General features: G+C 30.9%; 4 protein-coding genes across 4 annotated transcripts; all 4 read right to left on the minus strand.

Moving 5' to 3' along the window:
* Nucleotides 1-3,599: 3,599 nt before the first annotated feature.
* Nucleotides 3,600-6,971, minus strand: LOC145626306 (protein PIN-LIKES 1-like). Its single transcript, XM_081678736.1, has 10 exons — nucleotides 6,819-6,971; nucleotides 6,081-6,160; nucleotides 5,857-5,981; nucleotides 5,598-5,719; nucleotides 5,342-5,506; nucleotides 5,127-5,240; nucleotides 4,837-4,937; nucleotides 4,685-4,737; nucleotides 4,403-4,588; nucleotides 3,600-4,242 (listed from the first exon to the last, which is right to left on the minus strand). Exons 1-10 carry the CDS (start codon nucleotides 6,951-6,953, stop codon nucleotides 4,118-4,120), a joined length of 1,206 nt encoding a protein of 401 aa, XP_081534862.1. The 5' UTR covers nucleotides 6,954-6,971; the 3' UTR covers nucleotides 3,600-4,117.
* Nucleotides 6,972-9,768: 2,797 nt separating this feature from the next.
* On the minus strand, nucleotides 9,769-11,948 carry LOC145626317 (homeobox-leucine zipper protein ATHB-40-like). Its single transcript, XM_081678747.1, has 3 exons — nucleotides 11,717-11,948; nucleotides 11,233-11,540; nucleotides 9,769-10,210 (listed from the first exon to the last, which is right to left on the minus strand). Exons 1-3 carry the CDS (start codon nucleotides 11,793-11,795, stop codon nucleotides 9,953-9,955), a joined length of 645 nt encoding a protein of 214 aa, XP_081534873.1. The 5' UTR covers nucleotides 11,796-11,948; the 3' UTR covers nucleotides 9,769-9,952.
* A 27,277-nt stretch (nucleotides 11,949-39,225) lies between these two features.
* Nucleotides 39,226-42,664, minus strand: LOC145626327 (protein HOTHEAD-like). Its single transcript, XM_081678757.1, has 5 exons — nucleotides 42,409-42,664; nucleotides 41,383-42,033; nucleotides 40,810-41,198; nucleotides 40,068-40,603; nucleotides 39,226-39,738 (listed from the first exon to the last, which is right to left on the minus strand). The coding sequence occupies exons 1-5, from the start codon at nucleotides 42,488-42,490 to the stop codon at nucleotides 39,672-39,674; spliced, it is 1,725 nt and encodes a 574-aa protein (XP_081534883.1). The 5' UTR covers nucleotides 42,491-42,664; the 3' UTR covers nucleotides 39,226-39,671.
* A 6,078-nt stretch (nucleotides 42,665-48,742) lies between these two features.
* On the minus strand, nucleotides 48,743-57,337 carry LOC145626337 (serine/threonine-protein phosphatase 7-like). The gene is made up of 5 exons (XM_081678765.1): nucleotides 56,838-57,337; nucleotides 54,821-55,327; nucleotides 53,764-53,910; nucleotides 49,304-49,411; nucleotides 48,743-49,014 (listed from the first exon to the last, which is right to left on the minus strand). The coding sequence occupies exons 1-5, from the start codon at nucleotides 57,273-57,275 to the stop codon at nucleotides 48,934-48,936; spliced, it is 1,281 nt and encodes a 426-aa protein (XP_081534891.1). The 5' UTR covers nucleotides 57,276-57,337; the 3' UTR covers nucleotides 48,743-48,933.
* Between the last annotated feature and the right edge of the window lie 3,670 nt (nucleotides 57,338-61,007).

Genomic DNA, 61,007 nt, shown 5'->3' on the forward strand with positions numbered 1-61,007 from the left:
TGTAAACCGGTAAATTGGTCATTTAAAGGCAAATTGGATGGTTTCACTCACCCAATTGGACTCCCGGAGGGTATTAGGGACCATGGTAAGCATTTCGGCTATTTATTTTTTCGGGCGAAAAAAATTCCAAAATTGAATGCTAATATCCACACTTTTTGAGAAAATTTGTAGGTTTAAGGGCCCGATGTCGAAAAGACTTGAGATTTTAAGGGATACATCTCGGGGTCATATAATTCCGTTTGGAACCATATATGATCATTATACGTTGTCATAAATGTTCGTGGTAGGCTTTATTTAATGAAATCGGTGCAAGTATTAACCGGTAAATAGTCCGTTTAATGGCAAATTGGATGGTTACACCCACCCAATTTGACTCCCGGAGGGTATTAGGGACAATGGTAAACATTTAGGCAATTTTTATTTCCGGGCGAAAAAAGTCAAAAAATTCCAAAATTAAAGGCTAAGATACACGCTTTTACAGAAATTTTGGAGGTTTCGAGACCCGATGTCGAAAAGCCTTGACTAATAAGAGAGTGGGACCTTAATCAGACCAAAAAAAGGGCAAAATTGATAGTGGGGTATGTAAGGGTTTGTTACATACATGTACAATCTAAATCATGGTTACTATATACTTAAGAAAGATTGCAGGGAGGGCTTCCTCAATTATTTTGTTTAAAAATGAGACAAAATGTAGTTAGGAGACACTGCAACAATATTAACAACATTACAACAAAGTAAAGGACTAAGGTTTAAGCTGTTTATTTAAATACTTAAATGTTAAATCACATCACGTATTCATATCACTATACTTTCAAAATGCCGATTTTGAATAATAAAATTGATCAAAGTACTTGGACCAATTATTAATTTATTTTCTGAAAAAAGAGAATATTTGAAATATTATGAGTCTTCAACTGAAAATTCTATGTGTAAGTGGCTCATATTATAATCTTCTGGTTTTTTGATTTTATTTACTTCATTTATGACTTTGAAGTTTTTGACCCCATTATTTAATCCACTTTATTATAATTATTTTTAGCTATTTCTACTCATACAACTATACAAGAAGAAAAACGTTTTGTTAAAAAAAAAATACTAGTTATATTCACCTTGATATTTTCTTAAATTAATTCTATTATTCCCTTCATTCCTTAATTAGATTCCTACTTCTCTCTATTATGTGAGGGATAAATGTTAAAAGTAAGAATCTAGGGTTTCAAAAAAAAAAAAAAACCTTAAGAATTTAGGGCATGTTCACATTTACTGAACTGAACTAAACTGAACTGATTGAAGCTGAACTGATTGGAGCTGAGCTGAACTGAACTGAAATTAATTTTTCATGAGAGAGGGAAATTAAGAGCCGAACGGAACTGATTGGAGCTGAACTGAACTGAAATTAAGTAAATGTAAACATGCCCCGGCCCTAGTTAAGGGATGGAGGGTATAGTAAAAACAAAAGAGCAAACCTCTAATTAAAGAGTGACCCGCCTTGAACAGCCCCATAATAATCAAATGACCTACCTAATTAAGTATGGCAGATATTAAGAAGTGTGGATGAATTTACCATTTAGTCATTTACCATCCAAACATGAGATGCCCATAATAATGATTGATCCAGTGACAAAGGATGCCTATTATCTTGGCTAGATGTGCCCTTAAATTACCAACCTATAGAGTAATGTTCCACCCAACTCTCTCTAGTCCAAGACCAACCCAACATTAGAGGGTCACAAACTCACAATCAATCTATGTAAGTATATCTTATAAATCATGGTTTTGCCCCGAAATATATTTTTTACAAAAAAAAAAAAAAAAAAAAGTTAAAATTTTTAAAGTGATTTTATTTTTAAAAAAAAAAAAAATTTTATAGGCAAATGTTGTTAGCAATATAAGGTTTTGTTTATACAAAAATGAACAAATCTTGTTACAAATTAAATGACCTATGTAGGAATTGGTTAGAATAAGTTTTTTTTTTTTAATTTTCAATCATAATATGAGAAATTTCCTGCAATCGAAAAAAAAAAAGAAAACCTCGGATAGCTTCAAAATTAAATACAAATACTAATATTAATAAAAATATTAGATACATTCAATTTGACCATAAACATAATACATGTCACTATCGCATGAGTATCTTTTTATTTCTCTAATTAGTAAATCTTTCCTACCGACTCTATTTTGAACGGATATTATGTGATATACATATACATATAGGAATATAATTACAAATACGACTAATTTTGAAATAACAACAAATTAAAATTTGGCAATGACATAAAGAGAGGACCTTATTAGTTATTATTGAATTGTGATTGATACTATTAAGCAGTTTGAGTAATATACCCTGTTCCTTCTAGGTTTTCTCCTTAGAAGGGTTTTTTAGTTCTTTCTAGGGTTTCCCAGGCCTTTGGGAGGGTTGTTCTAGCTTCCATTACTATATTTTTTCTACCTTTTTTTAAAGGTTTTCCTCAACTCTTATCTTTTCTTTCTCTTTCATCTCTTTTCTTCTGATTTCAATTGTAAATTTTTGTAGGGGCTTCCACCGGTGTTTTTACCGGTAGTAAGCCCCAAAAAAAAATTTATTTGCTTTAATTTCAATAAATGGATCCTATCTTTATGATTGAGCTTAATTTATTAGGCTTAATTTCTTTATTTGTTCGTCTGCTAAAGATTTAAAATTTCGCAGCCTTCAAAAGTATCTAGAAGGCCTTATGAGTTTTTTCACCCAAACAACTGCGCATCCATGGATCTCAAGCCGAATTAATGCTAACTCATAGATTGTATTGGTTCAGATGAAGTTTTTTTATTATTGCGGTCGTTGATCAAATCTGCAATGTAACTAGTTCTAAGATGATTTGTACTTGTGTTGGAATTTTAGATTGCCTAGAAATTATTTGTAAGTGCTGTTTGGCTATCTTTCATTAATGAAATCCTTTTTTTTCTTGTAATAAAAAATAATAATAATAAAAAATAAAAATAAAAAAATAAAATAAAAAAAAAAAAGCCTTGATATAAGCTTAGTGGGCCGAAGATAATAATGAAGGCCACACAAATAGTACGGACCACAAGGAAATCCAAAAGATCCGGGCCCATATAAAATGTTAGAAAGGGCTTGCATTGACATGCCAGTAGGTGGAAGTTTGGAGTTATTCCATCAATTTTCTGAATAAAGGTGTGCTACAAATTTAGAAATTCTATTTGGATGTCTTACATTAATAGTTGAACTAATAAAATTACAAAAAATATTTGTAGAGGAACAAAATATCTTCCCTAAATAAAAATCTCCTTAGTAGGAGTTATAATAAAAAAAATGTATTTTTTTTTCTTTATTTTCTTTGCTTAGTTATACAAATTTGTTAATCTTTCAAAAATAGTTACATGTATTAATTTGTCAAAGTAAGAAAGTCAGCTATAATTTACTTAAATATAATTTTTATTTTATTTTGTTGCAAGGATAGCCATTGTTTTTTTGTTTTTTTTTTTTTTTTTTTTTTTGATGCATATAGTCCATAATTATTTAAATGATAAAGTCAATAGTCTAGTACGGACTTAAGTTGTAACTTGAAAAGACCGAACAATGATAATGTTGTTATCACATAGTTCCCTTTATCTAAAAAAAAATCTTGTTCAAATCTATCACCATTCAAACATGAATAACTTTTACACATTGATTGAAGGTTATTTTTTGTTACTGTATTTCATTATTTTGTTGTGTTGAGGATTTAAATCAAGAATCCCTTTACAAATTACAAGTATTTAGGCAATAGAAGGTACTACTTGAAACCAAGTTTTTTATGCTGCCCAAAAAAAAAAAAAAAAAAAAAAAAGTTTATAGATGTAGAAAAGGATGTTCTAAAGCAATTTACCATAACAAACTTGAACTCATCCAATTTCTAGTTTAGCAATTTCAGCTTACATCATGTTTAGGCCCCATTACAACATAGTAGGGTACTGTAATTTGATGGCACACTTAACCAATTTCTTCAGCCATCTTGACAGAAATTTACAGCCTTCATAATTTGCTCATTGATTACAATTTCTCAATATATATCACAATGTTGTGTGATATGAGTGAATAATTCACTTATACATCAATGCAAAGAGATACATATATAACCTATAACACCAGCCACATAAACAGTGTGGACCAAAGAGTAAGGGCTAACGCCGACATAGCATACGTCCATAGCATAACAACTGAGCATTCGCCTTCACCCGACTCAAAGAGTTGGCTTATTGTACCTGTTTGGCACGCTCATGTTAGTTCTTCTACCATCGTTACACAAAAAACACATTAAATTATTTGTTAAGCTCCTCTTCACATCATTTGATTTTTGTAAGTTTTAAGTATGTTGAAGAGAATAAGGCCTTAGAATGTATTAAGTTGTTACGAAAAACATACCTATAGACATTGCTGGTGGCAGAGCGAATTGAAGCATGAGAACAAATTGATACAACGGGTTGGATCCTACCCAACCAAAGTGGTGAGCACCTCTAACAACGACGATGCCAATCAAAGGCAATGCAATGTAACGCACCACTATTATCCCTATGATTACTGATGCACTTATCCCTGATCTTCTTAATCCTGAAACAAGCACACAATTATGACTTCATACCTAGGCAATTTTCAATAGCTAAACAAGCAATTATGTAACTTCGTTACTATAAATTGTATAATTACCTTTTACAAGGTTCGCTCCAACTATTAGTGTAACACAGGGTACAGTTGCTCCTCTAAAGACCCCCCCCCCCCCAAACAAAAAAACAGAAAATCAGGGAATACATTTCATACATATATATATGTGAAGAAAGTTAATTAGCAAGAATTCATACCCCAGTATTTCAGAAGCACTGAATATAATTCGAAGAGGAGCGCTGTTACCAACCAGCAACATCTTTAGTAGAGGGACTACTCCAACGACAAATCCGATTAACTACGTGCAAATATTATTGTTAGTTGGAAGAATACTACTTGTGTTAAGATCAAATTGTTTGAGATATATGCATCAGTCATCGACTGAGAGATTGTTACATAGCCTAGGATTACTAGATCATCTGTAGTCCTGTTCAATGATACTGGAATATAGGATAAAAAAAATACTAATCAGAGTTTAGAAAGTTACAGATCCAATAGTAGTAGGCGCGAATAGATGCTGTAAGTTGATACCCCTGATTCTTCTGACTAAACCAAATGCACCCGTCTTGATCTTTTCCAACATAGACACAGTTCCTTCTACCTGTAAAATCAAACACCAGGCTAATTATTAATTTCTTGATTTACATAACACGGATTATGATCAGTAACTAGTCTTAGCCTTAAATACAATGATCAAATTACCTTAGAGTTAGAAATTAGTAATGGTTCTTTGCTATCAGAAGTTGCAACAGAAGGCCTTACGATCACTACAGAGTGATGAGTATCTATTCTATCACCGCGAGTGCTCTTCTCAGCTGATACTTTCATGATAACATACACATAAGACCATATATAGATGGCTCCTACCTACAAAATCAAGCACATTTTTGTTAGAAGTTGTACATTATATTCAACATCCTTAATAAGTGTCACTAAGATATGTATGGTGAAGTAATACCGCCATAGAAACCGAAACATAAGCTGCTCCATCAGTCATGCAAACTGAGTATTCACCAAAGGGGTTATTTGGCTCATTGCATATTGCTGGGATGACTATAAGAAGCAAGTTCCCCAAGTTCCCTGTTTATTCAATTTTGTATGTATAAACAAACTGAATGCAAGATTATAATTAAATTGACTGATTATTAACATAATAATTTAGATGTTGATAACATTTTATTTCAATATGAAGTTATGAGATAGCGCGTAAAATATACCAGCAGCACAACATCCGATAACTAGGCCTTTCAAATCATGGGGTGCTTTAGTGATCTTAACAAGAATCCATCCAAGAACTGATCCGATTATAAACGTGATCAAAATGTTAATTGGCATGAACCACCTACAATTACAAATACATAAAATTAAATTAGACTATGTAATTTTAATTAAACGCGACATCATATGGAATGTATAGATTTTACCAATTTGGGTTACTCACATGTTCATCATAACATCCAATGTAACTGTTTTTGCAAGATAGGCGCCCATAAGACAAGGGCTGAATACATAAAACACCATCTGTTGTCATACAAAAATTCCTTTCATTAGTTATAAAGGAAGGTAAATGATACATATTTTCTTCAGTAATAAACATAATCTGAATATGATTTAATTAGTACTCCGTCTTATGTTGAACAATTTTGATCAATAATAATAGGTTGATACAATACTAATTAATTAATTTTTTTTTATATGTTGAACTAGACTTGCTTTCTTTAGCCAAGTCCTAGGACATGCGTACAAGTTTGTTTTGTGATTGAAATCATTGGACAGTCACAGGACATTTTAAACATGAGATTGAATCTCATTAACAACATAAATCGTAACACTTTGTAATATATATTTTTTTCCCTTAAACGTAAAAAAAATATAATTAAGAAAACATTAGGAACCGTAACACTTAGTAATCTGTTTATGAACCCAACTCATACAGAATAAAGACGCGTGTATTACATCCACAACTATATTTTTATCTTTATATCAACAACATATTATTCAGATAAATAAATAAATAAAAAGTTCAAGTATGTGTATATCATGAATATGCATACTTTTTTTGGTAAATCAATTAAAGCAAGACTTACAAAATATGAACCAAATGAAAATTTGATAGCATGATCATAATTGTATTATAAATATGTATATATGACTTATATATATATGTATGTGTACTTACATTGTTCAAATTATGTCTTGCTGTTGAACCCAGCAGATTTATTCGATCCATGGCAAGAACTACCCCTACTGCTGTTAACAGCAGCGTCTTCAACACCGGCATTAGAGCCACCATCAACAACTCTAAGAATCCCATTGTTGATGATCACCAAATTTTTTTAAATTTTTTATTTTTTTTTAATTTTTTTGATTTTTTTTTTAAAAAAAAAAATTTGGAGTTACAAAAGGAAATGAACTACAAAAGTCAACCTGAAAATGATTTCGTTAATCTTATACTTAACTAATTTTATAGAGCTTTATTGATAATTTTTTAATGCATATATAATCGGATATTTTCTACATCTATCTTTGCCTGTTCAAAGCTTATGTGTTGCCTATTTCATTATCACTAAATTACAAGTAGTAGCTTGGTCTGTGTTTATCTTAATTAGCTAGTCATAACACTGATATAACATAGAAAATTAGAGTAGGAAATTGTGGATTAACAACTTATATTATAAAAACTAAAATGAGAGAAAAGCTAGAGGACAAAATAATAATAACAATAATAATTAATAATTCAAGAAAAAGGACGCTTTATATATTCTATGCGAAAGCTAGTAAAGAGTGTAAATCAAAGTTGAGAAAAATATTATGGAATAACGGAACTTGTTAAGACTTAAGAATATGCATGCGTATCTATCCATTAATCTATCTATTAATCTAATTTTTATTACAAATGTTTATGTGTGACTAAATTTGTATGAGAATGGGGGATCTTCCACTGGGGCCGAGACTTTAAGTTATTATGATTAATTTTGAGCAAACATATTAGAGACGACATAAATATCTAACCCCTATGATATTTTTAGTGAAGATCGTCATGAACCCAAATGTCATCACAGTGATTTTATTCAATAATGAATCATGTCGTATAGTATTACATTTTCTCTTTTCAAAATTATTGATAATTTAGGTTTTGCTAAAAGAATTTAATTAGTTATTATATCATGCATAAGATCATAATTTTCTTGGTAGATAAGGAGAAGGCTGAATGCCCTATCGAATTGTAATCTCTCACAGTTCACTCCGACCTAATTCGAGAACTAGGCCCTTTGAAAGTGGGGGTTTTGGTATTGGTATTCATGTAAAGTTGTAAACCCGGGGAATTGTTATTGCTATTTTGGTAAAATATGGCACATAAATATGAAATTAGTCAAATTAGTCACGTGGACGGATAATGATAAGGGCCAAAGAGACTCAATCAATTATACTAATGCAAGGACATAATAACCATAAGCCAGATTATATTAGAGGATCACTTTATTAATTTACCTTCTTAAGAAATAGAAAGAGACGGGTAGAGAGCAACACCCTTCACTTAACATAAAGGGGCAGGTCATGTAAAATTCGTAAAGGATTGTGACCCTAAATTCCAAAAAACTTATTAGAAGAGTATGTAGGATATAGTCAAATTGAAGAACTGGTTTTTTTTTTTCATTGATTTTCTTACAAAAAAACACTTATTTAAATAACGAAAAATAATAAATAAAAAAATACTAAGCACTTACCAAAACGTGTGAAAGTCTAAACTAATACAACTTTACAATTAATGTAATAAATATCTATTATATGTAGTACCTGAACTCTATTATATAAGCATTCACAAAGTTGATCTTAGGACATAAGTAGTAAAATGGCTATTAGGCGGATGTACTAATAGGTAGTTGGGCGATGATGTTTTTATTTGTGTACCAGTATTGTGTAGAGATGGCAATCTCTGACACGACAATACGATTAAAACTGACACAACATAAACACGAAATTGTTGAGAGAAAACATGAAGTCAACATAAAACTAACCTAAACATGACCAATTTTGATAAATTGGTTGAATTATGCAATTATCCTACATTCTAATAGTTTCTTATAGGTTTTATATATGAACAACACGGAATAAACACAAGATCAAATCCGAACATTACCCGACTTTTGCCAACTCTACCAGTGTGGAAAAATTTGTACCCATTGTGGGTGAAAAGATGGAAATGACGAATTGATGATAGAGGAACCAACGTATGTATCTACCCCATCTAATTGATACTTCTAATCGAGTTGGATTGACCTTCCAATTATATGAATGGGGAAAATAAGTTGGAGTGATTGAAAGGTCTTCTTGGGCTACTGAGCTTCGAATGCTTCAGAAGCCCAATTAACTGGGTGAAACTAATTAATAATAATTGGGCTTTTAAAATGGGCTAAAGATCCAAATGATATATACTTAGCTTCTTTAAAGAGCTATGCCTTCTTGTACTCAAACAAAACAGGCCAAGAAGCTTAAGGAAGCCCGAATATTGGGTTATGACCTTATGCATATATTACTCATAATAATTTCGTTTAGGGTATAAATAGACTTTAACCAAATATTATTACTTCATTAAGTGGTTAACCATTTCGAAATTATAAAAATAAAAAAAATTACGAAATATTAAAAATTACTTGTAAAAATTACTCAATACATGCTTCGTTCTTTGAGAGAATTTCTGTTCTCAAAATGGGTAATTTGAAGATTTAGATACACCTTATTTTCTTAGGGTAGGATCCAAAAGTTATACTACGGCGTAATAATATTTGTATTGTCTACTGTAACAATATATTTATTATAAGCGAATCTAATGAGCTTGCACTACTAATTACATACTTAGAAATTGTCTAGAAAGTTGACCTAACAAGTCGTCATGCATGACATTGTTTGTTTCATCACTAAGTTTGACATTTTGCACCTATAATCATTTACTCCGTATTTTACAAATTTATTTACAATTTTTTACTCTACCAAAGACCAACAGATACTAATGTATTGACCTCACTTAATTTAAGTGGTAAAAGTTTGGAGATTGTAATATTTTATCAATTTGTAATCTAATATTTCTACTAGCAAATGAGAAAAGTAAAACGAAACATAGATTGAGGGAAACACTACTTAATATATTAAGATAAACTCTCATTACATAGTTTGAACATAACATGCCCTAAAAAGCAAAATATTACAATTAGATTAGTGAATATAATAATAAATATAATTTACAATTTATAGATAATTAATTTATATATATCCAACTCCTCCCTAATTATTCTACTTAATTAAAAACTCAATTCACATATAAAGACCAGCAGCCCAATCCATGCTAGCGCCATAGTTAGTATCTGGGACGTAAAACATGCTGTCGAAACATCCTCCTATTCCAAATTGTTCCTCAAGAAGTTGAGGGTCGACCACATTAGGATGTTGATCCATTGTTAAAGAGGAGCTAGGACTATTGCTTGATATAGCCGATGATGAAGTTGATGACCTATCTACTAGTTTTTTCATTTCCTTTTGCGCGTTACTTAATTGCTCTTTAAGGCTTAACACCTACACATAAAAAGTAATTTTGCACATGAGTCACACAACTGATAAACACGTCCAAACAAAATCCGTAAAAAAACATAATAACATTTCCATATTATCACAATATGTTAAAACTTTTAAGGATGTGGATCAAGTAACACATCGATTTTCATGTATGTACCACATGACTTATCTAAACAATTTTTATGAGGGCTAAATTTAGAAAAGGGATAAATGATATAGCACAAAAAAGTTAAAACATAGAGGGAGTTTGTTAACATAGAGTAGTACAAATATTTCTTTATTAGCTTAGTGATTGGTAGTACTATATACATAGTACTCCGTATATAGTATTTCATCTGCCTAGATGTTTCGTCACTATATATTATATGGTATTTTATGGTCATATAATATGGTATTTCATGGTTTGAAGTGGGAACACGTGGAGGATGTCACATGTATAGCCAAAAGCAAGCTCATATGCTCCAACAGTTGATGAATGTGTCTAGTAGTACCCAACCTTAAAAACAATTTCAAGTTTTTTGTACGGATTTTGTGAGCTCAATGTTTTTTGTTGTACATTTGGGTGGCAATGGCAGTCTAATCCCCTTACTTATTACGGAGTACCAAATATTTGATTATAATTTTTTTTTTTACAATAGAATCTTTTTCATTATATTTTTTGCCATACAAATCTTACATCTTGTTTTCAATTTTGGTCACTTTCTTGTAATGATAGGTCTTCCTATATGTCAAATTGTCAATTGTTCTTATCTATTTTCTTTCAAAAAAAAAAAGTGATGGAGACATGAGTAAACAAAAAAATTACACATAAATGGATAAATATGTTTGAAAATGGTAATGAAATTTCTTTGTAAATAACTTGCAAATAAATCCAAAATAAGAATAATAAGATACTTAAAACTTGTTTATTGTATGACATAAAAATCGTTAAATCTCCGTGCAACTCAAGTGAATTTAAAAAAATCATAGAATTGAAGGTATTTTAAGCTTAAAACTCAGATATCTATACGACTATACAATACCTCAGTTTCAAGACGACACTTCTCTACAATAGTCTTTTCATGTTCATTTTTCAACTTGGAGTATTCATGTTCGAGCTTCTTGTTCTTCCAACGAGCCCTTCGGTTTTGAAACCAAACCGCAACTTGCCTCGGATCCAAATTCAGCTCCGAAGCAAGCCGATCCTTTCGTTCGGACTCGAGTTTGTGCTCACAACCAAAGCTCATCTCCAACATATTCACTTGCTCTTCACTAAGCTTTCTCTTCTTGGCAGCCAAACTGCTCCCATCACCTTTGTTCTTTCTCCTCCGACGTCGTTTTGGAGGATCTCCTACAAGTTTATAAAAAATGATCTCGTTATAATTTATCACTTAATCATATATACATCAAATAAATATAATGGTACGTGAACCCAAAAAATGGAACTTTAATTTACTTATAGTAAATAATCGCGTATAATGAATAAATAAATAAAGTGATGCGACTAATTTAGAACAGAGGGAGTACCTTGTTGCGGAGCCATTTGATTGTATATACCAGAGTAGAGTTGAGGGATTAAACCAACCGGATTATCTTCACCTTGCATGTTTTTTTTTTTTTTTTTTTTTTTTTATTGTATATATGCTAAATAAGTTTGTTGCTATTTTAGCTTTGCTTGACAAATTCTATTCTTTGAATTTCTCACTTGGTTTATTTGGGTGTTTTCTTACAAGGTTTGAGTGAAAAAAAACCGAAGAGGAGGAAGTGCATGTGGATAAAGGATGATAGAGGGTGACTTCATTTATAAAGGGTGGACCAAGGGTAATTTGGGAATTTAGTACTATTGTATTTAAAATTCAATATTATATTTTTACTACAATGTTTAATATATGGGTGCTCATGTACTACATATATTCTAGAAATAAAGGTTAGTATTGGGTCTTAAAGTTGGAGAAATTAACAATTTTACCAATGCAATGCATGTATGTTGATTTTTTTTTTTTTTTTTTTTTTTTTCGGTTCTTTTTTTCTAAAGAAGGGTACATGATAAGTAGCAATTAACTAACTTCCTCATTTGGTGAGACGTGAACTATGAACTAAGAAGTTGAAGTTGCTGATTAAGGGAGCACATATGAAATTTATGAATGTGGACATGTATTGCCATGTATAAACCAATAAAATATTTGGTATAGTTACATGAATGTGTGAAACTAGTGAAAAGTTAACATTGGAATAATTTAAATGTGTCAAATTAAATAAATATACAAGTGTACAGAGTGCTTCCTAGGTGGATTCGTGAATATGTTGAACGTGAAAAATACTAGTTGGATAATCTGTTTTTCGACTTTGTTTGAAGATTTTTGTAATTAAACTTAGATAGTGATTCCATGTCTCATTCGTTTTGATTGGTCCACGTCACTTTAAATATCAATATTAATATTAAAAAAATTTAATAGCAAATTAAATTAAATAAATTTTACATAATTTATATTTTAGTCCTTATCTTTTTTTTTTTGTTTCTCCTTTACACAATTACGTTAAATTCAATTGCATCATTTTTTTCCTGTATACTACCTCTATAACTCTAGAAGAACCCTAATTTTTTTAAAAAAGTTACCTCAATTTATTCTTTCTCTAATTGCATCCATAAATACTAAAGCACTACAATTCACTTTAATGGATACTCCACGAGAAGTATTGACAAGCGATTTCGACAATTTACCATACGAGGTATGATTCTTATTGAATTACGTATCTAAAATACTATATGCATATGTTTTGTTTGTTTTTGGTCATTAGGGTAGCTATTAGAGCGCATATTGATAATTACTATTAGTATAAGCCATAGCATTGTCAAAATTATACTGTGTATATAGTTGTTTAGGTTATGGATGATTGTATTTTTATTGATTTTTATATGCGATTTTTGGTGGTACAGAATTGTCATTTTGATAAAGAAATTGGGTCATTACAAACTAGTCGTAGATTATCTTTTGAGGAGCATGAGCAATTGAATGATAATGATGATGTGGTCAATAACTCTAAAAATAACTTTGAAGATAATAAAGTTGAAGAAGATAATTTTCTGCCAAATATGAATGAAATTCACTCAAAGCTGCCCAATGAAGCCATTCCAATGATAGGGATGGAGTTTGCATCAGAGAATATAGCTTATGATTTCTACAACAGATATTCTAGAGCTATTGGATTCGGAATCCGGTTAAGTAAATCAGTTTTATTTTTGTGTGTGTGTTTTCTGCATTTTCAATTTCCTAAAGGTTTTGAATTTACAATGAAGTTGTATCTTTACTCAATTATGAATTTTTATAATAATGATTGATATGCTCGGATTGTTTTATCATGTCTATCAAGGATTCTTCTAGAGTCATAGAGGTAGTATACAGGAAAAAAAATGATGCGATTGAATTAAACGTAATTGTGTAAAGGAGAAACAAAAAAAAGATAAGGACTAAAATATAAATTATGTAAAATTTATTTAATTTAATTTGACATTAAATTTTTTTAATATTAATATTGATATTTAAAGTGACGTGGACCAATCAAAACGAATGGGACATATGAGTGGGATAGAGGATTCGGACCCTGATTTCTCACATGTCCTTAGACTATTTACACTTGTATACTCTGTATAACTGATTTTAGTGACTATTTGAGTCGAATATCATTGTATAAAGGAATTGCATTTTTCTAGTTAAATTTTTATAAGGATAGATTTTTAATTAATAAGACTTAGGCCCTGTTCTCTTCACCTTAAAAAAATAATATTAAGTAAAAATAATTTCAGTTCAGTAAAAATAAGTTCAGTTCAGTAAAAATAATTTCAGTTCAGTAAAAATAAGTTCAGTTCAGTAAAATTCAGTTTTCTTAAAAAAGAATTATAATAGAAAATCAGTAAAAATAATTTAAGTTCAGTAAAATTAAGTTCAGTTCAGAGTTCAGTTCAGTAAAAATAATTTCAGTTCAGCAAAATTAAGGTGAATCAAACAGGGCCTTACAAATCGTTTTTAGTCTATTACTTAATTTACTATAATTTTTTGAGCGGTTCTTTTTTTTTTTAAAATAGGGTTGATGATCTTTTATATTCCTCCACACCTATCATCAAAATTTTGGCAAATGTTTCTTTTACTTAATTATACTGAAGGGAGGGGGGATAATTGATTTCTCAGGACTTATGTCTTATAAGGGCCTGTTCTGATATGATTATTTTCAGTTAGCTCTAATAAATTCAGTTCAGTTTAGCTCCTAATTTCCTTCTCTTATAAAATATTCATTTCAATTCAGCTCTAATAAGTTTAGTTAAGCTCTAATAAGTTCAGTTCAATTCAGCTCAGTTCAATCAATGAGAACAGACCCTAAGTTTATTCTTTGTCTTTTCATTGTCAAATGTTCTGAGGTATTGGTGTATTTATGACTCACAAGATACAATTTATTTTTATTTTTGGATAAAAGGAACAAAGGGATTTCTAATAAGGTTTCTATAGTAAGATTACGTATAATAAAATGGAATGAAACATGAGAACACACTACCTAATTTACTTTTTAAAGGAATTTCTAATAAGGTTCAAAAATCTTTGTTGATCAACCTTCTTACAAAAATGGCAACTACGATGTTTGAGGCAAGCTTATCTTTTAATCTTACACATCAATCCTAATAATAAATCATCATTTGCATTCAATGAATTCCTAAAGAAAGAACATCGACAAATATACCAAATCTACTTTGTAATATATTCATTTTATTCTGTGTAAAAGTTACTAATTTAAGTTCAATTCACACAATATCAGTTTTCTAATAAATATATGGAGTAAAATTTTGGATGGCATGTATTATTTACTACAAACTTCATAGTAATTAATAAAAATAGGTAATTATTAAATTCGTAAAATTATTTTATTTTTCTCTCCTCCTTGCAAGTTTTTAATAATGCACAACGTTATTACAAATTGATTTGGAGTTAGTAAATTTATTTTCGCCTTTAAATTAATCAAATGGGAACTCCTACCGATTAGTACCTATAGATAATAAGAATTTCATAACATTGAACTATAGAATAAAAACGCAATCAAGATTGAGTAAGTTAGTAACCTAAAAAAACGGTGCATGAGAGAATGCTTCTTTTTCAAATAGGATAAGACCATTCAATATATAGTTAACGGGGGCGCCCCAGTTTCTCTTCTTGAGAAACAAGAGGTGTTTCTCTAGTGGCAAATGTGTAAAAAAAATGCCTAGGGAATTGTAAACAAATGGTTTTTAAAGCTGAATAAATGCTGATTGTTCCATTGAAGCAAGTCACACAATGTTAGACGGTAACGTTAGCGGCGTTCCATTGTACTGTAGCTTTGTCTTCACCTCCACCAACAACAAACACCTCCACGGACAACAAACACCTCCACCATCACCTCCCTCTTTCGTCCCCACCAACACCATCATCTTCCTCTTTCGTCTACACCTTCGTCTACACCGGGGACAACCACCATCATCGGCGGCAAACATAGGCGGCTTCGCCGCCAAAATCAAACGAAAAAACCCAATAAGAAATGGTAAAATTTATGGCATGGTCAACCCCAAAGGGTAAGGGTGACCGTCCTCCATTGAAGCTGTCATCGAGCTTGAATTCCTCCATTGAAGCTGTCATCAAGTTCGAATTCCTCCTTTTAAACTCAATTTCCTCCATTGAAGCTTATTCCTACTGTTAGCCATTCTTTTAATTGATCGAAACCACTGATTGGTCTCCCGCTTTTGACGATTTATCGCCGGAGGTGGGAACTAAATTTTGCCCATTCTGGGTAGTACTGAGTACTGACGACACTCACGACAGAGGTGAATTGCAAAAGGGGGTAAATTGAACAAGAGGGTAACGTTAGGTTCACTCCGTCAACAGGTAATTCTAAATTTACCCTCATGAGAAACACTAGAAACTTGGAATTACCCATAGTTAACTAGTTTGACACTCATTCCACAATGGGAAGGTATGGTGCATTTTTGCTTGCCTAATTGGGTAATTATAAACCAAAGATAAGGTTCATAAGGACCATTTTGGTTTTTTGCAATAAAAAAAATTAAAAAATAAAAATAAAATTTACACAATTTTGAAAATGGGTTTGGATCCCAAACCCTGACCACATAGGGTTTAGCAAAATAAATAAGGGTTTCAATTTGGTTTGGTATAATCCATTGCTTTTTGCTGTGTAATTGGGTGGTATTTTCCCACTTTTTTTGGCTTCCAATACCAAATTCATTTCCCTTTTTTTTATGCTAAAGGCCCCTTCTAAAGACATTTTAGGGCGCGTGGCTCGAGATTTTATTGGATTAGGATATTAAGATATGGTTTACATTTTTAATCAAGATTATTGCTTTTCATTTTATTTTATTTTATTGTTGGATTGCTAATGAAAATGTGGGCAAGTAGCTATGTAATATTATATCCTACGTAGTACATATTTGTCACTAAGATCAACTAAATTAGGCATTAAGTTTGTTGTGCATCATTTTGCCATCTTATTTCCTAGTTATTCATTATACATTTTATTATCGGATTTTTTATTACTAAGTAATCAATTATCTATTTCATAATGAACCAGCATAGAAATGAGCATAATTCATTAACTTTAGAGATCCAAAATTTGAATATACTTGTGCATTAATTTGAGAATATATATGTATCATATACGAGTGTCATATACAACTAATGTTTATCTTTTCATATTAGTTAAAGAGATTAATTTCCTCAAATGGGGCACAACAAAGCATGAGCATGGGTATTAGCAAAGTAACTTTCTACTATTAACATTTGTTTTTATCGATTTCCACAAAAATTAACATTAAATTTGGTGCTTCTATACTTGGGAACCTTGTGATTGGACAACGTGGGCCTAGATTCTTACAATGTAATTAAGAAAAACAAACTAATTTATTGGTGAAATTTTGATTTATTAATTCTTCACAAAATTAGAGGAGCAAATAGGATTTGACAAATATGATGTAAGAGTAACAATTGGCGTAAAATTTCACCTACCAAAAGATTTCATAAACTAGCTTCAAGAACAACCTTCATCGCCCAATCAAGCTTATTTAGTTGGTCAATTTTATTATTTACATGTTTGAATTTGAGGTGGTCAATTGATGAATTCAATTAAATTCGTTAAATGATAAATTTAACCTCGATCTTTACGATTTGTTGCTTTTGCTTTTTGCTTGTCAAATTGAATTGTCTATGGAATTGTGTAGAAACCTAAGTACCTATTTAAGTCAATTGTTGTTGTTGCCAAATACGAGACAATGATAATACTATGAATTTGAGGGAGTAAATTCATGCACCATCATATGCATGGTACATTTTTATGTAAAGCAGGCTGGTGGAATTTTGAAATCGTCAATATAGCTTTGGTCCTTGGGTATATATACTAAACAAAATTATCAAGTTTGTCTCGATCTATAATGAGAAAGGCAGTGAATTTTGATGATGTTGGTGTCATTGACTCGCTAATTTAAGTATGTATTTGACCAACTAGCGCATTTTTTAAAGGAATAAAATATTCTTCATTTTCTTAATTAGTAGCTATTAATAACCGTTTAAATGTGATCTGATCATATATATAATGAAGAGTTTAAAAATTACCATAGATTGAGGAATGGATTATATGTCGTCTATTTCATTAATTAGCGTTCAACAAAATATAAAAAAATGTTAATTGATTGGTTGGCAATTTGGCATATTTACGTACATAGAATCTTAGTCTAAACTTTGTAGATCGTATCATCAATTTATGTAATAGAGTAACTTTTCATTAATTTGTAAGCATTATTGTAAATTGGTATAATATTTTGTGATATGATTTGCAGCATGAAGTTTGTATAGTGGTATATATTTCATAACAGTTAAATGTTGTAAGTAAATGGGTATGAAGGTCTCTTAATTTAATATCTATCAAACAAATTAAAGTTGCATAATAAATTAAGTGACTAGTTAAAGAGGAAGAAAAAAATATGTGGGGAGGGAGGGGGGAGGATTTATGAGAAAATATCAAGATATTGCAATTTACATTTAAAATGATGGAGGATATCCATTGAATATTTCATAACCCTACTTGTTTATTAGCAGTTCTTGTAGAGTAGTTGAGCATTGAAAATAAATGCATGTTTATTTCAATATTAATATGAAAAAGAATTTAAATCACTTTTAATAGTCTAATATTTATAATGAAAATAGTTTGATTAAAAATATTTACAAAAGACGATCCGACGACTTAGATTATATAAAAGCTACTAAGTACCCTGTATATAATACTTCCATCCGTAAACATTCTTCTATTTGAATGATGATTATCTCACAAACAGTCAAGACAATAATAACTTTTGAAAACGGTGGGAGTAGTATAGTACATATAGAACGAGTAATATATTTTTGTATGGATTTGAACTCTTGATTTATATAAGTCGCCATTGATCGATATGCAATTTTCAATCAATATTATAATTAGTGAATTCTATTAATCAAACATACAAGGTTGCTCATAGTTTTTTAGTAATAAAAAAAATCATAAAATTATTACATGTAAATTATTAATTTCTTTTTTTAAAAAAGCCCTTTATGATTCGTCCAAAATTACAAGATAACTTATTAATAATATAATTACACTCCGGTGTCATGTGTACGTCATGAAATATTTGATTTATCAAAATAACTATTACTTGTGGTATATATATATATATATATATATATATATATATATATATATATATATATATATATATATATAAACTGTTAAGAATTTAATCAGACCAATCAACATAATAAAAATTTCTCATTCTCCTTTATCAAAAGAGCCAACTCCATATAACCTAAATCATATTGAGTAGAATATCACCAAAATCCTCATATATCCCTTGCAACACCAATCCTCACTTATGGTGTGTTTTCTTGTAGGCTCTATTATTATTTAATTAAGAGAAGAAGACTAAAAAGACATAGATTAAAGATATAACTATGCACCACTCACAAAGATTATATAAATTGCATCAAACTAGTTATTGATATGAGTTGTACGTACATAAGAAGTAAAAAACCAAAAAAGTACACCAATGACAACAATCAATTAATACTTTGTTTATATAAATCATCATAAATTATTGATATAAACAAAACCAGTCATACCTATCTTACTTTAAAAGAATGCGTATTTATCTTAAATCGAAAGGATGCAGGCATAGCATACATATACCAATAAAGACAAGGAACATATAAAAAGAATATCTAACATCTAACTCAATTAAAATACAGAACAAGTAAAAATCTAGTAGTAGAAGCTAAAAATTAGGGCACGAAGAAAAATAGAAGGAAAGGAGAAGAAGAAGAAAGATAGATTTGACTGAATAAAAATAAAAGTTAAGGTGGTGTTGTATGCCAAGTAAAACTCACATGGGTAGCAACTAAAACATTTGACACGCGTCAATACCCCTTTGAATATTATATTTTCATAAGTTTGGACCACTAATATACGTGTTCTATGTTTACTATTTGTACTTGTATTTTCTACCAATACAATGGAATCTGTTTTTTTTTTTTTAATAATTGGAATAATGTTTTAATTTTTCTTCTGCTTTGGGATTCGAACCCTGATCGTTCCCCACCAATAAAGTTTGTCCAGTCTCCAATTCTCTTGTACGAGTAGACTAAATTCACACATAGACATTAGACAGATAGTCATCACTCATCAAATTGTACGTTTGTTGGTTACAGGCTTTTAACGATATGTGCCGCCAATAGTGGTACCACTCTCCGTCTGTCCTACGGTAGGTATTCGTGTTGCCTATGCCGTGCTCCACGCCGATTCATCTCATTCGTCAAATTAAGCGTTTAACAAATCATACACTCGGGTGCATCATTTAATTATCGATCACTAATAGATCTCATAACTAGTTTTCATAAGTTAATTCAAATATAAAAGTTGGATAAATTTAAAAATCATGTTTGAACACCGATGATTAGTGTAAATAGGGAATTAATCATGTGCGAAATTAATCCTATAAGTTAAATGGATGGTTTTTGATTTTGCAATAATTAAGCACTCTATAAGTTAATAATTAGGGTTTGTTTTGTTCAACTTAATTTCAGATCAGTTCACTTCAATCAGTTTAGTTCCTAATTTCCTTATCTCATAAACAATTTATTTTAGCTCTATTCAGTTCAGTTCAATTCATCCCCAATTAGTTTAGTTCAGTTGTTTTCAATAAATTGGAACAAGCCCTATTAAGGTTAAACCCGATGTTAACTTATTAACATGGCGGATCTAGAACTCTGAAAGTATTTTTAAGGGTACATGTGTAATTAATTAATGATGAATGTGAAAATGATAATGCTTTGTTTGTTAAGTATGAAAAGGCTGTACAATTTAAATTAACTTTACAATACTTAAACTTATGACTTTTGTCTTCCAAATTGAAAATTCATATCCCAGCCACCTAGCTACTCAAGCCTTAAATATTCAATTAATGTAACGTGTTAATGTAATGGCGTTATGCACATTGAGTTTTTCCTATACTTTAAATTTTTAATTAAGCAATTAGGGCTTTTATTCATGATATTTATTTATTTATTTATTTATTTATTTTTTTTTTTTATTTTTTTTTTTTTTTTGGTAATTGTGGATGTGTTTTGGATGACAAACCATTTCCTTAATCTAAAATTCTTATTTATATGTATAAAAACCGAACCCCGGCCAAATTAAACGTGACTTAATTGGAGGACTTCAAATATCTTATTTGTCTATGTAGTTAAAACTTAATGTCAGATAATATAAACTCCTTGATTAGAGTGATTTCCATTGATCAATATTTATAGGGTTACAATGAGAAACCTAATCATATTAGGTAATTATAAGTTATGTACAGATATCAAAGATAATCTTATACAAAATATATCCTAAACCTAGGATGAGAATATTCTATGGGAGCTGGATCTAAATCACGCATCGAACGGTAAAGGATATTATGGTAACCCACGATCAAAAGAGAAGCAGCCAATGAGTGCCGATGATGACGAGGAGAAGCAATAGCCACAATCTACGCATAAGAGAAAAGAGTGCTGCTGGGCCAAGTAGAGGTTGAAGGGCCGCACACGGGTTGCGAGTTTAGACCATATTGCAGATTCGGTGAAAAGGAGAGGATCGGACCACCGTCGAAAAAGAGAGCACTAATGCTGCGGGAAATCATATGCACAATTGAATAAAAGCAAATAAAATTGCTCAAGAAAAGATTAAATCCCACCGCTTGAAATTAATCAATTCTCAAAAGAGAAACCAGGTAGCAAGAATTAATACTCCACAAAGATTCCAAGTGCTGCAACAATAAAAGGAGCTAATTAACTTGATAGCAAAAGAGATGTGCAAAAGTTGACCTTATTGTGATATACCACCACCAAAACAAAATCTATGTGATTATGTGTAAAAAAAAAACAATGAGGCAATGTAAGAATCATTGTTGGTCATGGGGAGGTGGAAATAGAGTGCGGCACATGGAGTAGGTTGGCAGATGTGGTTACTGCCAGTAGTGGGAGACGGTAGTGTATGCGATTGTCAACAACGATGGAGGAGGCTTTCGCGATTGCTACTGTTGGTAGGAGGCGCAAGGTTACATAAAGATTCTAAAAAAAAAACTTTGAGAAAAGAAAAAAAAATCTATATGTGTGTTTCCGGAAGCATAAAAAACTTTGTATATCCGCCGGTGAGTTTAATTTTCTAACCCACCGGCAGGGTGAGAATTTTTGTATATGATCCCAAGATCTAACCTAAGCTGTGATACCATGTCAGATAATGTAAAACTTCTTGATTAGAGTGATTTTCATTGATCAATATTTATAGGGTTACAATGAGAAACCTAATCATATTAGGTAATTATAAGTTATGTACAGATATCAAAGATAATCTTATACAAAATATATCCTAACCTAGGATGAGAATATTTTATGGATATTCTCTATCACTTAAAACTATATTATTTAAAGATTGCGAATTATTAAGAAGTTTAAGTGAAATAGAGCAGGAAAAATTAAAAAACCATCCTAAGCTAACCACTTGATCACTCGAACAAAATATTTTCCAAGTTTGATCGGACCTTTATTGGATTCTGATTGAGTTTCCAAAAATTAATTACGATCAAATTAGTTTAAGTACACGAGCTATGCTTTACACTGAGATTCTCGACAACCTATGCTATAGGTTTTCTTTCTCTGCTATGTTAATTATAATTGTATGTTATACACTTATACACTAAATGTCGTTCTAGATAAAACCTACTCCAAATGGGTGATTATAGTACAAAAGTGAAGTTGTGGAATAATATTGTAATACTAATAACCCCCCCCCCCCCCCCCCCCACAAAAAAAAAAAAAAGAAGAAAAAAAACAAGGTAAGTAGTATTATCACATCATGTTTAAACTCCTCATAATCAAGAATCTTATAAATTAACTCTATTTGATGGTTTCCCCATTACCTTCTTCTATCATCCATTTCGTTTGACTGAAGTGTGTTTAGAATTATTCTAACTTCAATTTATTTTGAGTTTAAAGAATGGAAAGTTTATTTTAGCATCCTACAAATATATGTGGCCGTCATGTAATATTTTCATAGAAAACAATTCAATCACATCATATCGACACATCACTGATGTATTGTAATTTTTTTATTAATAGTTTCTCTTATGTAAAAATGACAAATACAGTTAAATATCTCAAGAGTATATTTACTCTTATTATTTACTTTTATAGAGAATACAACTCTGATCACAACATATCGACACATCACCCATGTATTAAAGAAACCTTTTATCTTAATTTATACAAAAATAAGAACGATAAACATTTAAACATCTCACAAAACATCTATGTACAGATGTTATTTCCACTTAAAGAGTTAGTTCGATCACAACATATCGACACATCACACATTTAAATTAAAAGCTTACAAGACTGTCTAACTTAGCCGCGTTCTCTTACCTTTTACCCTAGCCAATTTGATTGGGCAACAGAAGAAGGATATTTTTGATTTTTTTCTACATTGTCAGGCAAAAGCCTTTGTTTTTATTATCATCATTTATGCATTCATCATATTACAACCAACTGTGAAAGTAGAAAGAATGAGTAGGAAAATAGAGATAAAATAATATTATTATTATTTTAAAAAAAGTTATATATGCATGCATGAAAATATAATGTAGGTCCAAAAATAAAAATAAAATGAAAATAAAAATGGTTAATAGATAAGGCTGCAGCAGCCTAATCTTCGGAATGGTGGGGTAATATAGTAAAAGCTCTTGGAAATTGATTGGTCTAGAGTGGGCTTTCAATATCCGTGTTGTTTTTTGTTTGGTCAAATTGAGTGGATAAATTGAGTACCCTAAAATTGGGTATGAAATTCCAGCTTTTTATCTTATTAATAGTGCGAATTTCATTTCACCCCTTTTTTTACTTCATGCCATGCTTTTCAACAACCCGTACTCATGTCTCTTTCTAATTAATCATGGCAAATTTTTAACGACTAATAGATACAAACTAAACTAAACTCACTCACTTATTAGCTAAGCATATTTGTCACTATGTCTTTGTGTTGTGAATTATTTCTTTTATCTCTAAATGTTATTTTTACTTCTATCAGTTGATGATTTAACATTGAAACAATGTTTAATTTTGACATATAAAGATTACGACTCTGTGATTAAATTTAGGAAGATTTGTAATTATGATGTGACAATAGTTATTAAACTCACATTGAGTATGTACTTCGTACTTGCTACATATTTTCTCTGTTTTTTATTAGTTGACACCTTTCATTTAGGCATGTTTGTTAACGCATGCTTTTAAATGTAAATATCTTTAATTACGTATTAGCAAAAATTGATAAATTTTGATATTCGAAAACTAGAAGGTGAGACGAACTAACAAGATCTCACATTACTATGTTTTTTATTAAATATTAAATCACAAAATAAGGTCAAAGAAAGTTATGTGAATAGTGTACAAAATCAAACGCGTCAACTAAAAAAAAACAAAAAAACGAAAGTAGTATCATGTTTAAACTCCTTATAATAAAGAATCTTTGAAATTAACTATATTTTTAATAGTTTTCCTACCTGTTTTTCCCTGCTCTTCATCATTTAAGTGAAGTGTGTTAAGAATTTTTACTTTGAATTACGTAGTAATTTGAATTACGTTGTAATTTGAGTTTAAAGCATTACGTAATAATTTAACATATATTTTGAATTTAATATGTGTCGTAAATAGGTTGTCATCTCTTGCCAGAGTGTCTAAATTTCATCCTCGGCCACTCTTCTATAAGTGTGCTCTACACATACTTACTTTGTTGTTAATGCTGATATTGATTCCTCTGCCACGTAGGAGAGTTTGTTATTTGTTTGTTATTTGCTGATGTCAGCACTTAGTTACAGAATTTGTTTTGTTTTCTGTAAGAACATTCTAGTTGTAGTATATATTCTGCACTAGCTCTTGATTGTTATTCATTCAATACAATCAACTCTTTTCTTCTTCTTCTCTCTACAATTCTCTCTCTCTTTCTCTCTCTATTTCTGTATTTCACAGAATTCAATATGGTATCAGAGCTGCTGTTTATTCAGTCATTGATTGAATTCTGTTGAAGTTCGATCCGATTTTCTTCCGTAATTTCAACTGATTGATGTTTTGAGGTATGCATTTGCGCGGTTTATTGCGTTCGATTTTTCTGTTTTGATCAAATTTCTGCGGTTTTGTCTTGAGAATTTGATCATATTTTCTGGAAATTCATCTTTCAATTTGTTCATATTGTTGATTATTTTTTGAATAATCAAATATGCCTGAGAATTTGATTTTACAACCAACACAAGATCCAACTAGTCCCTATTTCATTCATCCTTCAGAAAATACTAGTCAATCTCTAGTTTCTGAAAAATTTTCTGGTGATGGTTATGGTGAATGGAAACGAAGCATGATAATAGCTCTTTCAGCTAAAAATAAGCTTGGATTCATAGATGGAAGCTTAGCTAAACCTCATCCTTCAGATCCAGCATTTGCTGCCTGGAAGAGGTGTGATGCAATCATCATCTCCTATATCTTGAGGTCACTTGAAACTTCGATTGCTCGTAGTGTTCTGTATTTGACAACATCCAGAGAGATCTGGAAGGATTTGGAGGAGAGGTATTCTCAAACCTCAGGACCTCAATTGTTCACTCTACGGCAGAAGCTCTCTGATCTTACTCAAGGACTTGATACTTCGATTGCTAATTTTTTCACTCAAATTAAGGCTGTTTGGGATCAAATTAGTGAGATGAATCTGATTCCTACTTGTTCCTGCAGTAACTGCACTTGTTCTCTAACTCAGAAATTTTTGAAGCAACAGCAAGAAGAACGACTTGTTCAACTTCTGATGAAGCTGAATAATAAGTTTTCTAACACCAGATCCAATATTCTGATGATGCAACCGTTTCCTCCTATCTCTCTTGCATACAGGCTTTTGATTCAAGAGGAGAAACAGCAGGAAATGAGTATGCTATCTGATGAAGCAAATAAGGCTATGGCATTTGCTGCAGGCTACAAGAAGTTTCAATCTCAGCCTAGGCCTGCATATCCTCCTGCTTCATTACACACTCAGAAGTTTGTTGTGCATAACAAGAAACCTCTATTTTGTGATTACTGTAAGTTTCCTGGACATACAATAGACAAGTGCTATAAAATTCATGGTTATCCACCAAATCATCCGAGTAAGTTCAAAGGCAAGAGAGTAGCTGCTGTTGTACATGGAGATGATACTGATCAGAATTCTGAAGATGCTGTTCAGGTGGCACATATTTCTCAGGAACATTACAACAATTTTTTGAAGTATATGCAGACTCAGGAATCTGATGCAAGCTCTGGAGGTTCACTTGCTCAGACTGAGTCAACTGTAGGAGCATATGTTGCAGGCACTTGTCTAATCACATGTTCTAACTCTAACTAGATTATTGATAGTGGAGCTACATACCACATTTGCTCTAATATTGATTTATTCAGTGAATTTAGAGTTTTTGACAAGTATCCTAATACTATTACTATAGCAGATGGAAAAAAGGTAATAGTTAATCACATAGGAACAGTCAAGTTTGATAATGGAATACAGCTTGAAAATGTTCTGCATGTTCCTGGTTTTAAATTCAACCTGATTTCTACACATAGATTGTGTAAGGATCTGAATTGTGAGGTCACTTTCACTCATGATAAATGTTTACTTCAGGATCCAATTTCGAATCAGTCCTTGGTTCTTGGTAATCTGAGTTCTGGCTTATATGCTGTTGATGATGCTGGACAGAACAAGATGCAGGACAACACTATTGCTGTTAGTACGACTTTATTAAGTAGTTCAGAGGAAGCCAAGTTATGGCACCTGAGATTAGGACATATGCCTTTTAACAAATTACACTTAGTAAATAAGTCCTTTGATTGTACAGTTGGATGTGACACCATCTGTCAGGTCTGTCATAGAGCTAAGCAAACCAGGTTGCCTTTTCATTCTAGTACTTCTAGAAGTAGCAAGTGTTTTGAGTTGTTACATGTAGACACTTGGGGACCATATAGAGTCAAAACTCATGATGGTTATAGTTATTTTTTTTACTGTGGTAGATGATTACTCAAGGCACACTTGGACATTTCTAATGAGAAATAAAGTTGAAGTTGTTTCTGTTCTGAATAATCTTGTTGCTTTAATTGAAAATCAGTTTCATACAAAAGTTTTAGGCATTAGAACTGATAATGCCAAGGAACTTTGTGAGGGTGATATTCTGTCTTTGTATCATGGGAAAGGTATCTTACATCAGAAAACTTGTTCAGAAACACCTCAGCAGAATGGGGTGGTAGAAAGGAAGCACAGGCACTTGCTTGAAACAACAAGGGGTTTGTATTTTCAGTCCAGAGTTCCTATCAAATTCTGGGGTGACTGTTTATTATGTGCTACTCACATAATTAACAGAATGCCTTTAAGCAGTGTTCAGTTTGGTTCTCCATATGAGATGATGAATGGTGTGAAACCTAATCTGAATCATTTGAAGGTGTTTAGCTGTCTGTGTTTTGTCTCAACCTTGAAGAATAATAGAGCAAAATTTGAATCAAGAGCTTCACCTTGTATTTTTCTTGGATACCCACCAGATCAGAAAGCTTATAGGGTTCTCAACCTTGAAACAAACAATATTATTGTATCCAGAGACATTATATTCTATGAGAAACACTTCCCTTTTCATTTTGATCCTAATTTTCACAAATCTAAATTACCTATTTTCTTACCATCCAATACAACTGCTGATATTGATATTTCTTGTGAAATCCCTGAACCTTTCATTTTTCCAACAAGCACAAATGACGACACACAATCTTTTTCAACCCCAAACACAAATTCTGATTCCAACCAAAATACCTGTCATGTTCCCACTCAATCTGTTTCCCCTCAACCTATTCCCACTCAAACTGTTTCTCCACAAATCACCCAACCTGTATATGACTCAAACCCTGATCCATCTGTCTTAGTAAGACAATCAACCAGACCTAAAAAATGGCCCTCTCATTTTGATAATTTTGTCTGCTTTGCAGATTCTGTGACTAATCATTGGTGTAACATTGTTCAGTTTGATGTAATTCCTTCTGACACTAGAGCCTTGATTAATAATGTGTCCCAAATCAGTGAACCTGTGAGTTATTTGGAAGCATCTCAACACCCAGCTTGGGTAGATGCTATGAAAAAGGAGATTGAGGCTTTTACAGCAAATCAGACTTGGGTTTTGGTTCCTCTACCTAAGGGAAAGAAGCCTATAGGTTGTAAATGGGTTTTCAAGGTGAAATTAAAAGCTGATGGGTCTATTGAGATACTGAAAGCTAGACTAGTGGCTAAGGGGTTCACACAGAAGTATGGGATTGATTGCCTTGAAACTTTCTCACCTGTTGTTAAAATGGCTACAATAAGGTGTATTTTGTCTATTGCTGCAAACAGACATTGGAAGCTTCATCAGTTAGACATCAACAATGCTTTTCTCAATGGTGAATTAACTGAAGAAGTCTATATGAGAGTGCCAGAAGGAATGCAGAATCCTAACAACCTTGTTTGCAAACTGAAGAGATCTTTGCATGGGCTTAAATAAGCCTCTAGGCAATGGTTTGCCAGGTTGACTGCAGAATTGGTAAATTTGGGGTACATTCAGTCTAAAAATGACTACTCTTTGTTCATTAAAAGGTCAGATTCTATGTTTGTCATGGCTGCAGTCTATGTGGATGACATTATTGTCAGTGGATCAGATGAAAAGGAGGTTGAATTGTTCAAAGCCCATTTGAATTCCAAATTCAGCATTAAGGATTTGGGATTACTCAATTTCTTTCTTGGGATTGAAATTAGTCATTTACCCTCAGGAATTCTTATGACACAGAAAAAGTTCACTAAAGAGTTGCTGCAAGACTGTCAAATGGATCTCTGTAAAACAATTCTCTCTCCCTTGCCTACATACTTAAAGTTACAGTGTGATGTAGGTGATTTTTATCATGATCCAGAACTGTACAGGAGTTTGGTAGGAAAACTTAATTTTCTATCTCATACAAGGCCTGATATTGCCTTTTCAGTACAGACCCTCAGTCAATTCTTAACTCAGCCTAGAGTTCCACATGCTACAGCTCTGCATCATGTCTTGAGATACATTGCTCATACAGTTGGTCAAGGTATTTTGCTTCGAGCCACTGATAAACTGACCTTACAAGCTTACTCTGACTCTGATTGGGCAGCTTGTCTGAACACAAGAAGATCAGTCACTGGATACATTTTGCTCTTAGGACAGTCACCTGTTTCGTGGAAATCAAAGAAACAGTCCACTACCTCTACAAGTTCAAGTGAAGCAGAGTATAGAGCCATGGCTGCAGCAGCTTCTGAGGTAGCCTGGGTTGTAAGATTACTGCAAGAACTTGGAGTGCAGAATTTACAGCCTGTGACTCTGAGATGTGATAATCAGAGTGCTATACACATAGGGAAGAACCCTGTGTTCCATGAAAGGACCAAACACATTGAAATCGACTGTCATTTTACCAGGGAGAAAGTTCTGGAAGGTCTATTGGAGCTTACTTATGTGCCTAGTGGAAAGCAATTGGCTGATATTTTGACTAAGGCACTTCCTGTTCATCAGCATTCAAAGCTTAAATCCAAGCTAATCGTATCTGCTTCAGATATCCACTCTAGCTTGAGGGGGGATGTTGCTAATGCTATATTGATTCCTCTGCCACGTAGGAGAGTTTGTTATTTGCTGATGTCAGCAATTAGTTACAGAATTTGTTTTGTTTTCTGTAAGAACATTCTGGTTGCAGTATATATTCTGCACTAGCTCTTGATTGTTATTCATTCAATACAATCAACTCTTTTCTTCTTCTTCTCTCTACAATTCTCTCTCTCTTTCTCTCTCTATTTCTGTATTTCACAGAATTCAATATACTTTGTATGGGAATATTGATTTATATACGTACATGTATATATAAATGTGTAGGATGAAAACTATGATGATGCCCTTAGACATTGCACATATTTATTAAACTAATTAATTTCACGATGACAAGAAATAACACAACTGATGTTATCCTCCTAATTCTTAAAATCTATCAACGAAATAGGACCCTTCACAAACAAATACATACATATATGCATTGCTTTGCAAAAGTTGTTGGTGAAATTGTGGAAGAACATGATCATTAGACTTTTTAAAATACCTGAAATGGTATTGATTGAGATTGATGGGTGATAGCTTTCTTTAAACGACAACCATTAATTCCCTTTTTATTGTTTTAAAATTTCCTTTTACACTCTCTATAATCTTCATCAATTCCCTGAGTACCCCACAGTATAAATTAATAAATTAAATAACAAAAAAAAAAAAGTTAAATAATTTTAGGTCAAGTTGGTGCCATAATAACTTACTTCCTAATTATTACACAAGATAATAATTTAATTAAGTGGTAATTTTTATTAGGGTAAACTTTAAAGAAGATAAGGACGAACCAAACTAAAACATTATAAAAAATAAAATAAAACTAACATCTAAAATAAACAAAGTTGAAGGTTTTTAAAGAAATCAATTACTTGGCAATTTCCTAAGAGATACCTTTCCAAGTTGGCAAACTTAATCAGCTAAGTTGTACCTTGATTAATATTTGTTTATTGGGTAATCAGAAAAGATTTGGAATAAGATGCGCATGTTGTGCTGAGATTCCCTAATTATGCTTTTAAAATTTTTAAAATTAGTATTCCAGACCCTTCATCCAACCTTTTAATTAGAAAAACAATTAAACGAAGTACTCCTAATTAACTTTATTTTTAGTGTTGATGATATTTATATTAAAGTTGAATCATTAGATTAAATGATGTGCACGTTGATTCCGACAATGGCCATTGTTGTTTCCCATCTTCAAACTTACTAATTTTGGTGTTAAACAGCTAATTAGGTGATAATTATTCTAAATTAATGAGATTAATCAATATATTACTTGTTTTAGCTTAGCTATAAGTATATAATTAACATGGATGGATAAGCATCTAGAGTTGCTAGCGTTGGAAGTTGGGACACAAATGTCAGCCATGTGCATGAATACCAAAAATTTTGCATACATCAAATTTAATCTAATTAGGTGTTTGTTATTCGCAAGTTAAGAATTCGATTGATCTTGCTTTATAGGAATACCATGCCATATGTGAGTTTTGATCATGTGAAATATGCATGTGAGAACGAATTTGATTAAAGCTTAATCTGGATAATTAAATAGTATGTGATGATTATATTTATATGTGTATTACTTGAGACTTGTTAGAGTTTATCAACTAGCTCAGAGGTTGATTCAGTGTGATCAAATTTATTGATCAATTATATAAAGGGGAGTTTTTTCCCGAGTTTTTAGAGAGCCACGTAGGATCTAATTTTCTCAGCGCGCCATATAGGATTATAAATCTTAGTAGTAGCCAATTAAATAAAATTTCTTTTAGAATTAAATAATTTAAATGCCATGTAAGCAAAATTGGCGAATGAGATTTTTAAGTTTAAATTAATTAAATATTATATATTATCTTTTAATACTAGGAATTTTATCTAAATATATAACAAATTTTAGGCTCATAAATACCAAAAAAAAAAAAAAAAACATTATTTATAAAAAATCAAACAAACCGTGCATCGTACGGGGTTCATCTAGTATAATTATAATTATCAATTTAAAAATAGAATATATTCACATCAGTTATTTAGTCACGCCTGCAAAAGAATATAATTTGTGGTAAATTTTATGATCACACACAAATGGAAGATTAGAAAGCCCAACTCAAATTTTAGATTGAAACCAATTCTTTGCGAGTAGTAATTGTAGCTTCTTTTTTTTTTTTTTGGGGGGGGGGGGAGATTAATGATGGCCCTGTTTGGTAGTTAGCTTATTGGGGGTATATTAGCTTATTTGACTAACTTTAGCTGATTGACTAGTCAAACAAGCTAATACAAGTGTTTGGTACTAAGCTTATTGAAAGAGCTTATTCCACTAAATAAGCTCTTTTTGAAAAAGCTCATTTTAGGAGCTTTTTCAATTAGCTTATTCATTAATTATTGTGAAATTACACTTATAACCTCATTTAATTTAAAATCCTATCTAAACTACCTACCCCACAATTAGCTTATTGGTCATTTTACATACTCATTCACCTTTAAGCTATCAGCTATTTACCAAACACTTTTATATAATCAGTTAATACAATAAGTTAGTCAAATCAGTTAATAAAATCAGCTAGTCAAAATCAGCTAACTCAATCAGCTTCAGCTTTCAGCTTTCTCTCAAACAGTTCCGATGTATTTTCATTCTCTTTTGTAGATAAGATGGATTGGATAATGAAGAATTTATAAAGCACTAGCTATAAACCTGCTTAAAATGCATTCAATTTACTACGTATTTATTTTTTATTTTTAAAGCGACACTCGCATGTGATGTTTCATAGGTATAGAGTCTTCAGCAACATAGATCGCCTCAAGTGATAGTACTAGCCAATAGTAATTTGAAATCCGGCCCCTAAAAAACTCAATACATATAGTAGTTAATGCATGCATGATAATTTCAAACATGGCTGGCTAGGAAATATAGCTAGATAGCACATAGTACGTTGCTAGGTGCACTTGAATAGGCCACCATTTATGAAATTCGAGCATCGCCTAACCCAAAAAAATATCCAAGTACGGACTATGTATTTCTATAAATAAAAAAACATAGAATCATACACACCATATAAACGAACAATCCTAGCTAAGCTACCTAGCTAATTAAGCTATGCTAGAATAATTATAATTAATTGGAAAATGTGCATTTCTCCATAATTATGGCCCTAATTAACTGATGAAAATGACATTATATAACTAAACTTTACTAATAAACCAATCTTAGTGGAGTTGTCATGTAGTATAATCCGCATACAGTTAACTTCCTTGTTTCCCTCATTACATACTAATCTCTTTTCAAGCTTATCCCTACCACCTTTAAGTACGTGCCTAGATTAAATTATTATTAGTTAATTAAAAATTAATCACGCATGCATGCTTTATAAGAGTAAAACAAAACGTCTACTATAGAAACGTAAAGTTATTTTTCTAGTGTTAAAGAAAATATACTAATATGAGTAAGTAAGATAAATTCTAGGATTAGAGCTATATTTTAACTTAACCCCCAAATTATGCCTTAATTTAGGTCCTAATTTTGTGTGCTAATGACTTTAAGGCAATTTGCTCCAATTTCAAGAGTAACTACTACTAAAAAAGTCTAAGACCCAACCATATATAAGTGTGTCCTTAAAATAATGAACTAATCTTCCCTCAGGAGCACTCAACAGTGCTTAGCTCAGCCAATATGTAGAAGGTCTTAGTTTTAAACTTTACCAACAAATTGAGCATTTTTATACCTTTTTTTTTTTTCCAAATATTAATAAGATTTATTCAACATTCAATAATTTATGATTTAGCATTGTTTCTCTTTATCCTATAATAAAACGTTATACGCATGCAATACTATAGTTTTACGAAATTTTTTTATGGCGAAATAAAATCATTTCAAGAATATACAAAGTACTATTTTGACAAGTTTAAAAGTTACTCCGTAATATTATTTATTCAGTACTTTTGTATGAAATTTTATTAAGGATAATTTTTATTAATAATAATGAGTCACATTACACCATATAAGCATTAGGGTATAGTAGGTACAACTATGATTCATTTTATTTCAATGTGTACACCTCAAATTAAAGATAACGGTCATGATGATATAGATGATTGATTAGATGGAGTTTGAATCCCAATTTTATTTATTTTTTCTTAAAATGGTTACATCTTACCAATTAAATTAATACGTGCACATCCACTAGATACTCGATTCTTCTAATCAAATAAATATAAATGACACGCATATATCAAATATGCTAAGCTCACAACATGGATATCCATTATAGTTTCTAAAAATGCATGAATCCCCCCTTGATTAAATTGTATATAACTAGCTAATATTATTAAGAACTTATCTATCAATAGTCATATCAATATATATCATACTATCCTTAGGAATGTATGAAGAGAAGGGTCCCTAAATAAGTTATGTTGTAATAATATCTTACTCCATTAATTAACGACTAGAACAATTTGTCAAATTCTTGAAAACAACACACAAAAGTGAAAGTAAATTTGATCCCTCACCATTGGTATAAAAGCCTCATAAAATAATGTTTTCAATAAAGTTAATTATCCACGTCAACCACCAAAAAGCTAAAATTATTCCTTTTAATAATTAAATTAGCAATATTAATTAATATTACCAGCTAAGAAGGATCTTCTAGCTGCCATACTTTACAATCCAAAGATTCTATGAGTAGGCCAAATCTATGACAAATCCACAAATCATGATTATTAAATATTTAATATCCTTAAGACGTGGGCAATTCTTACTAATTGTGATTAATTAACAAGCTAGATTAGATGTGTCCTACAGTGTAATCACTGTTTCTTTTCTCCAAATTGTTCCGATTTACAATAAGAATCTTTCTTTTCAAAACAACGATATTAGGGGTTTTTTTTTTTTTTTTTTTTTTTCAAAAATAAAAACGTTTCTTTAGGCCTTTCTTCACTTAAATATATATTGAACTAAAATTGATTCACTGAATAAAAAAAAAAAAAAAAAAAAAAACTAAAATTGATTCACTATTTTTTGTTGTTTCAAGTTACTAACTTCTACTGTATACATTAACACTGATTTTAGCAAACTTTATTTACATACTCGTATAATCTTATATCCTCTAGACATATCTTCGCACTTAATTCTTGTCAATAATAACTTTCTTTTGTAAGAATTATGAACTATTGTAGTATGTAACTCATTTTATATGACCATAGTCTATAGAGTTGAAAGGTGAAATACTTACCAATTATTCTAAATTAAATTTGTTACTCCGTATAATTTATATGATCGATTGATCGTACATGAAAATGCGATTAATATATAAAGGAAAATGTCATGCATAGCCCTTAAGGCTACATATAAGCATTAAATTTACACTTGAAAATCGTAAAAAGTTAAGAAATCATGAAAATATAAACACTTATTACATTGATTTACGCGTGTTTTTGTCATGATTTCCTAATTTTATACAATTTTCAAGAGTAAATTTGATTCTTATATATAGCCCTTAAGGCTACATATAACATTACCCATATATAAATAATTAAGAGTATACTTCCTCCGTTCTATTAATATTGCAACAATGAACTTTTTGCACTATTCATCACTCTTGTTTGACCTTATAATATAGATTTATACGTTAAGTAAAATATATTCATGTGGGATCTTATTGGATTTGTCTCATAAAATACTTTCACAATATCAATTTTTATGTAATTTTTACTTTTACACAATTATAAATATTTAGTATATAAAATATGTTTTGAGATGCGTAATTTCTTCCTTGTTGCAATATTAATACTTTAATAGAACGGAGGAAGTATTACTTATATTGAAGATGGTAATATGACAATGCATGTATTCTCATGCAATTTATGTTTTGACATAAATAAGCTAAGGAATGGTGGAATTTAGGGAAGTAACTTTAATTTTTAAAAAGCCAATAAACTTTTACTTTAGCTCAACGCACATGATGGGCACCACCATCTCATTCTTTGGACTTGGGAGCTTCCCTATTTTGTTTTACTTCACACGTGGTAGGTTGATGGCGACTAATACGTGTTGCTTTCTTATAGTATAATTTTTGTGAAATATGTACATTATTAATATTTACTTGGTATTTTTATTTGTTTTGTTTGTTAAAAGAAGAATATCTAAAAATGAGTCATAGACTTCTGCTAGAGTCTTCTATTAGCAAATGAATTGTCGTCGATCCAAAGACAATGGTATCTGGAAAACCCCTTTATATTGTACAAGTACCATATTAGCACACCATCTTTAGCAAGGAAAGGCGTCATTCTTTTGTTTCCCATTGGTTCATTTGCTTTTGATTTTTTTTTATCTTTGGGTAAATTTTATCTTATTACACGCATACAATATGGTGTGGGGTAAATTATTGAGTCACGGTGAATGGTGATGCATGTTTATGTTCATGTTGTGTCGTCATGGAATCAAAATTCTCGATCTGATTTGATCTTATCTCGTTTAATTTTGAAACCTTATTGAATAAGAATCAATTATTAATTCATTAATATTTAAATAAGGAGAATTGTTATTATTGAATTTAATTGTATAATGAGATAGACGTAAGGTTTTTTTTTTTTTTTTTTTTTTACAAATTGTGCGTTTTCAAAATGTTGAGGAATAAAGCATATCTGACTTCAAAAAAGAACAGGCATTGAAAAATCGAATGATGTCATGGACAAATGAATTCATGACATCACACGATAGTAACAATTATTACATCTATGTTGTAATAAGAAGATCACAAACATTATCAATACACAATACACATATTCCATAACTACTATTTCTTTGAATCCAAGTACTACTGTACTAATAATTAGAATTACTAAAGTTTGATGTAATTTAACTTGACTACTACTTTGCAATAAATTGTAACTAGTACATGCATGCACCATGCAATGTCATTAACCAAGACATTTAAGATTTCAAGTTACTTGCATGTATATGATAAACAACTTAATTAAAGTATAAATAGTTAAGCTGAAGTAACAACACCATTATTATCCTAATTTTTTGATGAGAAAATCTTACTAGTAACTAACATGGAAAACCTAGAAAGAAAATGAAAACCATGAGTAACAAACAAAAGATCACTATATTGCTCATTACCTAATTATATTAAGGATATGAAAGGATAAAACAAGCTAAAGAGATTAAGAATGTATAAATAATGTTCGATTTCTACGTGTGTGACCTTAGCTATTTTTCTCATCCGATCTCTAAAATTCAATTCATATCATATATCTCAAGTACGCATAAAAGTGTTGCATGTATACGTTACATTATTGTACTTGTTGTATATATAATGGTTTATCACTTAGTTTGAAAGAAAAAAGAAACAAGCACTAAGCTAGCCTATAGCCATGCACCAGTACAAGTAAAGAAAATTCCAACATAGTACGAGTAACATATCTATATCTAGCCTAGTAACAAACCAATTTTTTAGCTCATTATCGTAATTTGTCTGAAAAATCATGCAAGCACTGGGCATTTTATGTACTGTATGATGTTTAATTGTATGTATATAATTGCATTCCAGTATACAGTACAACAATACACAGCAATATGTATGTATTAGTTCGATTGATGAAGTATACTACACACACATACATACATTAATCATATTGTTCTGATCTTATATATTTATACTATACTTTTTATTTTTAGCTGTATTTGATTTTGTTAATCTCTCATGTAGAATTATAAGTCATGTCATATGATATACTTCGTATATTTTAATATAACCTATTCCAAGTGAGGATAACTCATCAGTTGATAGGACGACTTGCTATATATCTCAGTCTTTGCTAGTTTGTGGACTTATGAGCTCGAATATCACCTATTCGTTCACATGAAAGGCCCTTTGGGCTTGAAATGTGGATGCTGCACAAGCCCTCCCATACCCGGCGCGAATTGATTCCACTTTGAAAAAGGGGTGGATGAGATTCGAACCCGTGACCTTTAAATCACGTTGCCTCTGATACCATGTTAGTGGACCAACTCAACCAAAAACTTAAACTGATGGTTGAGGCCCAGGAATATGTTATATACTCTATCACTCTTTGATCGTCATGCTCATATAGTTAGATAAATTTGTGTACCTTGTAAATATAGAATTATTCCAACTATTTTAGGACTAAATTAAATCCAATATCTAATAATAGTATTATTAATTAGGGTTTGGCATGATAGATTATATATAATTAAAACAGTTCCGATTCAATGCATTCATTTATATATGATTTCAAAACTTTATCATATGCTCGATTCAAAGTTTATATTCCAACTACCACTCGATTATCCATAATAATCCTTACATGCATCATAATACGTGTAGGTCATGCCTTGTTCCCCTTCTCCTATCATAGTCAAATCACTTATCACTTATAGCTATAGCTAGGTTATTACTCCATACTAGGAGAGTACATCTAAAAATTAATGCCCTAGTTCAAGTTTAACCTCAAAAAAAAAATAAAAAAATAAAAAATAAAAAAATGGAGTACACATATAGAGAATATATTTTTGGGGGTATTATGGGGGTTTGGAGAATATTCTCATTACATAGTTTGGAAATTCGATTCTAATTAGCCTAAGGGGAGGATTTATTTTTCTAAGAAAATCAACTTAGAATATGTTCGCTACATAACCCAGCTACATTTTATCTAAGTTTATTAGACCTAATTGTAGAGAGAATACAAGTACTAGAATTTATTGGACTTGAATGCTATTTATTAGAACTTTTGACCTACAACAATTTTTTAAGGTGACAAGAACATACCTAAATAATCTTCATAAGAAAGTGACCTAGATTGTGTTCTCTTAGTCAAAATTAAGGTAATTAATAGGAATTTGAAGTGGTTCAGTTTAAATATTTTTCATTATTGCCTATAATCCCCTAGTGTGATAAAATTATGACCATGTTTATAGATTAGTACATTAAACAATTTCGTTCTATTTACTTATACGCAATTAAAGATATATGGAGTTGTTGGGGCAACTTTACATCCCTTTTTGGTTCAATATTAGTAAAGGAAAGGAAAGGAAGAGAAAAGTAAGGAAGAGAAGGGAAAACATATTTCTCCTAAATCATACTAGTATACTACTACCTCCGTTTTATATTATTTGCAACGATTTGACATAAAGTAGAGAGGAAAAATATCTAATCATTGCAAACAATATGCATGAAACAATATAATACATAGCAAGAAGTAGTAATATACTATTCGTTATTTGGCATCGGTCAAAGTCAACTATGAGAAGTAAGCAATACTTCGTATAATACATGGCCGGACTGGCTCTTAAAGAGGGTCAATTTTTTTGGGCCAACAGTTGTACTTTTACAGGTCCGTTAGTTTAAGCATTTGTCAAGCTTTAGGATCCAATTAGTTAAAGGATACCCAAGTAATGGACTTTTGGGCCCATCACAGACCCAATGGTGTTTTATTTTCTCAGGTGTTGGGTTTGAAACTTTAGTCCAATCTTACAATTCACCTTCATCTTACCATAGTGATAGTATATAAACTGTTTCTGCGATAACAATATGATCTGAACTAGTAATGTGATACGAAGTAATTAAGTTAGACGAATCTGCTTATTTGCTATTTTCCATTATGATCTAAATTGTTTCTGTAATAACAATGTCATCTAAATTAGTTATGTTATACGAAGTAATTAAGTTAGACGAATCTACTTATCTGCTATTTCCATGGTAGAATGCCTCAGTTTACTTGCCCCGTACACTTTATAGTAAGTTTTTTTTCTTTATTATTATTTTATGGGCATTACATTTCAATGTCCTAGTTTGTGGTTACATACAACAATGATGAAAGGGTAATCAAGCATTAAACTTTTTTGAAGCATTGATTACCAATCTACAATTTAAGATTAAAGTCTCCTTAATATGAACATTAATTGAGCATATCCAAAGTGCGAGCTAGTTTAGTCAGTAAAGTTTTGTCCACGCTTCAGAGTATAGCATGTTTACATTTTTTTTAAAGTAAAAAAAACATTTGTTGTTCCTTGAATTGACAATTCTTAAAAAGGAAAATCAGTTCTAAATTTCCAGTCAAATGATTAACAATGGAAGAAGACACATAGTATGCTATCAATGAAAATTCTCTGACAATTTTGAGTTTTTTTTTTCCCTTCAAGTTAGAGGAAAAAGAGGTAAAAAAAAACAAAATTAAAACAAAAAAAGTGACATTTTAAAATGATTAATCCATGAAGCTCTTCTTCTTTAATGCAGCAGTTCTGCTTTGCAAAATCCTTCTTCCCATGTATCTGCATATAACAAATGAATTAAACCATCAGTTTATTTTCTTGTAGCATATAACACACACAAATGTTGCATTTATCATTTCGGACTAATAAACTCTATAGTTCTCTATTCAAGATGTACAAAATCCATCTACAACATGTTACGAATTCACAACTTAACTCTATAAGATAAGTCCTATACGAAATAAGTTCAGATAAAGTCCAACCAAAATAATTGTATCAATAGGTTAATATACGGGATTTATTTTCAGGTGAAAAGAACACACGCACACACAATCACAAATGTCTAGACGTTGTAAAAACAATGTAAAAATGATTAATTAGTGGCATACCTTCCAAGCATCATGACCGTAGCTTGAGGATTAGTCCCAGGAGAGGCATAGAATGTAGAACCATCAACAACCCTTAAACCACTAACATTATAAACCATATAATTCTTATCAACCACTCTACCAACTTGACAACCTCCATGGTAATGCCATATTGTCATGACCGTTTGCTTACAAAATTGTTCAAGTGTTGTAAAAAGTCCGGTGTCGTTGGCCGGCCTAGGGCATCGATTGAGAGGGAGGTTCACCATGGTGGTCAAAAGACTTTCGATTGTTAATTCCGAGTACCGGAATTTAGAGAATGATTTTGATTTAATTACCTTGATTATGGTCTCCATCCCTTTAACACACCTTGTAAGATCTTCCTTTTCTTTGAAATAGTTAAATGTGACTGAAGGGTTGTCACTTGGATTTTTGGTCTTAAGTAATAGATGTCCTGAAGAAATAGGCCCAATAATTTTCTCAAGTATTAGGCCAGCATATAATTTTTCACTTGCTACTTCATTAATGTATTCTTGGTTGTCTGTGGGTTGGCTAGTCTGCAAAAAGAAATCAAACTTTCAAAACTTAGTCCGGGCTAGAAATAATATAATTGTGTTTTTCGAAATTTCATTAAGGCTCTGTTCTTTTTACCTTTTAAAACACGTTTTAGGAAAATAAGTTTGGATAATATTATATTCAGGTAACGCAACAATGTTAAATAAACTCGCTAAATAATAGTAATAAGAGTAGTGAAATATTGCACCTTGTAAGAAGTAGGCATTAAGTGAATAATGGAATTGGCAAAGTTTGTACCACTTGCAGCTTCAATGTAACTACCAAACTCAGTGATACCAACCGCTTGAATTAAAGAAACTTCAACAGGATTTGGTGAAGGAATCATCACAGCATTCATTGGGTTATCAGTCATGCCTTGGCCCACCATTGGCTGATCCACTAACAACTCAAGCCCAAGTTCCTTAAGATGGGCTTTTGGCCCAATTCCACTTAACATCAATAATTGTGGGCTTCCTAATGCACCTGCTGATAATATTATTTCATTCATTTCCCCTGCTTTTACATATGCTTTGTGCTTTATCCCCTTTGAATCCCTAAATATTACACCATGAGCTCTTGGTTTTTGAGAATATTGCCCTGTTTTACATCAAATTTCCATTTTTAGTAAATTATAATTAAATTCTAGTATTAATAAGCATCATTATCAAAACCATATTATGATACTAAACCAAATATGCAACACTTTTCACTTCTTTATTTATGTCACAGTGTCAAGTTCGTGTCAATGATTACAGACAACTCAAAATACAAGGGGTGTTACCTTTTGTTCGAAACATAATCTTGTGAACCGTAGCAAACAAATAAACGACGGTTGTATTAGGATTAGCATACTCCAACAAATCGGCCGCAGTGTGCCTCTTTCCATTGTGATCAAATATAGATCCTCCAATCTTAGTTCCAACTATATGATCATATGTGAACCCATTATAGGGCTTAACCCCAGCTTCTAATAGCCCATCTCGAAAAGCCGATTGAAATTGCAACATTGGAGGCTTAAATGCTACCTTTTTTTCAATCCATGCATAAGACTCGTTCACTAAGGACCCTGACCACCCAACCTTGGCTACATAGTCTGTCCCTGCACGGCTATAGAACCCTGCATTCACGGCCGAACCACCACCGAGCACACGGGCACGTGAACTCACCACCCCGTCTTCTGACACAAATTGTTGAGCCGTGGAGTTGTTATTGTGAACATCATCTTCGCTTAGGTTGGCTCCAAAGCCACTCATTTCTTCCACAACTTTTTTTCCATATGGTGCCCCGCCCCTCTCTAGGAGCAGGACGTGTGCTCCCTCGGACAAGGTGGCTGCCAATGCGCAACCCGCGGTCCCACCTCCGATGATGATGTAGTCATAGTATGAGACTTGTGGTGCAAATGTTGCTTCTTTCATGAAAGAGTAATTTGGAGCTACATACAATTATAGTTTCAGAAAATGTAAGTAAATGTACTTTTTTCTTCTAATAATTGGAGATTTTCATAGTATAAACAAGTGTACCCCACCGCAATTTTGGAAATTGACTTTTAAAATAAGACTTTTAACGATTAATTTCTACGGAATAATTTATGGAGTATACAATTTTCATGCTATTAAAAAGTTGAAAATATAATTGTGTATTAAAGTACAACATTAAGATTTCTTCATTAAAATCTTGTATGTATAGATAATTTGAAAATTGTGAAAATAATGAAGCCAAAAAAAAAAAAAAAAAAAAAAAAATCGCTAATACATAACTATTAGATTTATGTTACTCATAATAATTAAACTCTTATGTGTATACGTACCTTTGTCGCAGTAGCAAGTAGAAAAGAGCAAAGAAATGACTCCAAAAAGAGAGAGAACAATTCTCCATGACCCCAAATCCATCACGGTGTATATTCGTTCAGGTTTAAGAGGGTTACTAAACAAGTAACAACAAAATAAAAGTATAGAATATGGTTCTATGATGAGTTTATATATAATGTAACAATATCACAAATGGCTAATCATAGGATTAATTCTACAACTTCCAACCTCCACCCTTCTAGATTGGACCCCATTTTATTATGGCATGAATTTTTGAAGCTAGCTAATGGATAAATAAGATTTAAGTACATTGGTTAGTAGATGTAACCCTACAAATTGCATTTAATTGCGTTTGATGTGGTTGTTATAGAGAGAGGAAATATAGAAATTATTATATATTATTGCTCAACCAATTATCATACGAAGTAGTTTTTATTCATTTTTGGACCATTGCTAATTAAATTGGTTGGACATTATTGGTTATAAATTATGATGTATATATACTCTTTTTGTTTTGAAATGTACTAATTATTCTAGAACATATAAAATTTTTGTTTTGAAATGTATACTCTTCAAGTCATTTCATATTAATCATATGTTCTAACTAGCTTGTTTATTTGAAGTATATATCAATGCATTCATTTTAAAAATACTAAGAATGAATTAATAACCTTGTATGAAAGCTTAGGCCATGCATAATCTTTAGCGAGTATTCTTAATAGTGGGGATTGGAACAAAGGAGATTGAGATCGACCCTTCAATAAAATTTACATTGAGATTGATTACAAAATAATTTGTACATTAATTACTTGATGTTGTAGTTTCGAATTTAAAAAAAAGAAAAAAAAAAAAAGACACAATTATTTTCTTCATGTTATCATATATTGCATCGGGCATTATATTAATCAATATTAAGGATCTCCTAAACTGATCCATCCATGCTCTACTATTTAAAACCCTAAATTATTAATTACTTCATATTCTCATGATATGGAGCCATGGAGGGAGTGTTAAAATCGCGATTTATCCATTGATTGAGCATGGTTTACTCATATATTTTTTATAAAGCATACGATCGAATTGAAATTCAATTGCATGTATTGGATATTACTTAAAGAGCTGAGATTACCAATTAAATCAGCGTAAAACACACATAATTTACATCACTATTTGCTAATCCACTAGGAAGACCGATCGAGGAGCATTCAATATTTTTATTTAATTTTTTTGTCAACAAACGGGATAAATTTTGAATGTCTTTATTTAATGAGATCAAGAATTATACTGTAATACATATAAGTGTAGAACACCAATAATAAAGAGCATTAAGTTTGAAATTAATATATGAAACTGCTTATCTGTATAGAAGTGACAAAGGGCCGGTCCCATGAGTTAATATAAAGTGGAATATGATTGAGCTTATACCACCTAAAAAATTAAAGCATTTCTAAAATTATACGAAGTGTAAGATGTTAATTAACTGGACTTCCATATATGTTAACCTAATTAATTTTTGATAGCATAAAATTCAACAGATTAATCATCCTCCGTCAGTTAAGTTAGAAGATGGGAATGTACCCATTATAGCACCATATTTATTGGAAAGTATTCTGCAAATTTTACTCTTTTTATAGCTTACCCAAAAGTTAGAGTTAGACTGTTTAAGTTTGTCATAAAAAATCAATATAAACTTAATAGTTAATACTAGGTACTATAAAAGCTTATTTTTACAAAATTGGGTTCAATATAATTAAATTACTGAAAATCTAATCTTCTCGTTGTTGATAAAATATGATTTGGATCATATAAATTGTTATCGACACATTTGTACATCAGCACATTCACCGAATTGGCAAGTTCATACCATTTTAAAGTTTATTAGTGAGCTAATTAAAGTTGTGCATACATACAAGTTAAGATTTTAAAACATTGGTGTCAAACTGTCAATAAATTACAAGCAATATCGGGGGACAAAACACTATTTGCCTTTGAATGTTATTGCTACATTATTTTGCGTAGTTGATACAGGGCATAATACTATTAATATGACAATTAATTTTGAACAAAGATATCCTCCGTCATAGGATTATATACTATTTAGTGTTTCCCAACTACGCTGAAAGGGCTCACCATCATTAACCAAAGTAGGAACATTGTTTTGTGTTGTTATGTTGATTGGAAAATAAAACCCTATTTATGTATGTATGCAAGGTCCTTATCTTGGTAGTTAGGGGAGATAGATCTACCAAAATCATGTACTCAATACTTAAACCATTTTTTTTTCATGTGTATCTGGCATTCTTCGCCATTGACCCTTTGTCTTGGACGACAAATTGACATGCATGCCTATCGTCTAAGTGCGGGTCCTTAAGTATTTAAGGCTTTTTTCGTGCAATAGCTACATTTTTAATTCTTCCTTTTTGTGGTTGTAGCAATGAATATTAGTGTGTCACAAGGAGTAAGTGTGTCACAGAGAGTAGATGATGCGAACATGCATAATTCAATCTCACGCTGTGAATATCATCTGTAACATGTTAAGTTTTTAACCATATAAATTAGCTTATATCCATAGCATAGTTCGTTATTTTTACTAAGATATATTATCTAAAAGCCAATTTAATCTAGTTTAAATTAAATTACATAGTTATAAAGAATTGGGCAGGATCAGAGAAAATTCAAAATATCTATAGACCATGACATTAGAGATGGGTAAACTTTGCTTTTCATTCATGTACTTGGCACAAGGTCCATCAACCCATGGGGTAGCTAATTTAACAAAGCAGCTTGATTGACACTGATAAGATGATAGAGCTTGAGAGAATTTAATAGAGCAAACCTTTTGGGGCCTATGAAAAGAATTTTTTTTCGAAATTAAAGTTTATTATATGTTGTAATTAATTAAGACTTAGGAGAGACATAAACCTAAGACAAAGTTTTATTATTACACAAGATACATATGTATTACGATGTGATTTGAATTGTAACAACCTATTTGGTAGAGAGGATTTGGGTTTAAAAGGAAAGGAATGAAGAAGTTTTATGATATTTCATAAGAAAAATGGATGTGATAGGAAAATGAACAATATACCTTCACTTTAAATTGCAGGTCCACCCAAATCAAAGGTAGGGTTGCTCAACAATTGCTATGAATCAAATTGAATAAAACGGATGCGGAATAAATACTATATTTAGTCCCAAATTCAATGCGATCTAAATCTACAAAGTTCAGTCTAAAAAAACTAACCATTTTTCAGTTTAAATTATTATTATTATTATTATTATTATTATTATTATTATTATTATTATTATTATTATTATTATTATTATTATTATTATTATTATTATTATTATTATTATTATTATTATTATTATTATTATTATTATTATTATTATTATTATTATTATTATTATTATTATTATTATTATTATTATTATTATTATTATTATTATTATTATTATTATTATTATTATTATTATTATTATTATTATTATTATTATTATTATTATTATTATTATTATTATTATTATTATTATTATTATTATTATTATTATTATTATTATTATTATTATTATTATTATTATTATTATTATTATTATTATTATTATTATTATTATTATTATTATTATTATTATTATTATTATTATTATTATTATTATTATTATTATTATTATTATTATTATTATTATTATTATTATTATTATTATTATTATTATTATTATTATTATTATTATTATTATTATTATTATTATTATTATTATTATTATTATTATTATTATTATTATTATTATTATTATTATTATTATTATTATTATTATTATTATTATTATTATTATTATTATTATTATTATTATTATTATTATTATTATTATTATTATTATTATTATTATTATTATTATTATTATTATTATTATTATTATTATTATTATTATTATTATTATTATTATTATTATTATTATTATTATTATTATTATTATTATTATTATTATTATTATTATTATTATTATTATTATTATTATTATTATTATTATTATTATTATTATTATTATTATTATTATTATTATTATTATTATTATTATTATTATTATTATTATTATTATTATTATTATTATTATTATTATTATTATTATTATTATTATTATTATTATTATTATTATTATTATTATTATTATTATTATTATTATTATTATTATTATTATTATTATTATTATTATTATTATTATTATTATTATTATTATTATTATTATTATTATTATTATTATTATTATTATTATTATTATTATTATTATTATTATTATTATTATTATTATTATTATTATTATTATTATTATTATTATTATTATTATTATTATTATTATTATTATTATTATTATTATTATTATTATTATTATTATTATTATTATTATTATTATTATTATTATTATTATTATTATTATTATTATTATTATTATTATTATTATTATTATTATTATTATTATTATTATTATTATTATTATTATTATTATTATTATTATTATTATTATTATTATTATTATTATTATTATTATTATTATTATTATTATTATTATTATTATTATTATTATTATTATTATTATTATTATTATTATTATTATTATTATTATTATTATTATTATTATTATTATTATTATTATTATTATTATTATTATTATTATTATTATTATTATTATTATTATTATTATTATTATTATTATTATTATTATTATTATTATTATTATTATTATTATTATTATTATTATTATTATTATTATTATTATTATTATTATTATTATTATTATTATTATTATTTTAAGGAAGTTTCAATTATTCCTAAAAACCTCTAATATGATTTATTTTCATCTTTAATAAATTGGGAAAGTATGTGTTATTTTACATATTCATACGGAGCATAAATAAATTAAAAAGAACGAGTACATATGTATACCTATCCATTCAATCAAACATGTATATTATGACACGTAGACTCTACAAAAATGTACGAGTACATATGTATTTGATTAGTGTATTTGCTATACGTAGTACATCGTAGAGCAAATACACTAATTCAAAAATGTTCTACGTATTAATCTTTACCAAAATAATAATAATAATATTTTCATGGAATGGCCACAAAACAGAGGACGTAAAGATGCCGTCGAGGTGTTGAAGAAATTGGGAATATTTGGACTTTCTCGTTAGTTTTGGTTTCAATTGAATACCCCATTTTCCAAGTCTTTAAGTATGATGCGACATTATATTGTCCCACTCTTTGAAATAATTATGTGAAACCTTTAGATGTCGATGAAAGATTTCGTGAGGAAAATGAAAGACAGGTCGATGATCTAAATTTTTGATCTGATAATACCCTTTCAACCACATTTCACATCCATATAATTAATGTACTAATGTACTGCAATTAATCCAATCATACAATACATACATGACACATTTCTAATTAAGTTTATCCCGTATTAAGTTTTAAGTAGTGATATGGACTAGTTATTCTCTGGCTTTGATAAGAAACTAATGAGTTGATACGAAGTACAATGATTTAGCATTCAAGTACACAACGATGACATATCATGATTTTTAATGTGAGGCAACAGACCAAGTAATAACATCGTATAATATCAATTATCAATACGAAGTACTCCCTCCGTTACATATTACTCGCAACTAAGTTATTATTTGTGAAACATAAAATATTCCTTTTCTGTGAGTAATATGTAACGGAGGGAGTATATACTTGTGGACGTTATTATCTTATCGATGAAAATTTGTTGCAAAAGGTTAACAAGTCTTGATATTGTCTCTATTGAAGGACAAGCAAAACGTCATGTGGGCTTTCATTCGAAAATTAACTTTACCACCCAGAATAATAATGTTTGCATTCTCACTATGAGAGGACAAATTTTGCGCTCCTAACACAAGCAATGCCAAAATCAGTATCCTTTTCTTCTCAGTTTGTTAAGTATATTTGCAACATTGAGGTGTTTTGTAACAAGAAAGTAGAGCAGACTATATCATCCTTACGGTTCAACACACCAAGAATTACAAAGCAGCAAGAAGATATGCAATCTGAACACGTCCGCATGTATATTTCACTCAATATGACAGAAAAAACACAGACGAGAATACTGATGCAAGAATGCAAGACTACAAAACAACGGTACACAGTTAACTTCAACTAGACAACTTATGGCACAAAGATTAAAGAATAATATGGAGTACTGATTAACCTCTAAGCACCGTAAAACATACACCAACCCACTCCTTCAAGAAATATAACAGAATGAAGCATCGGAAAACAGAGAAAGATTATAGTGATACACCTTCAGTGTCAAAAACTTCAAAATGTGAGCCGACAATTATACACTCCTCCAAGGTTTCCTATTGGCTAGTGATACAAATAGATTAATGGGGCACATCAGCTGTACTGCAGCTGCTTATATACAACAAAAAATGCAAAAAATAGAGGTAAATTAATCTACATACCAAAGATGTGATGTTCTTAAGGGGAAGCATTCCTTCATGCGGATGACACCATAGATGCTAAGTCCAGTTCTTCGTCAGAATCCAACACTTCCTCAAAGTCATAATAAGGATTAGCCTGTCACAAAGATCAAATAATATAAATTTACTATCGTATAAACATAGCAAAAATTCCAAACAGCAATGTTCTGAATAATGAATGTATAAATTGGAAGAAAATTACATTTAAAAAGTTGAAAGATGCGGATGAAGGTCAAATGAAAAGAGCATATAAATGATGGGCCATTCATTAATACATTTACAAAATATTCATATTTTGCACCGCCTCTAATGCAGGCTATGCACCATATCACCCAAAGAAAAACAGGTATGTCAATTTTACTAATCAATTGTAGAAAAGTTTGTACCTTTGGTCTAGGCAAGACAGCTTCAAAGCTGTGGAATACCGGAGTATCAAAATTAGGAGGCTCCAGCATAATATATGCTCCTCTATTTCTATATCTCTCTTTTGTTGCCTGCAATAGAAGAAAATTTGTTGTAAATTTTATCATTTAGTTCCAATATAGAGCACTCCAAATCTCCAAAAAAAAATTAAAGGCAGTCTACAACTTAATAATACATGACCTACACATGCAACTGCACACCAAAAATAGCACTTAAAAAAGCTTCTTATTGCCTCGTTGTCAATTGATATTTCAATCATCAGTGTGATATACCAACTTTTTAAAGGAGCTTTTACATCTAGCTTGCACCAGCATAAAAAGATGTAACTAAATTCATTCAAAACAACTAGGCATCAAGGTAGGGTCAAAAAGACTTGCAATAAAAAAGCTACATGGTGCATTCACCTGTTGACAGTTTTTGTTCAAGCATCACCAATAAAACTAGATTCTTTTTATTCCGTAACTATGGGAAGACCTTACCCCATCCACACTTACCAGGGAAAAAAAATATATAGAGGATGGACATTATACCTTATATTAACCTACATTTTCAAGATTTAGACAATATAAATCGCATCCTATTCGTCCACTTTCAAAAGGACATGACATTTTATTAGTTTCACCATCAATACCTGAATAAATTGAGTGCCATACACATATTGGTCTGGGGATGGGCAGGAGTTTCAACTTAGCCAATTAAAATTCTGGAGAGCTTGCACTGCAAGATCCTCAACTAAGACAATCTTCTTGCAAGGAATATTTTCCAGTTGCAATATTAATTATGGCTAGGCCCGTCACCGATCTTATAATTTGATACAGAAGGAGCATATCACTTAAGTCTTAAGGTACAGGATTTTAACTTATTAGAAAGCAAAAATCTGTAAATTCTGCCCTTACTCCAAAATCAGAAAGAATTACACTGTTTCTTCAATCATAATTAAACAACTTAAGATAAGCCACATGGAGTAAAAACCAGGAGAATCTCGAGAATATATACTTTGAGAAACATTATTTTTGTATTTAAAAAAAAAAAAAAAAAAAAAAAATCCTTCAAAAACTTAGTTGCATTTAGGTGTAATAACATGCCGCTAATTAAACCTGGCAATCCTGACCCAGGCCCGATGAACCGACCCGAATGACCCGACCCATGACCCGAAATTGACCCAAAACCCGAATTAACCAGCCCCGACCCATACCCGACCCGAAGTGGAACTGACCCGACCTTGACCCGAAACCCGAAATGACCCAACCAAAAACGACCCGACCCGAAGTTGACCTGGGACCCGAAACGACCCGAAGTTGACCCGACCCGAAAATGACCCGACCTTTAACTTCTTTTAGTAAATAATTATATAAGTTATAAAAAGTTTATATTACGAAATCTAATATATATAAATAAAGTAGGCATTTTTGGAGAGCATTGGGAGCGCCACATAAGAAAAAGTATATTTTCGACCAATGAAAAATTAGATTAATAATTTATTTTAGGATTAAAAAAATCACACGCCACGTCGCCACCTAAGCAAAAGCGACGAATAATATTTAAGAATTTTGACACATACGAACAACGAATAGAGAATAATTAAAATTTAAATTATTTTTAAAAACCAATAATTATCTTCTCTTAAAAATAAAAATAAAAAATAAAAAATAAAAAATAAAAAAAAACTAAGTAATAATTATCTATATGGATGCAAATTTTTTATCGCAAATATTTTTAACCTTTTCCTAGCAAATATTATAAAAATTTGATTTTAATAATGTATTCATCGAGACGAATAAAACTAAATCTCATATGACTAATTTCCCATAATTTTTAATAGTCAAACGATTATAAATGAGACTAACATTTTAAACAGATCAAGTATATTAAAATAGGAAAAATGGAAAAGAAAAATCCAACCTTTGCACTTTTTTCTCCTAAAAATCCAACTTTTATTTTATTCCTCAAAAATCCAACCTTTATACCCCACCTTCTATAACAGATCCATTTGACCTTTAACCGGTTAAACAAGTTAATTTTTTTTTTTTAATTCTCTCAATTTCCTTTCTCACTCCTCCTCTTTCTCACTCCTCTCTCCTCAGAAATGGAAACAACCCAACAATCCACCAATGACACCGCCAGCACACCACCAACACCAACACCTGTTAACCACCGTGCCACCAGAACACCGCCAGTACACCACCAACACTAGTCTCTCTCCTCTTCTCTTTCTCCTGCTTTGTTTCACCCAATTCCCAAACATCTCCTTTCTTCTTCCTCTTCCCCCCATTAATCCAAACCCCAGGAAGATGACCAATAATGCCTTCAATCACAAACAGGGAACAAAACTTGTGTTGATTGTTCCCATAAAAACCCACTATATGGGCATTTGTTTCTGACGAGATTTTCATGTGTTTGGACTTTGGAGTGTTCTGGGAAGCATCGAGGTCACCACCACCCCAAACAACTCGCACCGACACCACCGCCCGTAACCACCGATGGTCAGAGAATAAAGAAGAAAGAAAAGAAATGTTTGGGTTCGGGGTGGGTTGTCAAAGGTTTTCTGGTCAGACTTTCAAGGGAGATGGACGTCGCCGGCGATTGGGGGACGACTGGGCGCAGAGAGGGGAGCTGTGCCGTGCGCCGGCAGCGAAGGGGAAGGGGAAAAAGGTGGCTGGCTGGTGGAGGTGGAGGTGTTTGGCTGGTTTTCTGATTTTTTTTTTTATTTTATTTTTTTTTTGTTTTAATTTTTTTTGTTTTTAACAATTAAAATTTTAATTGACCTAAAATTTTAATTGACCTATTAATAGCTAACACGTGGCATATGACTTAAAAAAACCGGTCATCAACAGGTAATGGATCTGTTGGAGAAGGTGGGGTATAAAGGTTGGATTTTTTAGGAATAAAATGAAGGTTGGATTTTTAAGGAGAAAAAAGTGCAAAGGTTGGATTTTTCTTTTCCATTTTTCCATTAAAATAAACACATAGGCAAAAGACTAACACGAATAAAACTAAATCTTATCTGACTAATTTCCCATAATTTTTAATAGTTAAACAATTATAAATGAGACTACCATTTTAAACAGAACGAGTATATTAAATAAACACATAGGCAAAAGACTTATTTTGATCAATAAAAAAAACTAAATTTGTCATTTATTTTATGAATTAAAAATTTAAATTGTCACATAAGCAAAATTAGTGAATAAGGTTTGAGATTTTAAATTCAAGTGTCACATAAAATTAATAAAACAACAAAGGATAACTTTAGTGTTAAAATTAAAAAATTATCTTATGATATTAGAAATTTTATCCATACATTTAATGAATGATCTTCATAAATATACAAAATTTTAAATTAAATTAAATAATTAATTAGAACCGTGCATCGCACGGGCTTACATCTAGTTATACATTAAAATAGACCCAACAACATCTTACATGACTACATTGACTTTCATATAATAGCTAAAAAAGATGGTCAAAGTGAGAGGTGTGAATAGTGCAAAATGTCAAATCGTTAAGAGTAATTTGGGACTGAGGGAGTATAAGAATAATTCAAAGAAATTATTACAACAATGACAATGATAATAAGAGTACGTATTAAAACTAAGATCAATAAGAGAGTGAGGTATAACTCAATTAGTTAGAGCATCCCTCTTAGTTTCAGGATATCCTAAAAGGGATTCTCAGTCTAAACACACACACACACACAAAAAAAAAAAAAAGGTTAATAAAAGTCAAACAATTACTATAATCCATGAAAAAAATAGCCTTAATAAATATAGTGAGTTTTTCGTCAAAAAATAAATAAATAAACATATATACAAAGTTGAATTTAACCCAATGAATCAACCGAATACGACTCGACTCGAAGTTGACCCGAAAATTGGACCTGAAAATTGACCCGACCCAAACCTGACCCGACCCGAAGTGTTGACCCGATACCCGACCCGATTATCAGTCGACCCGAAACCCGAAATGACCTGACCTGCCAGAACTTGACCCGATAACCTTTTGACCCGAACTTGACCCGACCCGAAATGACCCGACCCGAATGACCCATTTGTCAGGTCTACCGCTAATGCTACTTTTTTTTAATAAGGATACAAAATGAATACCTATAGCAGATAAAGAGCACATGCAGGGGCAAGTGCAACACAGGTTGCCTTAAAATATAAAAAAAGCAAGGCATCAAATAATGTTGATAGCCCATGATGAGGAGTTAGCACATGGAAGAATGTTCTCCATGATAAGAAAAACAAGAGCTTACATACAAATGCTTTAATCAGTAACCTTGACAAACTTCCCAAAAAAGGAACATCAAGCATGAGCAGATGACATTCTTATCCTAAATTCAAACTGTAAGAATAAAACATACGGAGTATAATACATGAAAACAGATATAGAAAAGGCAGGATATGTAAGGAATGGAAATTACCTGGAACTGTGGGTAGTCTGGAGCACTGAACAGAGTGATAACCTTTCCAGACTCCACATCATGATCAATTGTGTAGCCTTGATCCATTCCTGCAAGATCTGGCCGTTTTTCCCTTGCATCCGGGCCTTCATGTGATCTAATAATCAACTGTCATAAAACAAATGTCAATGGTATTTTCAACATTAGCACTCTAGTAAACAGTTGTTACAACTAGTTGGTTAAACCAGAGAAAATAGAGCAAATGTTTCAATGACAATCACATTAAGTCCCAAACAATAAACTTCAAAAGCAAAGGGCATAATAAATAACACATCAAATTTTGCACCCAACAGTTATAATGAGCTAACAGAGACAACCATCTTATCTCCATCAAAAGTGCTAAATTGAATGTCAGATTATTCTATTATCATTATGGAACAAGAAGCTTTACGAATACACAACAGCACCACTCATCACGGATACAGGAGGTCAAGATACACAGATGCATGGTTAGGACCCCAGGGGGACTCAATACACAACTTCACTATCGTTAACTGATGAATAAAGAGTGGCTCTAATAGACCCACATAAAAGAAGTAGTTCTGGTACAGAACCAATATGTGACATGGTTTGGAAAATCATGCCGTGATACTTGCTACTGGCTATTATTTTATCACATGGACCAGTGCGCAACCTTAGTGGTCGGTTATGGCAGTCATTACACACAAAGAAACTAGTAAAGTTCCAGAGGAGAATGCTTCTTTATAACTTCAGCTTTTAAAATAACTAAAACCCGGCATTTCTCCAGTTACTCAAGGTGCTAACATATTTGACAATATTTGAAATTAACTTTGTCTCATTTGAGCTGATGAAAATGGAATATGTCATAGCAACTCAATGTAATGTCTGCTAGATGCTCCATCTGTGCATCACAAGATTCACAACCAGTGGTTTCAATGTACAACTTCTAATGCTTAGAAGGGGACCTATGCGTTTCATTGTTTTACTGGTTAAATCATCATTTTGCAATAAGTTAAAAACTGAACAAAACTAGGAGAATAAGAAGATTGACAGTCACCTTCAGATTGAACTTTTTCAAAAAATTGTCAGTGCAATCAGGACCCCATAAAAGTCCAATGCCTCTCTGCGTATTTGGTGAAAGGCCAGGTTTTGGTGAAGGATCAGACCACAATACATCTCCGGGTATCAGATTTGGACCTTCCCAAGGAGGGTCCAGAACTATTCTTCGAGCTTTAGACAATTCCTCAAAGGAGCCAAGTGACAACTTGTCATCAGAGTTTTCCTCAGAATTGATGCTAATCTTTTGGTTTCTTTTCTTGCCTTGTTTTCTTTTGGACGGAGGAGCAGTTACACTCCTGAAAATTCCTCCATGAGCAGTATAAACTTGACCAGCTATAACAGTTGTCAAAGGAAGTCCTTCAAAGCAACCTAAACACTTGCGGTAGACATGCTTCCCTTGACTGCCATACTTGGTCATAACTTCTTTTTCAAAACCATAAACACCGGTGCAATATTTGGACTCATGATTTCCACGGAGAAGATATACTCGATTGGGCAAATAAATCTGAAAAGGAAATATGTTGTTTTACAAGAATGCTTAAAAATGAATTAACAAGAAGGAAAAATAAAATAAAAATTAGAAAAGAAAAGTGTATTGTAATGAATGAAGAATCCCCCCCCCCCAACCCTCTCCCAATTTTCAGTCCTCCGAGGCATTTAGAGATGCCCATGTTTGGTGCAACACCTCAATTATAAAAATAAAAAAAGCAATCAACAAAATCTTAGGCCGCCTAAGTTGTCCGTCTATAAATTGCATTGACCACTTATGCTAGAAAAACAACATTATGAGCTCATACAAGCTAATTAAAATTTAAAAGTGCTCCTCTGCTCCAGAGTCCAAAATGCTGTTCAAGGCCTTCAGGCCATCTATAAAGCCACTATTTATATCCCAGCTTAGAAACACCCCAGCAACTAAGAAGCTGAAGATATTTAAATTGAAAAAAAAAAAAAAAAAAAAAAAAAAAGTATCATTGGCTATGACACAAGTTACACAACAAAGAAAATGTAACTAAAGATGAATGAGAATCCGTAAAAGACCACCAGGCAGCTCATCGACTGACTTATGCTAAAAATATACTCAAATTTAAGCTCCAACATAGGAGTTTACAAGTCCAAGCAATTCCATAAGTTTGGCATTTGATCTTCATTATTTCAAGATAATCTTACCCACTTCCAATCCACGGCCTAGCTTTCCATCTATCGAATCACATACCGTATACTTATTAACCTCTCTTCAATACCTCAATGAGTGCATCAAATATACTCACATTTAGGCTCCAACATAGGAGTTTAGAAGTCCAAGCTATTCCATAAATTTGGCATTTGATCTTCATTATTTCCAGATAATCTTACCCACTTCCAATCCAAGGCCTAGCTTTCCATCTACCGAATTACATATCGTATACTTATTAACCTCTCTCCAATAACTCAATGAGGGCATTTCCATAACCCTTAGAAAATAGGGCAAATACGTATTATCTATAATATATCAACATATAATATCGTTTTCAAAAGACAAAATATCTCTAGATACATAAGATAACACGTACAAGCTAACCCGATCTCTGTCCCTCAAAAGTCTGAATTACTCACCAAACAAGCATAGAGATTTACCTAAGCCACCAAACTATAGCACTAACCTAAGTGGTGATAACAGATTAACAGATAAGCACAATGACCCGAAACCGAAATGAAAATGAACTAATATTACAAATACAAATTAACCAGAGTCAAGCCAATTCATCAAAATCAAATTCAAACTAAGTAGCATATCCCAAGTCCCAACCATTTAATATGTAAAGCAACCAGCTTGATAACTACAATTAAACTCCAATGTACAATAACCAAATAACATGAATATAAATTGATCAAAAATAAGAACAATATAACATCAATTTCAAACTCAATTCAAAAAACACCGACAAAATGATCAAAATCAAATTAGTATAAAAGCAAACATTGAAATTAAAATGGGTAAATTTCAGAAAGATAAAAAGGTACTACCATGAACAGACCTTCCAAGCCAAAAGCAACACAAAAGTTTCAAACCCCCAAGCACCTCGATCAACATAATCGCCATTAAAAACAAAAATCCGATTATCAGAAGGTAACCCAGCATCATTCAGCAAAAAAATTACATCATGTAATTGCCCATGAACATCCCCAACAACAACAACCCTAGAATCGGAAGAAACATCGTCAATTCTCACACAATTGGGCTCTTTGTGAAGAATCTTCGAGCCACAAAGGATTAATTTATCGAAATCAGGGACCGGAAGAATGGAGGGAAGATCAGTAGGAGAGAGATTACGTGAAGACCAATCGAAAGAGGACATTAGATTAAGGACCCATTCTAGGGTTAGGGTTCCATCTTGCGGCCATTGAATTGGGGGTGGAGATTGAATGTTGGTTGCAGTTGTTGATGATGCAAAAGAATCTGCATCGAATTGCATAGTGAAGTTGAAATGAAAGTGATGAGCTGTTAATTTCTGAATTCGGGTTAGTTAACTAGTTAACTTTGAGGTTTTTTGTGATTTTGGGAGATTTATGTTCAAGAGGTGGCCCGTTTGGGACTTTGGGTCAATAAATTGGTCTTTTTTTTTTAGGTAAAATTAGGTCAAAATGAGCTTGGGCTAACTTGAGCTAGCCTGGAGCTAGTAATTTGATCCGTGAAGCATGAATTCATCTTCTAGCGGATAGGATAGATGAGTCACGGTCTGTTCTGTTCAGCTTAATTTCAATTTAATTCAGTTTATTTTAGCTCTAATCAGTTCAATGCAGTTTCTAATATCCTTCTCTCATAAACAATTCAATTCAGTTCAGTTACGCTCCAATCATATCAGCTCATTTCAACTGTTTTCCGTAAATCAAAACTGGCCTTCGTGGTGGTTCAAGTTGGAGTGAAAGGAGTACGATTTTAGCTTGTCAAGGCTGGTTTGCTATGTTAAGCTAAATCAATCGAGTTGCTACTCAGAAGTATGAGTATAATTATGTTTCTTCCACTGATGCAATTCATCTTTGGGTAAAATCATCCAACCAACCTGCAAGTTCCCATGCATGCTCAACTCAAGAATGTAAATGGGATGGTATGGTATGGTTTGAGTTTGGATCTGATTAGATTGGCTAAAGAACAACGGTTTTATTCTTTCGTCATTTTCCTCCATATATTAAACAAGTATATTTACATGCTCAAACAAAATAAGTTTATATCATTTTGAATAAGTTTAGATAACTTAAGATAATACAAAGCAAATTGAAGATATCACACCCCCGATGTTAGATTTCATGGTGCTTACTATAATCTAGAAATTGACGCATTTTCATTGAACAAAATATTTATGGTGACATTTCCTTAAATTAGTTATCTCCATTCATTTTTATTTTCTAACTAATAAAAAACCTATGTAGAAAAGAATGAAGATGGTTCTCTCTCTTTTTTTTTTTTTTTTTTTTTTTTTTTGGGTTTAGTGATGATATTATTTGTAGGCATAGAGCACCATCAAGAGCAATGATATGGGCGGGATTTGATCTCCGATTTTGGTTTCGATCACGTACTATCAAGATTTTAACCAACTAAGTTTCGTTCATTTCACCTTATTTTTGCTGAACTGAAATTATTTTTACTGAAACAAAATTATATTTGCTAAACTTAAATTATTTATACTGAACTTAAATTAATTTCAATGAACTGAAATTATTTTTGCTAAACTGAAATTATTTTTACTAATTTTCTATTATAATTCTTCTTTAAGATAACTGAATTTTAATGAACTGAACTTATTTTTACTAAACTGAAATTATTTTTGTTTAATATTATTTTTTTTAAGGTGAAGTGAACAGGGCTTTAAAATTAGTTTTAGAAAACTATACAAACAACAAATGACGTAGATGAAATATTAGTACAAATCTATAAATCAACCTAAGACATGAGATCGAATCTCTTAATATTACGTATATCATTGTTGTTAAAAATCTAATTACCACTCTCCGTATTTTGACGGAATTTTTTTTTTTTTTTGACGGGATATTAAATACTCCGAATGTTGATTGCAATAGTGTAGCCTATTTGTAGGCTTACCGTCCAAATCAAATGTTATTCCGATCCGAATATGCAATAACATTGGCTGCTAGCTATAGCTAGCTAAGTGATGTGCACCTTCCTTTAATTTAATTGTTAACACTCATAAAATAAAGCTATTAATAACAAGGTCGGTTCAAATTCATGGTGTAAGCGAGTTTTAGGCTAAGATTAGTATATAGATTAAGAATTTGTCCATACACCACAATGTTAGTTGTACGCTACAAAAGTACAAATGTACGTAATTTGATTGTTACAGAGTATTATAAGCAACATTCGACAAATTGTAGTTCATGTATGAATGTTGTTTACACAATTCTGAACTGGATTGCAAAAGACAGCAATTAAATTAATCAAATTAAAAATTGAACACGGTTGCATAATTATAATTTATACATTCATGATGTCGTATTAAGATTGTGATATTTGTAAAGGACAACATAAATCTTATCAGTAATCTATTTTAATATATTTGAAATTATTAAAGTTTAGTATGAATTGGAGTACTTTTTTATTTTTAAAGCAAAAGTTTGATGAAGTTTAATTTACTGATTATTTATTGAGCTAATTGATCAAAAGCCTTTTGTATCTCGAAATTAAACTAAACTTATTTGTTTTTTCTTATTTATTTTCTTAAACTTAATAATAATTTATACGTATTATATAAATTGTCCAAACTTTATTTCGTGTAAAATAAAAATGAATTGTACATGAGTAAAATAAAGCCTCCACTAATACAAAATGTGTTCTATACTTCTATGCATAGTATCAAGTAGAGGCATTTATTGTAAAAAAAAGAAAAAAAAAAAAAAACTCTTTACGTTCTAAATAGCTATATATGTACTCCCTCTGTCCACTAAAGAAGTAAAGAACGACCATTTTCGGTTGATTTCACGGGTATTAAGAAAGTTAAATAAAATTATATTGAAAAGATTTGAGATTAAAATTAGACCAAAATAGTCGAACTTTTAGGGACGGAGGGAGTAGTATTTTATCAATGTGTGTTGTGCTTTGAAATGGTACTTATGTTTTAATGGGTGACAATATTTTGCCAATTGATTTTTACTAGTGTATCTGATTCTTACACAAACTTACAATGGCCTATTCTTTATCAAAATTAATATACTAGTATATGCAAATACTGTATATAGTATTCGTAGTATGAACAAGTCCTATTTAGTTTATATTTTCAGATAATGTAATCTAACCAATAATAGCTGAATGAATTATTAATTTAATGAAATTTCATTAGTGGACCAGTGAGCCTCGTAAGCTGTTGACAAATGACACTGATCCAATTCTTTAAAATTACAGCAATTATGTATACTAACACTTGCAAGCTATGTAATTTTGATCATTAAATTTTCAAAATATCCTTAAAAAAATATATAAATAAATAAAAATAAAATTTGATCATAAAAAGATTAAATCAAGTGAATACTTAATTCAGTGATAAGGATTGTATCTCATAAATATGAGATTGTGAGATCAAACCCGATTAGATATAATACATGACTAAAGATTTCCTTATCCTCCCCTACTCCCCTTTGTTATTTAAATACTTCGTTCTAAGTAATTTATAATTACTTGGTTATTGAGCCGATTTATTTATTTAATTATTCATTTTGAGATGGGAAGAGGGTGTACAATTGTGTACACATATGATTAACGTTGGTTTGACGAACACGTACGGTAACAAACCGTTGAACAAGATTGGTATATTATGATGTTTGTCTTCTTCACTTGTTCTTCTTGATTTATGTTTGTTCTGTCCCCTCCACCATTCCCAAATTTTACTTATTATTATTAGAATTTTATTATTATATATTTATCGAAATCATACAGGATTTTTTGTCAGATTTCATCCCAAATATGTTGCAAATAAAATGGGAAAGTATCTTAATAAAAACAAATTTAATTAAAGAAAAATATTGTTTACACGTGAAATAAGTCTTTTTCAAACCTAACTTCATCAAGATCGAATTCAAATTGGACCAGACAAATTATGCTCAAACAAAATTGGTTGATCAATATTGTTTTCTTTCCTTTTTTTTTTTTTTTTTTTTTTTTTTTGGTACGTGGGTGTGGGAGGTAGTGCCTTATAAAG

Source organism: Chenopodium album, chromosome 1 (assembly GCF_948465745.1).
Source record: "Chenopodium album chromosome 1, dcCheAlbu1.1, whole genome shotgun sequence".
NCBI lineage: Eukaryota > Viridiplantae > Streptophyta > Magnoliopsida > Caryophyllales > Amaranthaceae > Chenopodium > Chenopodium album.

What these genes read in the sequence shown, in the direction of transcription:
- LOC145626327 (XM_081678757.1), bottom strand. Translation starts at nt 42,490, where the DNA reads ATGGATTTGGGGTCATGGAGAATTGTTCTCTCTCTTTTTGGAGTCATT. An exon ending in GATTATGTTTCGAACAAAAG is followed by an intron (nt 41,199 to 41,382) that starts GTAACACCCCTT and finishes GATGTAAAACAG; the next exon opens with GGCAATATTCTCAAAAACCA. An exon ending in ACGGTCATGATGCTTGGAAG is followed by an intron (nt 39,739 to 40,067) that starts GTATGCCACTAA and finishes TGTTATATGCAG; the next exon opens with ATACATGGGAAGAAGGATTT.
- LOC145626306 (XM_081678736.1), bottom strand. Translation starts at nt 6,953, where the DNA reads ATGGGATTCTTAGAGTTGTTGATGGTGGCTCTAATGCCGGTGTTGAAG. An exon ending in CGCCTACTACTATTGGATCT is followed by an intron (nt 4,938 to 5,126) that starts GTAACTTTCTAA and finishes ATTTGCACGTAG; the next exon opens with TTAATCGGATTTGTCGTTGG. An exon ending in AGTGCTTCTGAAATACTGGG is followed by an intron (nt 4,738 to 4,836) that starts GTATGAATTCTT and finishes GGGGGTCTTTAG; the next exon opens with AGGAGCAACTGTACCCTGTG.
- LOC145626337 (XM_081678765.1), bottom strand. Translation starts at nt 57,275, where the DNA reads ATGCAATTCGATGCAGATTCTTTTGCATCATCAACAACTGCAACCAAC. An exon ending in TGAAAAAGTTCAATCTGAAG is followed by an intron (nt 53,911 to 54,820) that starts GTGACTGTCAAT and finishes GTTTTATGACAG; the next exon opens with TTGATTATTAGATCACATGA. An exon ending in CAGACTACCCACAGTTCCAG is followed by an intron (nt 49,412 to 53,763) that starts GTAATTTCCATT and finishes CTTCTATTGCAG; the next exon opens with GCAACAAAAGAGAGATATAG.
- LOC145626317 (XM_081678747.1), bottom strand. Translation starts at nt 11,795, where the DNA reads ATGCAAGGTGAAGATAATCCGGTTGGTTTAATCCCTCAACTCTACTCT. An exon ending in TCAAATGGCTCCGCAACAAG is followed by an intron (nt 11,541 to 11,716) that starts GTACTCCCTCTG and finishes ATAAACTTGTAG; the next exon opens with GAGATCCTCCAAAACGACGT. An exon ending in AGTGTCGTCTTGAAACTGAG is followed by an intron (nt 10,211 to 11,232) that starts GTATTGTATAGT and finishes TTTTATGTGTAG; the next exon opens with GTGTTAAGCCTTAAAGAGCA.